This window comes from Berghia stephanieae, chromosome 7 (genome assembly GCF_034508935.2).
Source record: "Berghia stephanieae isolate SIO BIC M18660-M18661 chromosome 7, UCSD_Bste_1.3, whole genome shotgun sequence".
NCBI lineage: Eukaryota > Metazoa > Mollusca > Gastropoda > Nudibranchia > Aeolidiidae > Berghia > Berghia stephanieae.
In genome coordinates this window covers 13,686,060-13,752,301 of record NC_088366.1, presented here as the reverse complement: position 1 = coordinate 13,752,301, position 66,242 = coordinate 13,686,060, and the positions used below count along the sequence as shown (strand labels likewise).

At 35.1% G+C, this 66,242-nt stretch overlaps 2 protein-coding genes across 4 annotated transcripts; both read right to left on the bottom strand.

Annotated features, from left to right (window-relative positions):
• Positions 1-2,404: 2,404 nt before the first annotated feature.
• LOC144976733 (triple QxxK/R motif-containing protein-like) lies at positions 2,405-11,162 on the bottom strand. Of its 2 annotated transcripts, none has more exons than XM_078921105.1 (4): positions 11,021-11,162; positions 8,518-8,721; positions 6,345-6,427; positions 2,405-5,979 (listed from the first exon to the last, which is right to left on the bottom strand). In XM_078921105.1, the coding sequence occupies exons 2-4, from the start codon at positions 8,576-8,578 to the stop codon at positions 5,860-5,862; spliced, it is 264 nt and encodes an 87-aa protein (XP_078777231.1). In that variant the 5' UTR covers positions 8,579-8,721; positions 11,021-11,162; the 3' UTR covers positions 2,405-5,859. The 2 variants fall into 2 exon arrangements, with proteins under 2 accessions (XP_078777231.1, XP_078777230.1); XM_078921104.1 differs by lacking the exon at positions 11,021-11,162 and adding an exon at positions 10,261-10,361.
• A 10,382-nt stretch (positions 11,163-21,544) lies between these two features.
• LOC144976732 (cytoplasmic dynein 1 light intermediate chain 2-like) lies at positions 21,545-49,255 on the bottom strand. Of its 2 annotated transcripts, XR_013646161.1 has the most exons (13): positions 49,157-49,245; positions 39,756-39,829; positions 36,413-36,529; positions 34,852-35,082; positions 33,994-34,181; positions 33,473-33,566; positions 32,075-32,210; positions 30,719-30,830; positions 28,915-29,019; positions 27,211-27,306; positions 26,499-26,574; positions 22,328-25,895; positions 21,545-22,280 (listed from the first exon to the last, which is right to left on the bottom strand). XR_013646161.1 is itself a non-coding variant. In XM_078921103.1 (12 exons), the coding sequence occupies exons 1-12, from the start codon at positions 49,231-49,233 to the stop codon at positions 25,780-25,782; spliced, it is 1,422 nt and encodes a 473-aa protein (XP_078777229.1). In that variant the 5' UTR covers positions 49,234-49,255; the 3' UTR covers positions 21,545-25,779. The 2 variants fall into 2 exon arrangements, 1 of the variants encoding a protein (XP_078777229.1); XM_078921103.1 differs by having other exon boundaries at positions 21,545-25,895; positions 49,157-49,255.
• Between the last annotated feature and the right edge of the window lie 16,987 nt (positions 49,256-66,242).

The window sequence follows — 66,242 nt, the reverse complement described above, 5'->3', positions numbered from 1 at the left end:
TATTAGATTTTTTTTTTCGTTATCCCATCTCCTTCCCTTGTATTGGCGTTGAAATGGCCTAAATGACATGTGTCGCAAGTGCCGTGATACGCCTATAAAAAAACAAACACAAACAACAATCTATACATCACAATTAATAAAGAAAAGATCTGTCATAATTTTAAAATAAATGAAATTTATTTTCCTATTAGAATAAAATAATATAGTATGTAAGTATAATTAGGGCAATCATCATGAAATAAAAATAAAGTAAATTTGATAAACATTTGTTTAAATAAATTGCAAAAGGCAGTTAATGATGTATGCGTTAGTTAAGTACCATTTTAAATTCAGTATGGAATAAATCTCTTTGGATTCATCCATTTTAGTGGTAAAACAATAATTATCAACAAAACTCTGACTGGAGTACTGAAATGACAGTTATCTCTTCACATTCGTTAATATTCACTTTTTATGTAAAATATCAGAGTTCTTAAGTTATGAATAAAATAATATAAGCGTTGAACAGGTGGATTAAAAAACAAACAAAAGATGTTCATTAAATAAATACTAATTGCACTGTTTAGGGAAAAAAATAATTAAAAAGAACTGTTTTACTCTACCCCTCCACCTCGTATAATAACGGGTAATGATATCAAGTTTACAATAATAATTTGTGACGTTAGGTAATCAATATTAATTTTCACTAAAATAAGATTTTAAAAAAAGAAGTATCATTTAAGTATTTTCGTAAAATAAATTTCTTTTATTTAGAGATAATGAAATCAAAATTGGGTCGAATTTTTTTTTTTTACACTCATGCGTTTTGGAATTAAAAACGTTGTTATTCCTAACACGCATTTGCACACTCGTGCAGCAGATGGGAACACGTCCTGGTTTCCAAAAAGAAGCAAGAGTGTAAGAATCATAAATTATAACTTCAAAATTGAATGAAGATGGAAAATACAATTGTTGTTCCATTTATTTGAATTGAATTTGAATTGACCACCCTGTCTATTTAGTAAAATAAACATTATGCAAAAATTGATGCTTGACGCTTGAAGAAATAATAAATAATAACAATAATAAAATGTAATGGAAGCTCCAATTTAATTTAGGAAGACGGAATCATGTGGATGTTTCTAATTTTTCCCCCATGTCAACAAAGCACCGTAAATGAAACGCTAAAGACAAATGATAGGTGAGAGAATAGCAGGTGAATCAGAAACCATCTGCACTTACCTCTCACCTCTCATTCATCTTTAGTATTTCATTCATCGTGTTTTGTTGATAAAAGGGGAAGCCTGAAACGCCCACATCATCTCTCTTCGTAAAGCAAATCGAAGCTTCCATTACCTTTCATCATTGCAATTTAAAATTGATAAACATAGTAGGCATTTAATCATTGGCTCACACATCAAGGTGGACGACAAAGACAAACATGCAATCAATGGACATCAGACCATAGCTCTCTCCTTACCGATCATTTTCAGGATTTTCCCTGGAATGTCACACCCAACAAAAACATCGATTTCTTTACACCCAAACGTACACTATATACTATACATAATTTGTTCAGCACAACAAGCTCTGCTTAGTTGCTGAGTCAAGTAGCCTTGGTTAAATATACTTTGCGATAGACTAGAGTCTTACCCAAAGGGTAGTTAGCAATTGCTGTCCATTTCTAGCTCAAGAAATTGGAAAAAAAGTCCGGATCCATAGGCTTTATGGCTCTGAAGAGCTACTGAAAAAAAATATTGCAGACCTGACTGTTTTCATCTGAATATCTCAAGCCGCAAAGCTCTTATTGACCTATAGGTGAAAAACAGCAAACCAAGGAGGGGGTGATAAAATTGTTTGGAATTTAGACCTTGAAATTGAAAGCAAAATACTGAACTAATTTTTAACACGGATTTTATTGCCAGAGACAGAGAAGCAGCATTTGCAGACAAAAGGGGCTGAGCTACATAAATGAGTAAAAGCTATATAAAATGGATGACATGTGCTGTGATTGAAGACCTAAGTCGATGTGATATCTATTTGATTATATATTATTGATCTTACTTGAAAGACACTTCATTTAGATACACCGTTTCATTCACGCCCTTTAACATGTCAATGACAAGTATTTTAATACAATCTTTAATTCCAATTAGACATAGTAAACATTACAGACAATTTATCAATTTATGTTCTATCCTCTCCTTTTATCAGTAGCTGAAGATTAAACCAAAACTTGTCAAAAAAAAAAAAGACTTATAAAGTAGTGTCAAGTTTAAGATTTTTTGATGAGTAAGGGGCCATCTCAATCTATCCACACACACACACACACACACACATATATATATATATATATATATATATATATATATATATATATATATATATATATATATATATATATATATATATATTTAGAGAGGGTTATTCACAAGCAATAAACAATATATAAATTGGCATCTTATTGGTTTGTTCGTTTGGTTTGGGGTTTTTTTTTTTGTTTGTTGAAAATTTTTTCTTGTTTTTGTGTCCTTTTATTTTCATCTATAACAAAGATTGGTCTCTCTATTAGTATTAGTTGAATGGGTATCAAGATGAGAAGTTTAAATTACCAATAACATTAATTATACCAGACAATTAAGAACATACTTGGATATTCAATCAAAAAGACACTGTATTATAAATATATGACAATGTTGATCAGACTCATATCAGGATCCTTCAATCATGGAAAATATAGAAAAGAGAATATACACTCCTGCATGGTGTTCGAGAAAACTTTGCTGGAGTGTAGCACAAATTTTCAGATATGCATAATTATCTACCCTGTTTACTTAAGCTTGAAGAAATTTCGATGAAATTCCAATTTTAAAAATTGGATAAGACTCAATAATTCTCAATTATAATAGATTATTCAACATGGATGTCCTGCTTTGACACACAACAAATCTGAAGTCATCTAATATTGGTGTTAATGTCATTAAAATTATAGTAATATAAATACAATTATGATCATTGAGTAAAACAAATTGAAATTTCTCATACAAACGTTTGATCACAAAACAAACCAAAAAAAAAAAAAATCCAAAAAAAATAATAATAATAATTATATATCACAGATATAAATACTAAAAAAAAAACAACAGGTAGCAGTAAAAAAGATATAAATTTCTTATTTAAAAATCAATTAATTAAAAATGAATGACATGACTCGTCGTCTAAAACTGGTATCATGTTCGGTTGAACCAGATGCTGGAAAGGCTATTTTAAGATAAAATTACCAAATAAGTGAAATTATACATTTTTTTGTTGTTGCATTAATTGTTTAAAGTTGTTGATACCTATCAGTTTATGCTGTGACATATAACATGACCCGTTGTCTGAACACAGCGTTTTGTTTGGTGGCTTAGCTCAAAAGTACTGGATTCACATTCAATTACTCGGTTCAAATCCACATTTTTAAATAATTATTTTTTAACCTCTCTGCCCACCCACCAGTGACTGGGTAGCTGGTCTATTATTATAAGTAACTCATTGCCACAGTCTGGTATTTTGGTGCGGCAAAGACAAAATCTAAAATTAAATGATCAGAACCATTGCAAAATTCAGTAAACCTAAAAATGTTTGACTGAAATTCCTTAATTTAAACTTCATGTTGAAATATCCAACCAGACTGAGGCTGTGGCTCACAAATGTTGACAACATGGGAAAAGCATACACATTATAGTTCATATCTAATATTATTTTAAAAGATTTTATACCATTTACACAAATCCCTCTACATGTGATTCTACTCAAACTTTACACAAAACCCTCCCATTTTCATCAAGACTGCAATCACATTTTACCATTTTCACACCAAGTGTGCAAACATTTTTTACCATTTTTAACAAGAGTGCAGTAACACCTGACCAATTTACCATGATTGCACTAACAATTCACCTTTTTTTTACCAAAAGATCAGTTTTCACCAAGAATGCAGTCACTCTAATCAGAAGTACAACAACCAAGAGTGTAATAACATCCTACAATTTTTCACCAAAATGCAGAATGCTAGTCGCATCACTGATACAGGACTATACATGAAAACAATGAGACATCTTGTCAAGATAAGATAAATATCAAACCTCATTTGTGAAGAGTGAAACAACCATTCAACTGTCATCTGCATTTTTTGCGGCCGCAAATGGCAATTTGCGGCCGCAAATATCAGGGCGATCCGCAAATTTTGGCAAATTTCCCAAAATTGGCAAATCGTGGCAAAATTTGGGGAAATTGGCAAATCGCGTGGCAAATTTTGAGAAAAAAAAGAAGCAAAAACAAAATAACGAGAAAAAAAAGTGCGAAACTTGAGAAATGTTGCAGCTTTGCCTGGGCCCATAGAACTCTGTGCCTGGGCCCAAACCAAAGGAAGCTACTCTCTACGGATAATGATCCTTTAAAATCTTTGTAACAACGCTATTCATAATGTAGCCTCCTTAAATGTAATAAATTGACTTTTATATTTTTTTCCTTCTGTATCGCGTGTTAATTTTTACTGAAATGCTTAGTTCTCCTCGGCAAATTTTTTGGCAAATTTTGGGCTTTTTGGCAAATTTCTTGGCAAATTTTGGGGGTTTTTTGGGCAAATTTTGGCAAATTTTAGGTCCCAATTTGGCAAAAAATGCAGATGACAGATTCAACAAAATCAAATTACAAACCCAGACAGCTATGACCTTACAGTCTTAGTTCAGCTGACACAAAGACTTTTCTACACATTATCTCTTTTGTCTGCGGCCATGAATATAAATAAAACATTTTAATGATTTAAAATCGCTGGTATCTACCTACGTGTACATATATATCAGCCATATAACCAAATGCAAAATAAATTCTTGGCTAATTCATAATTTATACAGTAGAACATGAAAGTAACGTACTCGGAAATAGCGAGAACTCGGATATAGCGAGTAAAATCTAAATCCCCGTTTTTTTCCCTTATTTGAGTCAATAAAATTAGCATGAAAGTAGCGAGTATGAAAAAGAGGTCAACTCGGAAATAACGAGCATTTCCTGCCCCAGCCTAGGACTGCGAACGAAGTAAAGCAAAACAAGAGACAATGGCAATTTAAATATTTTTAGCCTAGCCTCTTTTCTTTTCTTATTTTTCGTTACGAGTAATATTACATAGTAGTAGCCTAGTCTGTAGTAGTACATAATAGGCGAAACAAATTTGGGTGGGGGTTGGGTTTGTGTGCGTGTGTGTGTATTAGGGGTGGGGGTCAATTATTCACCTAATGTGGTGCCATGCGACGCGCGAGGTAAGCACATGTCAACATGCCTCACTTCGCAGCATCGGTCAGCGAGTAGCATCGTTAACGAACGACACGATCAGCGAGAGAGGGGAGTGTGGAACCATTATTTCAATGGGTCAGTGATTGAGTGATGCGCTTGCTTACCTCATCAAACATGCCGAGTGCATACAAACACTCGCGCGCACACGCACACACACACACACTTCTATGTTCTTGTTTTTTTTTCTAGTCATGATTTTACTTGAAAATAAAAACAAAAAACAACAAAAAAAAAACAAGCATTCTGCCACTTCTGTGAAGAAATTGAAATAGGGGCGACGGCTTTTACTCGAATTACACACTGAGGGGAATAACCAGCAATATTATAACCTTTCCTGGCAACTCGGGAATAGCGAGAACTCGGAAATAGCGAGTAATCAGGAGTGGACCCGTCGAACTCGCTATTTCCGCGTTCTACTGTATAAATATAGTCTTTGTATTTTGCATTAAAATGGTCTAAGGTACAGGTCACCAGTCATACAGTGGATGAGCAAAGCTTACATGATGTGAAATAACAATGATTCATAACTAATTAATATCTTGTAGATCAAACAGGAACGTTGTTACGACTGATGTCTTCAACGGCTGCCAGTCCCAAATACCAGAAGAGGAACATGTACAGGGTTGTCACCACTGCTATACCGAGACCTAAATATAACACAATTTGCTGGGAGAGGAGAGAAGGAAGAGGGAGACATTGAAATAAACGGGAGTCATAAAATAATGTATACGATGCAGTCCACTAAATGTCAACACCTACAGAACGTTAGAGTTTGTTGACTTTATAGGTTGATATTACCTGAAAACAAATGACACAATATGTGGGGTATCAAAATAGATCATGTCTCTTAATGCTAGTTAAACTTTTTATGGTTGCCTTGACTGTTTTGTGAGTTGTAATTGTTATATTTAATTGTAATACTTTGTTATCTATTTTTAATAAAACATTATGCAAGAATGTAACAATGACAAAAATTTTGCATTAACCCAAATAATATCATTTGTATATCGCTTCTTTTCTAAAATTGTTACCTGTGTGGACAAAGGTGCATTCTGGTCTGCTCGCGATTTCATGTGTTTAATTTCCTTCTTTGATTTCTTCCAGTCATGTTTGCCTGACGATAAATAATAACAATATAATAATAATAAATAATAAAGTATTCATCTGTAGCGCTTAATGTCGAGACCTCAAAGCACTTTACAATATCTCTTGACAAACTGCAAACACACTTATACCATGCCAAAAGACCCATACAACAGTCGCACACACTAACTTTACAAGTTTTACAAAGTGATATTCGACAAATGAGAACTAAAAATAAAACAAATCATAAACTCATCAATCAGAAAACATCTATGATAAACATTTCTGGAAAAGATAAGTTTTCAACTTTTTCTTAAAATCCTCATGCTGCTCCCCAGCCTCACTGACAAAGGAACAGTTTCCAAATGGAAGGATTTGCTTTATACAAAGATCTATTGCTGAAATAAGTCAGCCGTGTTTTTGGCACTTTTTCACTTATATTAGCAAGATCTCCGATGATCTAAGCTGACAAAGTGGGGAGTAGGGGACAACAAGTTCTTGAGTGTAGCTTGAAGATTGGGTATTAAGTGCATTGAAACAAAAAAAGGACAATTTTGTATTCGATTCTGGCTCGAATGGGCAACCACGAAGGGTTCTGAGTATAGTTTCCACTTTTGTTTTCTCGTGATGACCAATGCCCAGAACCATTCTAACAGCCATGTTCTTTTGCAGTCTATCAACATTCTTGTCAGTAAGGCCCACAAACAGCTATTTGCAATAGTAGAGGGGTGAGAGAATGAGTGCACAGACAACTGCTTTAAGCTGGTTGGCTGGAAGGAACCGTTTCATTCTTTGTAATATATTCAATTCATATTTTATGGTCCTCATCATCTGGTCAATCTAGTGTTCCAGACCTAAAGCGTCGTCCCGCACAAAACCAAGATTTTTTGCTCTACCTGTCAGGGAGACGTGGCTGTTTAAAAAGGAATTGCTATGTAAACCAGTCTTCCAGACTTAGAAGGTGTACCACATAATAAAATTTCTGTTCATTCTTAAATACGTTTTAGTCTAATGCTCTGCATCTGTTTTAAAATCAGAAAAAAGAAGGCCTTTACATAATATTATTTTTTTCGTCATGAGTCAAGCTTGCATTTAATCTTTTAAATGATATAATAATAATAATAATAATAATAATGATAATAATAATAATAATAATAATAATAATAATAATAATAATAATAATAATAATAATAATAATAATAATAATAATAATAATAAAATAAGAAGAAGAAGAAGAAGAAGAAGAAGAAGAAGAAGAAGAAGAAGAAGAAGAAGAAGAAGAAGAAGAAGAAGAAGAAGAAGAAGGAGAAGAAGAAGAAGAAGAAGAAGAATGGTAAACATGAATCTGAGATCTACAATGGCAAAAACAAAGAAAAAATTATAAACAGTTTAGATACAATTATAGTCCAAGTTCAAATGATAGATATATTCAGACGTGGGCTTGCATGGGCATAATGCTTTAAAATAGTTAGACCTTCAAATTTTGAGAAAAAAAACATAAACATAACAAATAAAAAAATAAAATAAATAAACAATTTAAAATTCTAACACGGGAACAGCGCTGAAGCAATAGCAGACTAATTTCTAGACTTAAATACATCAGACCTACCAACTTTTCAAAATGCCAAATTGAGAATTTTAGATTTGTCAAACTTGAGTCTGCCACATTGACAACGAATAACAAATTCAACGGGCAAATATAAGTAAATAACAATTTACAGTTACAGGACTATTCTGTTGCGTATGTTTTGTTTTTATTATTGTTGCTGTTGTATTGTTTTTAGTTGTTTAAAAAAAATTATTTTTGCACTGCAATGTGCTATTCTTATAAGGTGATGATGTCATCCTATTGCTATTACCAGATCCAAGTCAAATGATAACGTGAAAATGAGGCACCATATACTAGATTGCAATATCAAATCATATAACCATATTTATCATGTTTATTGACATTCCCTTAAAAATAATGTGAAGCTCTAAATGAGGAAAATCTATCTGTAATCTGTTAGAGAACCAGTTCAACCAGATCAGGAATTTCCCAATGAAATCGGGAAGGTTGGCAGATCTGTACATGCTGATGCTGCTTCTGCTTCTGATAAGAATACTACCATCATTACCAACCTATTTGTTTCCGGTGTTGATCCACTGGAGTGAAACAATGTTGCGCATCTTTTCTGCCCATCTCTGGCTTATCACAAAAGTAGAACTGCAGTAATCCTTTTATTCCCTCAGTCAATACTCATTCTACTCTGTGACACACCTTGCCTGTAAAACGTCACTGACATGAATGATACAGTTTTGGAGACTATCCAGTGAACCTATGACCTATGGAGCATAAAAACAAACTTGGATATGGTCCATAACTAGATAATTCTGATATATGCTAGTTAGAGATGAAGAGGAACTGAGAAGATGGCACAGAGCCGGTTAACATGGAGATTTGCTGATGGCTTATGCTCCAATTAATGCGTGTGAAAGGCCAAAGTGACAAAATCAACATCATCATCATCATCATCATTATTTTCATCATGATCACCATCATCTCATCGTTTTAAACTGCATCTACCCTGTATGACAACAGCTGTAGATATACATAATGATAGTGATACAAAAGACACAAACATAAAAATAAGAAGAATAAAACAATACTTCAAAACACACCAGAAAATGAAAGCAACTTTAAAATACGAAACACACGTTTGTTTTGTTTTTGATTTTTAAAATGTTTGTTTTATTGTTTTTTTTTACTGCCTCAAAAGAATGGCAGTTTAAAAATGATATTAACTTTATTTAGTATTTAATTTACTCGATGCAATTTAAATAAGGAAAATATCCCTATAGAGTCAATGCATATATCTTAAATTTACATAAAATAGTTCAAAATGAAATAGCGGTTAGAATAAATCTACATGGCCACGGCCACCTCCCCACAGTGGCTAAAACGTTTAACTCTCAAACCAATCGCGAGAAAGCCACTATTTCACAGAATATCCCCTATTGTTTCATTCTCTGGATCTTGTTCTTTTCTTGTCACCCTCAAAGTAACAATATTCAGTGTGAAAATTGGCGGCATTACACATAATCATAACAATAACAATCTACTTTTGTGTGTACATTTTCTTGAGTTTTCACATACGGATGTTTGACATAGTCATATATTGTTGATATAAGCGAGACTCTATTTGCAGTTAGTACTGCAATCTTAACTGTCAAAAATATTGCACATTGAATAGTGGAGTACATACACGACTCCTGACTATTTCAATTTTGAATCTATTGACTATTGAATACATATGTATATGTTTATAATATATCTAGACGTCTATGTATATTTGAATTATAATGCACATCTATGTATTAAAGGTAAAGTTTTTCTAAGCCTATGACACTTGATGTATCATCGTGGGTCTTCCCTGAGTGGCGCCTGTATATATGGAAGTTCTTCCCGGATCTACAATGTAAACAAAGTGATAAAACACAACAACAATAACAACAACAAAACAAAAACCAACAACAACAAAAAGACCTAAGGGAGGAGGGAGAGTTAGGGGTGGTTATGGCGTTAAATTATACTTGTTGGTGTTGTGCTATATTAAAATTTTTGACTGCAAACTAAACAGTTGCATTCATTACAGTTTACATTACACTTTCAGTACTTATATTTATATTAGGTATATCATTAGATATTAACAACAATTCTTCATAATTGTCTTTCTTTGACTTTGACAAAAATATAATAAATGAATGTAATGGATATGCTTTTAAGAATGTATTAAACGAAGCTTGGGCAGTACAGTGTCTTGTTTCAAATCCAACATTGGACAAATTACTAGTAACAAAACATCAAACAAATTTAATAGCTACCTCTGCCCTTTTATTTCCCTCCGTTCATGCTGGGGTCTCGTATTGCAAGTTGCAAATGTACCAAGCTCGGTGCTGTGTTGTCAACAAAAAGGTGAAAGGTCAACAGTCAAGAACGAATCATTTTGACAAAAGAGCTCCTATGACATTTCGGCTTTTTCCGTCCACCAGTGGAATGAATACACAGATGTTTTCCGTCCACCAGTGGATTTAACGGATGCAATTAATGCAATTGGGGGGGGGGGGGGGGGGGGGGGGTCCCAATAGCTCTGTTGTTGGAGCACTCGCTTCACGCGCACGTGCAGTCGAGATTTTTTCTGACGCCCCTGTCCACCCAGCAGTGGGTAGCTCATTTGGTGGAAAGTACTTTGTGATAGACTAGCGTCCTATCCAAAGGATAGCAAGAAATTGCTCTTGTCCGTTTCATGCTATAGAAACCGGGATAAACTCCGGGTCCAATGGCTCTGAAATTCAATGAATGAAACTTTATTTGTATTATTATTAATTAATGCAATTATGTAGTTACGAACGAAGGTTGTGCAAACAATCATTGTCACTTGTCACCCGTGCATATTGCATCGTCTAGACTAACACGCGATCGATCACACATACACGACGAGAGAGAGAGAGAGAGAGAGAGAGAGAGAGAGAGAGAGAGAGAGAGAGAGAGAGAGAGAGGGGGGGGGGTATGGTGAATGCGAACGTCGGTGGGAGAAAGGAGGGGAGAAGCAGTTATATTTCGGTAGGCTTAGAAAAACTTTACCTTCTAATATTAGATTGTTATTCCTTTAATAGCCTTCTCTTTGAATTCATTTCAAATTCGTGAATACTTTTCGTTCTACCTTCCGTCACGTAGCACGGTATTACGGAGTTATAGTTACAAGCCGAAGCAGCCCGAACGATCGACTTACCGATCACGTGTTCAATTTTTTCTCGCGTCCTCTCGTCTAATCTCGTCACTCCGGAATAGAAAGAGGAGGCGGAGCTTATATGATATAATGCAATGAAAGTTCTGTCCGATGACGGGTGGGGGGATATCACCTCTCCAAAACTTACCTTATTATATGAGATCTTGAGATTCTTATCCAATCATCGATTGCTCGTTTGACAGTTCGCTTGTGAACAGTTACGAGATCATCTCTTGATTTATGGGCAGGCGGCTTTGCGTAAAGGCGGTGAGTGTTGTATGCATCAAAGAGTACCGCTGACCGATGGGTAAATAGTCGTTGTGTAACCCAAAAGCCCTGCCGACTCGACTGCAAGGTCTTGTATGTAATAGTTGCGTCACCATCTCAACGCTCAGGAATTAATTAGTGAGGCAGGACTCTCAGTATATATATATATATATATATATATATATATATATTATATATATATATATATATATATATATATATATTATAAAAAACCAACAACGCTTTTGAACCACACGAGATACATCAGTGTGCTCGTCGCATTGAGAATTGAAAAATGAGATATAAATCAAGAAAATCGACCGGAAAATAAATAAACTATCATTAAGTTTTAAAAAAATTGAGCAATATTTTTTTCAAAATCAATCTACTAGAAATTTTTTTAAATTTCTAAACCTATTTTTGTGAAACAAAGATAAATGTTCTCCTTTTTGCAAGCTGATTCAAACAATGTGGTTTTCAAATTTATCGTATACGTAATCATTTGGAAGCTACAGAGAAAGGTGTTTTTGTGTAATCCCTTTCACACACACAGGCGCGCGCGCGCACACACACACACACATATATATATATATATATATATATATATATATATATATATATATATATATATATACAAACATACACATCCCTGGTCATCTATTGCCTATATTATTAATGTTAATGTATACATCCCATGCTGATTGTCACTACCCCCCCCCCCCCCCCCCCCCAACCATTTCCACCATCCAAGTACCAGCGGCCTTTTCTCTTTGATTTCGTATCATGGTCTACCCGAAGCCCAACACCTCGGTCGTTTGTGGGTCAACCCTCCCCCCACCTTCCCCCGTAATCAATTTATAATTTTCTCTCCGCCACATGCACAATTATATATACTATTGAATGACACTGACCTTGCCCCTCCCCTAACACATGGTAGATCCGATGCTGCATACCGCTTGAGAGTCTTCACTATCCAGATCTCGTTCATGGTCACGTGAGAAGGCTATATCCGTTCGGCCCGATTTCGTTAAAAGCCTATTATAATAGCTGGTTGATTTAATCTTCCTCACTCAATTCTCTTGACGGCTCGACCACTCCACTCCTCATATCACTTGTATTTTATGATTGATATCTTATTATCGGGACTTGTTGGAAAACTGCATTATTTGATTCCACTATCAAGACGCCGGAGCTTCATTATTCATCTTTGCCAGTCACTGTCAGGATTGTCGTGTCCGGATGTCGTTGAATATTATGTCCTCTGTCTGGAAGTAGTACTAGTACTTAACAAGTCCATACAACTTTATCCTCAAGATCACAGAAGTTATGTAATATTGTCATGTTATCATTTGTAACTACTGCGATCATTATTTATAAGAACATTCATCTCATTAAATTTCATCCTTCTATATTCTCATCATCTTAAACCAATTCGTCATTTCTTCTTTATTTTAAAAGTAACTCGTAAATTCTGGGGGCCTTATTTGTCACATCTTTATTTTATGAATGTAGTCGAGTTAGCTCTTGAGCACTCATAAAACCATGACAAAGGTGAAGGTCTGAAGTCATTCATTAATTCAATACAACTTCCGTTCGTGCAGTGTACAGAAAAATCATTTTAAAGAAATAAAATTCTCTTTATTCATTCCATAGGGGAAATTTGTCTCTAGGGTCTATTCCAAGGGGAGACTGGAATAACCCAGGCGTTGGTCGCAGTGTACCGCCGCAAATTATTGAACTAGAGCAGAGCAGATTCTAATGGCATCCACCACCCTCACTCTGTTACCCCGGGTTTCCATATTCGCCAAATATTTGGTCGGATCTCCGCCGCCCATAGCCAAACTCCGCTGGGGGAAAAAGCTTCGGCAGCCAGGCTTAGTCTCAAGCGACTATCCCTCAACCGCCGCCTTACAACACCTGGATAGAATACGTGGTCTTCTGCGAACATGGAAGCAGAGCCCGCCTGTCCCTGCATCGGTCCCCAGGCAGGATGCGAGAACTCAACCACCAACCACGTCAGCGACTGGAGCCCTGCTCGTTTACGCGGCGAGGGTCGTCTGCATAGATAACACAGGAGTGTCTGTGGTCGTCTGGGTCCAATTGCTCCTACCTGCCAGGAGTTTCCTCCTACCTACCAGGAGGTTTGGTTCCCACTCCGGCTACATCGTTGGTCCGAGTCGCGGGCACCCCCCACACTCATAGGAGGTGCCAAGTTCTCACGTCTGGGCTTCGTACATCTCCTACCTGCTAGGTTTTGCCAAGTACCCACGATTGAGCCCTGTACGCCTCCCTACGACAAGGAGGTGACGTGCGAAATCGTCCCTTCAGGTCATTGATTTCCCAATCATGACCCTTTCAGTACAGCCATTTGGAAAACGTACTCTCTGCCCCCACAGGAGTCGTATCTCCAGTGTAGCCGCCGTCCTCGCCTTGCGGCTGGGCATGCGTGCCATTGGTCCGCTTTACCGCTTTAGGTTTGGGCCGCAAGGGGCTGGGATAACAGAATGGAGAGGGTGTCCGGCTAGCGGTGCCTAGACAGCCTTGGGTGTCCGATGGGTGACGCCATGAAAACGGTCCATCGAACGTGTCCGGTAGGTGACGCCATGAAAACGGCCTACCGAACGAATGCCCGGGATAGGGGTATTCCTATTCGGGCGCCAGATTGAATCACATCCAGTTCGCGCTTCCCACGTCAGGCCGGTTTAGGCGCCCGAAATTTGCTGGTTTCTCCGGGATGGTCTAGTGACGGTGCACCGGTCCACCTCTTGCTCTAGGTCAGCAATTAAGCGCCCCTGCCGGTGTATGGTACATACGTCGAGGCAGTGATTCATTAGGAGCGACGTGACTTGCTCAAGGCCACACAGCGAAGCGGCGGGTGATCGAACTTGGTACCATTCGGGTACGAAGCAAAGACCATACCGCTTAGCCACACTGCCTCCTAAATCAGTAGGTGAAGGTGAGTAATTAATTTTTCGATAAATGACAGTTGTTAAGGGTTTTACGGCGCTTGCAACACATTAAGGTCATATCAGCGCCAGTAAAAAGGAAGAAAATGGGAAAGTAAAAAGTTCTAGAATTACAATTAAAGCACCCAAGAAAAGGTAAGACAAAGGGGAATTGGTTCAAATAGGAAACAGATGTAGATTCCAAGAGCAAACTATCAAAGTACTTCGTTTGAGATCACCTAAAAGTCTCATCCAGACACAAGCACAGGCCCCCACTAAGAGGAACACACTCAAATGTTTACAAATTATATATAACACGTAAACAAACATAATACAGTTCATATCAGAGAGATGATTTACAAGGAAAAAAAATATCATCTCCCAAACTAACTCTACATTTGACTGTTTCCCTCTCAGTCAGAACACCCAACCAGGGCCAGGAAAAAACCAAGCAATCTCATACCAAGACAAAGACAGAAAGCATGTTGGAAAACAGCCTAAAGGGGATAGAAGACACAGTATGTACCTCCCTGCCCACTATGGGAGGTCAGGATCCCCACCCAGGATAAATGACAGCTTACCCGGACCTTCGATTTAAGTTGTTTAAGCCAATATCACGATTACGTCACAAGCGGTCATTAACTCACTAAATCAATCCTAGAGATTTTTGCTACTTTTCAAAACTGGAAAAAATGTATTCAAAATAAGCATGTGCATAGATAGTTTTATTCAACTACCATTAACATGCAAAAATTAAAAACATTAGCTTTGATACCACGCATTTGACTCATAAAAATGAAATAAATAGGCATGGGTTAAAGTAACACGGGTTAACTACGGATATAGTCGGTGTTAGGGTTGAGTGAGTTAATGCATTTTTAGCTTGATCCGGTTAATCCTATTAGAGACTAAATAGGGGCTGTTATAATATGTTTAAATTACTGAAATAGGAGCAACATTTCGCAATTCTACGAATTTGTCCTAATGGTAGGCAGGTCTGGACGAGAACAATATATATAATATTATATGAAAGGATAGAAGAGACAAGGACTATCATTCTGATGCCTGCCGCTCCCTCCCCCTTTCCTCTCTTTTTTTTTTTCATCTGCTCTAGGACAATCATCACCCAAAACTTAAATATGATGAAAGTAAAAAAAAAAAAAAAAAAATAATCCAAGCACAACAATCTTGATGATCAATCCAAATTTTATTGCACAGAGTACAGGGCCCTGCACACACCAACATGACAATGGCCTTAGCAATAGCATGTAGTATTTTGTAGTATAAGTGGCATTGTGGTATTTAATGTTATTATATCTATTTTGCAGCACATGGACACAATACATCTTTTTCTCCTTCTTTATTAAAAAAAAAAAAGAAACGTTTTGTTCCAAATATCGATTGATTAATATGACCTACAACTTGTCAGAAAGTATCAAATAATAGTAATAATAATAACAAAAATAATAATAATAATGCATAAAAGAGAGATGATTACAAGGAAGAAAAATATCCTCTCACAAAACAAACACTATATATTTGACTGTTTCCCTCTCAACCAAGGACTCCGGTAAGGGCCAGAACAAAAGTAAGCAATCCCATTCCATAACAAAGACAACAGATATAGGGGAGATAAAAGACACAGCAAGTGACCTCCTGCCCACCATGAGAGGTCAAAAGACCCCACCCAGTACTCCCAGAGCTAAGACTAAGACATTTGGCAGTCTACGAAACTGAAGGTCATCTTGATCCGCCGATATTTGGTTAGAATGAACAAAAGTGTTTTGCCTTTATGCGTCAATATGAAGGTGATGCATCAATCCTCTGTGTACATCCTACCTACTGAACGTACGTGTCTGTGTGGGTGAGCGTGGTAGTGTGAGTGAGTGATTTGAATTTGAAGGCAACATCAACACAGTATCGTATCACACAGCTAATGCTGACATTATTACCAGCCTGTGGTCATTCAATATACCTACTTGAGTGGCCAAGTTATACGTCACAGCAAGCCTTATATGTATCAGACATGTCTCCTGTTAAGGTTACGTTAAGTTCTAACCTTTAAGTAAGGTTTATGTCGAAAGTATCTGGGTTTACCCTCATTCATCGAAATCTAACCCTACTTCTATGCATATATCTAATGGCTCCGTCAAGAAGAGGCTTTACTGGGAAAACTTCCAACATACACAGTGTATAAATTTTGTTTTAAACTTGGATCATTTTTTATAAAGAAAAAAATATCATTGATCTATATTACCTTTTCATGTGCTTGAGTCATTGGTCACATTGCAAAATGTGCTCAAAGTAACCTACATAGCGAAAAGTATTCACAGTTTTCGAAATATATCTAACATCACAATTGGTCATTTTGTTCAGCTTGACTCATGGGTATGTTTAACACTTTCAAAAACAAAGCAGCATGTGTACATTTCAAAAGAAATATCCAATTGGTCATTTTGTTCAGCTTGACTCATGGGTATGTTTACCACTTTCAGAAACAAAGCAGCATGTGTACATTTCAAAAGAAATATCCAATAGTTGGCAACACCAAATCATGTGACTCAGTTGGACAAAAACTTGAATATAGATCACTCCAATTACGATGGAAAAAAATTCAGATTCTTGAATATTGCTTTGAGGAATTAATTTGAATTTTTTGACGTCCTAGTCCTAGGTCATCTCATAACGAGTGAAGAATTTTATCTCTCAAACCCCGACACTATTAACAAGCATGCAAGAAACGAATACAGCACTTCTTCAATCAGAGAAGAGAAAAAGATCTGAGAGCAATCTGTCTGTGTATCTAGTCTGAGACAACAACTACTACTGAGGAAATTCGACAACGATCCACTATGATTTACAAGCAAGGTTTTATGAGTGGCGTCATGCATTCTAGTGTTCTTCGAATCACAGATTTCCATAAACATTTTTTGAAGTCATCGAAAATTTGACAAATGCCTATTACTATTATTATTAGACTATACAACGCTGACAATGTTAACAATTGGCATTTCTGTTTAGCTGGCCAACACGTCAGGAAAAAACCCCCAAAAGTTGACAATTGACAAAATTTGACCCATTTCTCTGTACAGAATTCTATTCGAAAAGACCAAGCATAGAAATAATCTTGGGTGAAATGTACATTTTGAAACATCGACCTTGGTATGACTGTATCCGTCACAGACTAAATAGTTTAAGATCAGATCAGCATCAAACACAGACTTGACCTAACTTGTAAGTTGTTGTTGTTGTTGTTGTTGTTCCTGTTGGTTTATAATAGTTCTACACCTTGGCCACAAGTACAAAGTAATTTGAAAAAAAAAATATATATATAATAATAATAATAAATATAATACATCTAATACCACTAGTTATTATTATAATGACAATGAAGGATTTACATCGGGTACCAATATCATCTGAAAACAAAGGGAAGGAATTTGTCAATGTGATCCTAGACAATTAAAAAATACAAAGTCTCCATCACAACGGAAACCAAACTGGCACAAGCCTAATCAACGACATTCTAAAATATGTGACCCATATATCTAAAATGGTAATTTAAGTCACCAGTTTTTATGGTATCATTATTACTTTTTAAAAAATGTCCACGACACTTGCCATTTGTTCAGGGTCATCCCAGCACCAGGAAAATGAACGATGAGGACAACGCCCTTTAAGACATCATTCATTGCCCTCTGGTAATGAGTAAAACTGACACATTACCCTTTAACTTTAAAGCTACAAGTGATAAAGTGTGTATCCTATTCAAGATGATTATTCAGCCCAAGATCAGAGGACTGAAATTGAACAGCAATGGCAATTTCTATAATATACCAATTTGGGAAGATGGGTAACGAATCAATCATTAAAATGATATTTAAAAATAGACTGAAAATAAATTCAGACTCACAGAAGTTTTTAAACAAAGAGGAAGAAGAAAAAAGTTTCATATAGTAAAAAAAACGTTTTTTTTTTGTTAATTTTTTTTTTCTTTTCCTTTTTCATTTACTTCTTTTTTCTTTTTTTTTCTTGAATTATCTTCAATTACTACAATTCTCATAATCGTCTTGGGTCATGAATGAAAACCATTTGGTGGATGGTCAGAAATCAAAATCAAAGATGAACCAATGTTTATCACTGATTTAATTTGCGTCAACTTATTTTAAACCTCGTTTGAAATGGTTTAAATTAAAATGTACGAAACCATAAATCGTGAAGATATTCAATCATTTGTTCACAATTCATTTTCTTTTTCAATTACAAAAAAATTAAAAGAAAAAAAAAAAGAAAAAAATTGAAATTAATGGAGATAATTATGAGGTGTTTAAAAATGGGGAGGTTTATATTAGGTTTTCAGTAATAAAAAAAGACTGAATTTGTTAGACAATTTATTGTACCATATCATTATAATTAATATTTTTGTAACAATGATAGATGATAAAAATAAGCAAATATGATAACATTGACAATCATGATTAAATATGACCAATGAAGACAATCACCACCACAATCACGTTACGCTGAAGGCATTCACAAATGACATCACTTTGGTAATGAAGCAATCATAAAAATGTTATGGGATGATGATGATGATGATGATGTTGATGAAGATGATAATAATATTAATAATGATTCTATTAACAACTGACAGGGTATAATCCGAATACAAGTGTAACACCTCTTACCCCGCACTCCATGTTGAAGATTTTCATGGAAAAATAGGGGAACAGTCTATATTGTTCTCATCAGAAACCTCTCCATTATCACTCTTTCATTAATATTTTCATTGAAAAATATTAATTTTCCCCCATCTCATGTAACTCACTGGGGATTATCTCCTTTACCTATAATTTCAATTCAAGACATCAAGAGGCAAGACCGAAATCTTTTCAAATTATAATTTATCTTGTTATAACTAAAGATCCAATCATAAGCACTTAAAGAGCAGTTCAGGACAAAGCCTGTGGCTACTGCTTTCTTCACAGAGTCGAATTGAAAAGTAAAATCTAACAGTAGCCTACTTCAAAAAGAAAACAAAAGTAAATATTTTTTTTCTGGATCCCATTTTAGTCATATATCTGTGAATGAAATAAGACGAGTATGGAGTGCGTGATAAGCGGTGGCACCAACTGGATACATTGATTGTAATAAATCATGGATGATGACAGAGATTATTTCCAACAAAAAGGCAAGTTAGCAGGAAGTCAATGCGTGATGATGGATAAGCAGGGAGGGGAAGGGAGGGTGGATGTGTTATTGGTAGGTGGGTGAGTGGTCAATTCAGGTTAGTATAATTTCATGCCCAGACAATAACAGCTGAATCAAAAAATGACTATGAAAGTAAAAAAAAAAAAAGAGGGAGCACGCAGAAAAAGTTTCCTCAACTTTTTAATTTTTTTTTTCACAGTTTTACAGCACTTGCTAATTAGTTATCTACATTAGTAATCAAAGATGATAGACGAATCATAAGGTTAGAGATTAATGGAGGATCTGAGTTGACAGTGGCGAAGAAAAAAAAAAAAAATAGAGGCAAAAGGAACTACTTTAAGAAGGACCTGAACAGTCTTAAGATCTACAATTTGACACAATTCAAATGTGCCACCCAGACTTCATATCCCTTCTTCAAGTTACATGACACATGAAACCGATATCAAAGATATAAATAGAATATGTCTACTTCAAAAAGGTCTGAGTGATTATTACACTTGAGTATACATTTAATGGCCTAAATTGTCTAAATCCCTAACGTCTATCTTCCTGTATGAAATTTTCTTGTTAGTTTTGACACCAAACATTTGACAATGATCCAAATGAACTCGATAACTATCTCAATCTTGTGAAATCAAGTTTCTATACTTATTTTCCATGAGGTAAAAATCACTATTTATGAAAAAAAGTTAAACATGGCTGGTTTAAAACTGCATCATCATCTCATCATTTCAGGACGGTTATAGAAAATTTAAGAACTGAGAAAAAAACAAACAAAACAAACAAAAAATTAAAAAAACAACAGGAAAATGAAACACGAGTAATATTGCATCTATGTTGGCAACAAATAATGTAAAACAAACACATTCAAGTCAACAAAACCAATGAATTAGTAGTATACTAGTATTTTTTTTTTTAAAAGGCAAGCAAAATAAGTTATCCAAAAACAAATCAATTCAACTGAAATCTCATGCATAACAACGGTGTATTCATTTTACTACTGAGAATTATGATTACATTTGGATTCAAAATGCCACGGTTTGTGGTAAATGTAATAAAACATAATGACAAAAATAATGAATGGCTTCATCATATATTAAACTCATTTTACTCATCATCGCCAGCTTGCATTCTTAATCTTCACCAAATTCAAATCACATCAACAACTGCAAACAATTCTTTCAATCAGCTGAGCTCGAGACATTCAATCACCAGAATCAAATTAAAATCGCTCATTCTTTCAAATAGCCTATGGCTGACTCCCTTTTAATTTTCTATCTCAAAATGTTGGATAAGCCTGCAATCAATTGAATGATTCTACAGAAATTATCTTAAGAGATTAGATGCTGCTTTGGTGTAATGGTCTGCTTTTTTTTTTTTTTTTGTTTGTTGCTTTAGGTCTCTTCCAACACAATTGAGGTTATATGAGAGACCGCTGAAACAAAAAAACAAGCAATCTAACAAAAATAGTACAAATGTAAATCAAAATCATAACCTAAAGATATCATAAGCTAAATTATAAATAACCAAGAACAAACAGGCAGAAGATTTACAGAAAAAAAAATATCCCCTGTCAAAAATACAATCACAAACCAAAGAAGCAGGATAGGCTAGTAAAGAGAAGAAGAAACGACATCACTATCGGATCGTACACCCATACGAACATCATAGGTATATGATTCAAGGGTGATGCTCCCATCCAACCACCCGCTAATGGTCTGCAACACTCACTCCGAGAGCAGCCAAGACTGTGATTAAGTTACCATTCAATATGGCTACTTTTGGAGAGAACCTTTTATTATTCTATATCTGTAGACTGTAGTTCATCTCCCATCACCTTTAAATGCCAATAATACATTGTGGTATTTGACAATTACACAGAACATCATAGTCTCATTGAAAAAAAACCCAACAAACTTAATACGTTACCATGATCAGGTCGAAATTGACAGAACATTTTATTTTATTTTTTTTACAAAACAAATTATTGAAATTATTATTTTCCAAAAATCAGCTTCATTTCCAATCATTAAATAAAATAACTGTGCTTATGTACACAATTTTCTTGTGTAATATTGTGAAACGATAAATGCTGTCTTGGAGATTCAAGAGAGAGAACCAAAGACGTGACTGATAAACTTTTTAATTGGGACAAGGCAGAGATCACTTAGATCCAATTATTGGTTTAATACCTTTCCCATTCATTTAAAAATAATACAAAAAGAGATTGCACAAGGTACTATAACAGATATTTATATTTCGGCTATTTAAATAAATCCCCATTTCCTTTACATCACACAGTCACAGACACACACACACACATATCCATGAGGTCATTTTTTACTAAAATATAATATACAAACAAAATTATAGAAATCATAATGTGTCATGTAACATGTTAATAATCTCTCACTACAAAATACACAAGAATACAAAAAACAAAACAAAAACAAAACAAACAAAAAAAACAAAAAAAAAAAACGAAAACAAACAACAACAAAAAAATAGAAGAACTGATTTCTCAACCAGCTTTGTAAGTATATCACACTTCATTCGTTTTTCAATAAGGTATTTATATAAGGGGATAATGGAGAAAATAGGAAATGTTTTAACATGTAATGTCATCCGAGCTCCTTGCCACTCCAACTGTCATGCAAATGTCCAAACATTCAGGTCAATCTAACCACTCCAACTGTCATGCAAATGTCCAAACATTCAGGTCAATCTAACCACTCCAACTGTCATTCAAACATCCAAACATTCACGTCAATCTATCACAACATAAAGTCCACATCACTGATTAGCCAGGCTTCTCTTTTATTAATGAAAAACAAACCCCCCCCCCAAAAAAAACTAGACTGAAAACAACAGATGAAATAAACAAACAAAATTAATTTATTAAAATATGAAACGTAACATAAGACTGATATGACCAGTCATTCAAGCCTTTCGAAAAAAAAAAAAAAAAAAAAGAAGAATCGACTGAAAATAATGGCCGATATTTTAAGACAAAAACTAATTAATAGTGAAATATTGAGTCAATAAAATAGATGTCAAATGATAAGAATGATGACATTTAGAGTTAACACATTGAATCGAAGTTTCAATAAAATAAAGTATATATTATCCTATCTAGAGTGATTTGAATATGAAACGATTTTATCTCTGTATGACACGAGAAATAAAAATTAATAAATCATCATTAGTGAGTAGAAATCAGAAGCGAGCAGCTCGTAACAATAAAAAGAAAATTACTTTATACTTTATTCCTAAGGTAAATCTAATTACCTAGAAATCAAAACACAAATGTGTACAAAAAAAAAGTGACCAGATTCAAGACAGAGAATTAAATTTAATTGGCGATGCTTGAGTGGTTTTAAAATAAATATATTAATAAATTCAAAAAGGAAAAAAAAATATAAAGAAAAAATCAATTAACAAATAAATAAGATCAAATATAAAAAAGTGAATGAGTGGAAGAATGAATTTATGAAGATGTTATTGAAATGTATGAAGTTTTTTTTTCAAAATGAAATAATTAGAAAATGAAATCTTGAAATGAAAACTGGCCTTAGCACCATTGTCTGACAAACTGCCACAATTGGAGATGTCCAAGACCAAAGTAGTGGGTCAAGGGGGTATTCCTGTGGAAAAATGTCACAGATATTTTCCTATCTAATGTTTTGCCCCATTATCCCATTGGTAATAATCATTTTGATCTTAAGGATAAATTCCTGACATTATGATGATACTGGTTTCCATTCTTGAAAATACAACCAAAAACATCTTCCAAAAAACTCTTCATTCAAGTCAATCTGCGATTACAATTTATCCCTTAAAAATTGCTACTTGTTCAATCTCGAAGGAGGGAAATATTAGAAGAAATGACTACTTCAACTTAAAGTTCGAAAATCAGGATTTGAAAAAAATACAGGCTTATGTTGAAAATAATAATGAAGAAAAAAAACTTTTTGAGAATAAAGCCTGTGGCAGAAGGTAATATGGAGGGGAAATCATTACCGCCCAAACATTTTATTGACAGGAATGAGTATGGAAATGATCCAATATAGAAGAAAGGGACCAAAAAATGTGTTTGATAGAGATAACTGATAACTCCACAATTATTGATTATATTGTAGACAACTTGATAATGGAGGGGAAAAAATAATTCCCTGGATTCAGGCAACCCATTTTTACTCAGTGAATATTTATCTAAAATCTTATTGAGTCCATTAAAAAAAATAAAAAAATTTCTCTCTTCCAATCACACAAACAAAACAACAGTTGTTGCCAAATGCTTCAGAGATAATCAACATCATGCATTAAAAGTTATCTATTCCTTTTAACGACAAAGGAAATGAAATTGTCAAAATAGCAAACAGCCAAAACAAAACCCAAAGCCTAAAATGGAGAGTTGCAAAATGACATTAAGTACTGTGTAGTCTCGGAAAAGTCAAAACTGAAATCCTTGCAATGTCAATGTGATTGATGATGACAAGGACAAATAGAGAAGTTTTGACCAGGCATTGGAAACATAATATTGACAAGATAAATATATGGAATCACCTCATTAATCGTACTTTGTGACTTATAAAACTCCTTAAATGCAAATCAATACTCATAGACCGTCAACATACAAAATAATAGATTAAATATATCTACCCTTCTTGTTAAAAGAGTTCAAGAGTTTGCTACAACGAATATTTCAACTGTCTAATTATTTTATCACACAATCCGTTAACATTTATTAATGTTGTTTTGAAGATTCATGGCTATTCTCAAGTATCATAGTTTTGATTTAAAAAAAAATAATTCCCCAACCCCCACCCAAAAAAAAATAAAAAAAATAAACAACCTCAATATGATTATGCCATTTAGAATCAAATGGTGCATATAGCACTTTCCAAATAATAAGTAATTAGATAAAAATTCTATTTAAGACAGTATTTGAACAACTCAGGTATTCCACTTTAGAAATTTGCCATGTAATAATTTTCACACAACAATGTTTTTCAATGATCTATTTCAACAGCATTAATAGAAAACATAATAATGACAGCCAATATGAAAAACAAACAATGTGACAAAATAACACAGAGTAACGTCGACCAGCTCTCTCCAACAGAATAAATACCCCAATACAAGCAAATTGCAAAAAAATTACAAGTAAAAGGCAACATAACATCATAGCATATAAAGTATTTAAAAAAAAATTAAAAAATATACATGTTCACAAAACTTTAACGACTGTACAATGGTTTTTAAGAAAGCATTAATAATAAAAATAATAATATTAATGGAGTATAAATTACTTTTCTAAATGATAAGGGAAAAGAATAAAAATGATATAAAACTAGTAAATCCAACTTGATAATGAAATGCTCTACAGATTAATTGTCATCCAGACATACATGTATCGAATGATCTACTTGGCAGCCCAATTACCAATTGGTTACCCGCCATATTACAGACCTGTTACCGATAACTTACACAAAATCTGTATTCTATCTGGAAATTATACAACTGTCAAAATAAAGGAATTTTAAAAACAATTGCATCATGCAGCAATACTTCACTGTCTTTGGAATATGACTTTAGAATGGACAAGGCTTTGGCACATTTTCATTAATTTCCTTTTTAGTGAAAAAAAAAAAAAAAGGAAAAGGAAAAGCATCCAAAACTACATGATAAAATTAGAATTTTGCGTTTCAGAAAAAATAAGTTAATACAGATTGCATGAGTGACCTAACAGGCTGCGTATGGATATTATCAATGCGACTGAGAGGGGTAAAGGGTTAATGATGAATGAAAAGGGTGAATATTTGTGAGAGAAGGAATGAATACATAAAACTTGATAAAGTCCTAGACTTGCACGACGATAATGATGGCATCCATTGTGGATATCCAACATGAAGATAAAAATCTGAAAAGTTAAGTAGCCTACAGTGCCAAAACTGATCTTTAGAAGAAAAACCCCCAAAAAACTCAAAAAAATAATTCCGAGCATGGAATTCCAGCCAAGAGGATGATTTTAATTTTCTTACATCATATAAATCTTTCTGCTTTTCTGACACTGCATCATACATCCATTTTTCAGATTATTATCTTTCACCAGTACCTGCTCCTCTATTTTTCAAGTTCAACCTGCAGGTATCAGATGTAACAACAGCAGGCTGGAGCTATTTCTCACATCAAGAAGAAGGCCCGGATGAGTCAGCGGGTGGAAAAGCGGCATCAGATGAATTTTTCTTTCCCCTCGTCATGCGTTCTAGTTCTGCGGCGGCATCTCTAGTGACAGCAGCTTTGTCTATGGATAGAAATGATCATGCAAATGAATAGCTGTACTATCCCTGTTTTGTACGGATAACCTTATGGTCTGTCTCCCGACAATTTGACCACAATTGAATGATAAATGGAGTGAGAGACTTGTTTCATTAGACTTAAAATAAAATGACCCATTCCCCCCCCCCCCCCCCCCACAGTAAGATAATTAAACATGAACTCAATTTTAAACAATGACACTTTCAAAACTTAGCCAACAATGGACCAAACACAATGATGAACATGAAATGTAACTAACTGGCTATAACATTAGATGGATGGATAAATGGATGAAATTTAAATGTCAAAAACAGAGGTTTTCATATTGGTTACAGTATGGTGCCATCGTCTGGCCAACGAATTTTCTCAGCTCACTTCTGTGTCATATTATTTTTACTCCAATATTTTGAAAGTGAGAATTAAAAAAAAATAATTTTCTGAAACAAATTCATTCAGAAAAATGAAGAAATTCTTTTTGATTTTTGTAAAATTTAAATTAGGTGCAGGTTAAGTTATCCTATTGTATTCATCACTCTGAAGCTACAAACTATTAGAAAAAGAAAAAAAAAGAACTCAATAAGTCACTCACTTCCCACTGTGGTCCCCGGAGACTTGTTCAATAAACTGTTGAAGAATGTGGCAAGCATACCCTCTGTGGCACCATCCTGAAATTGGACAAAAAACATTTTATTATGATAATAATAATAATAATAATGAATGAATTTATATAGCGCCTAGATCCACAATGTGCTCAGAGGCGCTTTACAATGCAAATAAAACACAACAATAAATCGATAATTTAAGCATAAAATCTATCATATTGGAATAGCATTAATCAATTTGTAATTTAATTACCACGCACTTGCTACGAGATGAAAATTTAGGATATTTATAACATGTAGGCCTAATAGAAATGTTAAATGATTTCCTAAAGAGATGTGTTTTAAGTTTCTTTTTAAAGTTTTCAAATGTCGGACATTTTTTGAGGGATGAAGGCAGTTGGTTCCATAAGATGATCAGGGGTAGTAAGAAATGATAAGACACTGTCCTTTGGTTTGTTTGTTTTTTTTCTATTAAAGTCTATATATTCTGTTTTAAAGCATGGGAAGCAAATATCTGTTCCAGAAAAAGAAAAAGTACATGTTTAATTAAATGAATAAGAAGTCAAGGCTTCGAAAGGGAAATCATTTGGAAGTCTTGTTGCAAAGTAATGTTATAGTTTGAGTATAAAAATTCCATTTCATTTCTATTTTTAGCATGAAAACCCACAATGCCAACAAATCCAAACTATAAAATATTACCTTTCCCCTCATCGGAGCAGCAGTATTAGCAGGCACCTGAGTTCTATCAGGTGTCCTTTGAACTGTTGGTCTTGCTTGACGTGGTGTGCTTTGCTCCTGAAACACCAAATGAAGACGTTTTATTAATGTAAATGATAGTAAGGTTGTTTTTTGTTTTTTTTTCAAAATATACAATGGCATCACCATCAGGCCAACAAATTTTCTCAAAGCATGTTTGTGTCAGATCATTGTTACCATATTTCGAAAGAAGATTATTTTTTTTCCAGAAATCAATTCATTCACAATTGAAAAAAAAGTTTTGTGATAATTGTCTTAATTCTCCCTCTATCTCTTGAGATCATATGAATGGAAAATCGAACACATTTGTTCAATTTTCAATCATGGTGAAATTGAGAGAGTTAAATTAAAATTTTATATGGACCAGACATCAGGATTTAATCAACTCCAGGTGGAAAATGTCTCTTACTAAGAAATTTTAAAGAAGCTCTCGGTTTGTAACCAACTGCTCAAGGGTTAGGGGCATACTGCTCATCAATATATCTGAATAAGATTTCCCAGCTATTAACAGCATAAGAATCAATTTGTTTCGTTTTTAATGTACGAAAAAACCAAAAAACCAAAACCAAATATATTCATCTAAGAACCAGTGAGAGAGGCATACCCCCCCCCCCTACAACAACAAAAAGACTATTAATGTGAGAGCCTACGATTAATGTGAGAGCCTACGATAAAGAACACTGGCATTAAGAAGCTTATTCCTGCCTGAGTTATCATTAATTTAGTTTGTGTAGTACAACTGGTACCACAGTTGCAACAGTTGCTTTGTTGTTTTTGGTGAAATTAGACAGACTAATAGGACATTGGCAGGGTGATTTTTGTAATAAAATTTCTGGTTCACAAGAGTAATGGGAAATTACAGAAATGCTAACATGCAATTATGCCAAACAGGGATTTCAGAGAGCAAAAACAGATGTTTCATCCCAAACAGGGTTAAAATGAAGAAAATATAAAACTGTACTACCAAAAATTAGGAATAAAATGTATCTACAGTATATGATGTGGTTAGGATCAAAACGTACTAAGGCACACAAATCAGATAATGGGAAAAACAAGCAGTTCTCAAAACTTATTTTTGTGGTCATGTGACTTAGTACAAAAATTGTCAAACCCAAAACACCCAATCAGATGAATGGGGCTTGATATATCATTTAATTTGATACCTTACTTGCTCCTCTACGACCAATGGTTCCAGAGTTATTAATATTTTTCTGTTGAAAATTTTAGTCAATTATACAGAGTGAATATGTAATCTCTCTGCTGCTTCCTAACCAGAATCTAGCGGTGATTGGGAAACTTTGGGTTTTGCAGTTAGAAGTGGGCGACTAGTACTAGTGGCTAATTCAGTTAGATCTGGCAGAAAGTACATTGCGATAGACTAGCATCCTTTCTAACGGGCACCAAGCAATTGCCCATTTCAACCTATAGAAAATGTTACTATGACTCCATGGGCCTAATTGCTGTAAAGGGACTATTTTTTTCTTCTATATCATATGATGATTCATTACAGCTAAATACAAAAGTTTTAATTTGGTGTAGTTCAATGTAAGATTTTCACTCTAAATCAAATTTAAAATTGAATATGAGAGGGAAAAAACCCCACAATTAATTTGAGTATTTAAAAAAATAAAATCTGTAGTAACTTACAGCTGGAGAAGCCCCTGGTGCAACTTGTTTGGAAAGCTGAGACTGTAATTTCATTAGGAAGACTTGCTCATCTTCAGCAGATACCTCTGCATCCCTTTGGATAACCTGATATACAGCAAATGTAAAAAGATACTGATAAAATTGTCCAATTTCAAATCATATGATGGTGATAGCAATTGTGACCATCTCCAAACGCCTATAAACATGTTTTAATCATATCTTAATATTTGATAATATACATACGATTCAAACAGAATATTACTCTTTATTTCATTGATTTTTTATTTAATTTATTTTTCCTTTCATTTAATGTCCCCTTTCACATAGTGACTTGTGACCCAACTTCTCAAAATGGTATTGTGTTGGGACGAACCAGATTCTAAAAAGTCAAAATATGAAATTATAGTTTTTAGCAATCTAAATCCTAAAATTCTCTGTTCATTCCTCTCAATAAAACAAACTCAACAAGAGTGTGATATTTTTGGTTACAAATTCAATTTTCAGCATATTAGTCATCCCGACATAATACAGTTTCGAGACGATAGGATACAGTCATTACAGCATATCCCATAATTCACCCATTGAAAACGTTACTAAAAAAAGCAATTTTCAGTCACAGACATGTAAAAATTATTAGTAGTGTTGGTAGTGATGATGACGATAATAATGATGTGGAGCAGTGATTGCAGTAATGATGATGGTAAAATGAAGGTGGTTGTGGCAGTGGTAGTATTGATGATGATGTGGTGGTGGTGGTGGTTGAGAGTGATGGTAATGATGATGAAGTGGTGGCTGTTGCAGTAACAGTGGTGGTTATGGTGGTTGATGTAGTGATGGTAGTGTGGTGATAATGACATGGTGGTTGCTGTAGTAGTGATGGTGGTGATTGTGATGATGCGGTGGTGGTAGTTGTAGTAGCTGTGGTAGTGATGATGATGTGGTGGAGGAGGTTGTAGTGGTTGTAGGAGTGGTGGTAGTGATTGTTTGTTTTGTTTGTTTTTACGGGTTTTACGGCGCTTGCAACACATTAAGGTCATATCAGCGCCAGTAAAAAGGAAGAAAATGGGATAGTAAAAAGTTCTAGAATTACAATTAAAGCACAAAAGAAAAGGTGAGACAAAGGGGAATTGGTTCAATTTTATAGGGAACAGATGTAGATTCCAAGAGCACACCGTCAAAGTACTTAGTTTGAGATCACCTAAAAGTCTCATCCAGACACAAGCACACGCCCGCAACTTAGAGGAATACACTCAAATGTTTACAAATTATATAATATAATATGCAAACTAAACATACTACAATAAATAACAGATTTACAAGGAAAAAAATATCACCTCACAAAACAATAACTATACATTTGACTGTTTCCCTCCCAGCCAGGACTCTGACCAGCACCAGGAAAAAAAACCAAGTAATCTCATTCCAAGACAAAGACAGAAAGCATGTTGGAAAACAGATATATGGGGATAGAAGACACAGTATGTACCTCCCTGCCCGCTGGAGGGAGTGATGTTGATGATGTGGTAATGATGGTTGCAGTAGTGGTGGTAGTGGTGAGAATGATGTAGTCATGGTAAGTGATGATGACAGTGAATAGTGGGAGTAGTGGTAGCCGTGAATATGATGCTGTGGCAGTGGTGATGATACTGAAAGTGGTGGAGGCTTTCCTTGGAACCATCATACATCACCCGGATTTGACAAAAGTTGCTCAAAATTTTTAGCTACAGACAGTATCCCCCCCCCCAGTGAAACCAGAGTTTTGGCATCTCTGTTTATGGCAAACAAAAGAGGTAGATTCACTAACCTTTCTGGAAGATGGTTTGGAGATGACATCTTCCAACGCATCATCTGGCTTCATTGAACTCATATTTTCATACAAAATGCTGATTTTCTTGTCGTTATCCCAGCCCATTGGTCTGATAAATAAAAATATGATAAAATAAGTAAAAATAAGAATAATTCAGGTGTAGTAATAAAACCAGTATCCTGTTTTCATGATTATTCAAGTTTGTTCAGCAGTGCAGTGTCTCGTTTTGTCCCAAATGTCAGTCAATGTTGAGCATGATCAGTGGAAAATTCTGGTCCCCATGATCCATGAGTAAGATACATTCAAATTTCACCAATCAACTCAGGTGTGAAGGGGTACCTGACTGAAGGCAGTGACCGATGCTGTAAGAATGCTAGTACAAAAAAGAATGCTTTACAGGCAACTGGTATTATATGAAATGGAAATATGATTCTATAAGGCTTGCTGGGGGATTAAATGAGACCTTGTGGAGTGCGTTGAGCATGGTAAAGTCATGGATATGAGCTATATAAATGTTCATAATTATCATATATATATTCATTATTTTTTAGAAACCAAAACAAGCCAAACAACTCCCCCTCCAAATACATAAGTAAACTAACTTTTCTACCAAAACCACTTGAGAAAACGGATGAAAATAAAAAAAATTATATCAACTAGCAACATTCCCAAAATCTTTCAATGCCAATTTTATGACCATTGGCCTTTAGTAATACAGATCATGAGATGACATTATGACCCCTATTAGAATTCTACCAATTAAAAAAAATTCATATTCAAACAAGAGAGTTGCCAACGCTCATCTCTCAGTGATAAACTAATATCGGTTTTTTAATCATCCACAGTGCCGTGCAGCAAAGTGAGCTAGGGCATGGGGGAATGTTCAGAGGAATCAATTTGGCTGAGACCAATGAAACCAGTTTGCCTGAAACAGATGCCATTTTAAAACAAGTACCCACCTCCTTACAGTTAAATGACATAACAATTAGAGTCAAAATGTTGATCACAATAATTATAATCACAACACCAGTACAGTCAGCATAAGTCGGTCTAGGTGGGATGACTTCTCAAGTCAACAAAGCGCGAAGGGTAATCCGAATCGTAAAAAGGGAAAAAGCAAAGACCATACTGTTGAGCCATGCTGCCCAAGTTTAAACAAACAAAAGCAAAAGAAAGAATTATCACTTTGAAAATACTCAGTCTCTCCATTAGAGAGACTGATACTTTTTGTGTCAATTGTTGATAAAAAAAAAGTTCTTTTTGGGTAAATGGAAGTAAAATGTTAAAAATATTGTTAAAATCAAAATTTAGAAAATTGCTCTAAAATAGGATTGACCATTCGTTTTTACTCACACGAAAACACAATCTTTGTCCACAACGAGGGCTGGGGAAGTAAATGGAAACCCATAGACTCGGTGAACCAAATATCTGTACAGTAAATCACAGTTTCTTTCATCCTTCACAGATGTGTAGAACATGGCAGCACCATCTTGCAATCAGAATTAAGGAAAATGAATACCAGAATGAAAATAACTGCTCTGTTTATATTTTCTTTACACCACTGATCAACGGGTTATACGGAAAAAGTGCTAAAAACAATTTAGTCTTGTTTTGTAATAGAGAGCTATAACAGGTTATGGACATTTCTTGGATATTGTTAATTCTAATTATCATCATCGGCATCATTTTATCTAATTGTTATTATCATCATAGTCACCAGTCATCATTATAGCTATCCTCATCATCACTTTCAACAGAGCAGTTACAATCATCATCTTAAGTTTTCACAACAACGAGCGGATATTTATGAGAATTTGGTGCTTGCTTAAAATGTGATTGATTTTCGAATGTAGTTTTGTCACTTGAACATGTTAGAACTTTATTTATGTTCTGCATTGACAAATTGTCTGAGATAAATTTTGAATTTGAAATTAAACTTATAATCAACATTTTTGTGTCTCATGACAGCTGCATGATTGACAATCATATATCATATACAAATGTTGACAGCTTGACGATTCAAGCAGAATCATTGCACCACATATATGATCCCAATACAAAACATTTATATTGTGCTCCTAGTTCCTCTTTTTATCATTTTACATTCAATAATAAGAATGTTTTTATATGTAAATCTACACGCCACGAATGCTTCAATAGACCGATCAGAGCAAAAAGAATAAAAAAGAGCTCTTGCTAGCTTCCACCTTAACTCATGATTATTAAATCAGCTTCCTGCGACAAACAGCTTGTCAAATCCAAAATCAATACTAAAACCACAAAGATATGAAAGAACCATGACTTTCATAGAAGTTTTGTTTGTTGTTGCTTTAGGTCTCTTCCAACACAATTGAGGTTATATGAGAGACCGCTGAAACAAAAAAAAACAAGCAATCTAACAAAAATAGTACAAACGTAAATCAAAATCATAACCTAAAGATATCATAATCATAAGCTAAATTATAAATAACCAAGAGCAAACAGGCAGAAGATTTACAGAAAAAAAAATATCCCCTGTCAAAAATACAATCACAAACCAAAGAAGCAGGATAGGCTAGTAAAGAGAAGAAGAAACGACATCACTATCGGATCGTACACCCATGCGAACATCATAGGTATATGATTCAAGGGTGATGCTCCCATCCAACCACCCGCTTTTATGAAAGAGAGAAGCTATTAAAATTAAACTAAAAACATATTTAAAAAAAAAAAAAAAAAAGATTGCATTGTTTTTAACAATCTGAAGGATACACTTTAGACAAAATTTTCGGATATGTTGCTGGATAAAATCTAAATGCTCATCTTTGAAATCTAAATCTTTTTCCAACATGGAGATTGCGTCACTCTGAGGAAAAGAGAGAGGAAAATAATAGTTTGAGTGTTGCACATGTCAAAATTTATACAGCACATTTTAACAGATTCACCATGTCCAATGTACTTAAAAAATGCAACATTTGTTCCTCAACCTACCCACATGGAACCAAATTTCTATTTCAAACAGTACAAGTCCCCTGTCCGGCAAAAATAAAAAAAAAACCAAAAAAAATTATATCCATCAATGCTTATTACCAAGTACTCAATCACACCTATAAGCTATCTGTAGCATGGAATAGGATAATATTGAAAACATTTGTGGCTTATTTTATTTCAAAAAGAAGACGACACTTTTAGATTGGTGAGATAAAATGAATGGTAAGAACATTCTTCTCTTTTTCAATAACTATGTTTAAATTAATGACAAATATTTTAACTTAAACCCAAAAGTAAATTACCTTGGTTACAACTACAACAATGGGTATTCCTAAATTGGTGGACAGGGTTAAATCACCCAAGGGGAGGGAACTTTCATCTTCTGAACCGGAAGCAGGGGGGTGGAGAGGGTTAATGTCCCCCCTTGGGGGTCCTTGTGTGGCCATAGGGCCATCCCCTGGCTCTGTGTATGCTTGAAAGGAGCGCACCACTGGAATGGAAAAAAAAAAAAGAAAAATTTAAAACACATCAAAAAGCACAAATGAATGTATTTGTACAACAACGTCGCCATCAAAATCAAATTTTATTTCATTTATCATCCATCATTCAATGGCCTGTTTCTCCCTGTTACTACCTACATTACATACCATTACTGACTTGGTGTTTTTATTTTAGACAAATTGAAATCAACCCCCCCCCCCCCCACGCCCAATAAAAAAAAAACAACACCCCCCCCCCCCCCCCCACAAAAAAACACACACACAGAAGGATTGTTAAGCAATAAGCAATGGGAAAATATCCAAATGTTTCTCAATAATAAGAGAGAACAGGACTGTCAAATTGGATGGGGTAATATCAAAAGTTTGATAACCTGATTATACCTGGTTTGTGTTCTACTTAATTAACAACCTAAACAATTTACCTTATAGATGATGAAAAGATGGAAAACCTGCTATTTTGACGAGATTTTAAAATAAATTGAAACCATTTTGGAAATTCTGAAAGTAGGAGATCTTTCTTTATATGGGATTTTAGGAGACTCTTGAGTAAAACCTCCATTGAAACACATCAAATACTGAATATTAATAAGATCAAAAATGAAAAATAAAACAAAAAACGGAATAAAGGAACAAGAGAATAAAATCTGTTTCAAAACTTACAACTCTGTTCATACTCTTGCATTTTGTCCCGTGGTATCCTGAGTTTATCAATGTGTTCTGTAAGGACCTGGGCCCACTTGTTGAGGGATTCCATGATAGACCAGGGATGGGACATGGAGACCACCAACATGACTAGAGTCTCACTAAAATTGTCTTCCTTCAATGCAAATTTCAACAGGCCATTGTGGAGGGGGTCTCCATCTAACACCCATACATTCAACCTTGCTTGTTCTGTGGATAAAGTAAAATCATATTTCATTGACTAATCGAAAGACATAGATAGGCCTTGTAGCCATCAAAGTGGTATTTTATCGTTATACTTTCTTTGGTCTTATAAGAACTACAAAGCTACTGAAGTGAAACAGAAAGGGTAAATGGTATTAGGAGAAAATAAAGATAGAGGTAAACTAATGTAGAACCTTCCTACCCAGGAGGTCAAAGTTCAAACACACAAAAGGCAATGAGCATTTTATACCCAAAAAGAAAAGACAAATAATGGCACATTCCAGTCCGGAAGGCATCATAATGGTTTCAATATTGCTTTCAAATCATTAAAAAGCTTACTCCAGATATCAGTAAATAAGGAAGCTGATACACACAAATTTTTTTGCCAAATACGAACAACAAAATATACAACATAATTTCAATGAGACAAAATGCATAATTAAGACCCTTCATACAACATCAATGCGTGCAGATGATTATCATACGCTGCTCAGACATGAACAAGTAATCCTGTCATAATAGACTTAAAAAGCATATACACAGACACATGAAACTGTTACAGTCACCGGTCTGCTCATGTGATGAGGAGGAGGGAGATGCAGAGCATATACTGCAGTGCTGCAGACAATACTCATCTAACAGAGAAGAGATATGGCCCACTGAAACTTCTATAAATACAAAACTTTTTGGCCTGCAAGAAAAACTAAAAAAGACTATATCTTCTAAACAGGACTACAGATATAAAGGTATACGAGAAGAAGATAAAAGCTTGATATCAAGGAATGGTAAAATCCAGAATGGAGAAAAAAAATCTCCTTTATCAAGAACAAGAAAAGAAGGCGATATGGAAGAAACAATGGGTATTTGGGGTTAATGTTAGAGAAAAACACATCTGAGTAGTGCACGCAAAACGCAAAGATGGTAAATAAAGAGAAAGTAAATCAAAACGAGGGACCACGACAACAAAATAATTCCACCATATGCAAAAACCAATCATACCTGAATTTATTCTTTTCTTCTACACTTTGGAACACCCTCCTGGACGACATCGCAGAAATAAGCTACCACAAGACATTCACACGAATGATTCAATTCTATGTCAGGGATAATTAAACTCCCTGTTTCGAAATGTGTCCCACAGGTACAAGTGTGTGTCTACATTACTATTGTGTACAAATGTGTTAAGGAGAGAAAGAATGATGAAATTGTAAACTTAAGATTGATCCTCAAACAACTTGAGCTGCTAATACAGAGTGACGATGATAATGATACTGAAAAGCGGGCATATATTTTCTAAATGCTCACGACAACTATTAACTGTTCCCTTCAAACTCACCATCCCTATATTCATCTTTCACATTGATATAGTAATATTCAAGTCCTGTTCCCTTCTTTGGTTCTTCCACTCCATCAAGCTTTGCAATCAGGGTTGTCTTTCCACATTCATTATCACCTGCAAAAAGACAAATAATTAATGAATGAATTTCTCGCAGTAAACTTAAACAAACAATGTTTGATTATTTTGAATGAATTTCTCAGCCTGGCTGCAGGCAGTTAACTTAAACAAACAATATTTGATTATTATTTTTGTCAATCAATAAAATATTAAAATAAGAGATCAAAATCTATGATGTGGTATCCCAAAATTGGGCAAACCATTTTAAGTTTATTTTAGGGTAGAGCAGGCCTGTAAATGGCTGGAACTTTTCGAGGATGCGAAAATTGACCAACCAAACCAAAAATGTGGATTAACAACACAACCCAGATGACACAAATGCCATTCCCAGTGCCTTAACTTTCCTCACATAAGAGAAGAAATCGCTGTTGGTGTCTTGTTCTTCAAGTCATGACCATTTAAATTTATTTTTAATACCTTTTTCTAAGGTAAGTAAGACGCAACTGTGATCTAAAAATACTTCAGGCATAGTAAATAGGAAGAATAATTGAATTAATGACTGAAAAACTGCGGTCGTGTGAGAATAGAGGAAAAGAGAATCGGTCGTATGCCAAAGGAGCGAAAACTTCTGATATAAGCATTCATTCACCTTTTCATTCGAAGAAAAATATTTATTTCGCATTCATATTTTTCCAGTTCACTTTCAACTGGATAGAGATAATGAACTGAACTGAAAAAAGAAGAACGGAACGACGTGTGTGTGTCGGTAGCAAAATAGAAAGAAACGGCCTGGTCCCTAACATGCTATGTGTGTAAGTTGATTACTGACTACGTTGTGTGTGATCGACGACTCGTGAAGCGACCTACACTAGCGAGCTACATGCGGGCAGACACACAGTCTGTGGGCAGACAGTACAGATTTATAGTTGCTCACCGAACGGACGCCGAACGAACGACTTACCGGTCACGTGATCAGTTTTTTCTCACGTCCTCTCGTCTAATCTCGTCACTCCGGAATAGAAAGAGGAGGCGGAGCTAAAATGATATAACGCAATGAAAGTTCTGTCCGATGAAGGGTGGGGGGATATCACCTCTCCAAAACTTACCTTATTATATGAGATCTTGAGATTCTTATCCAATCATCGATTGCTCGTTTGACAGTTCGCTTGTGAACAGTTAGGAGACCATCTCTTGATTTATGGGCAGGCGGCTTTGCGTAAAGGCGATGAGTGTTGTATACATCAAAGAGTACCGCTGACCGATGGGTAAATAGTGATTGTGTAACCCAAAAGCCCTGCCGACTCGACTGCAAGGTCTTGTATGTAATAGTTGCGTCACCATATCAACGCTCAGGAATTAATTAGTGAGGACTCTCAGTATATATATATATTAAAAAACAAACAACGCTTTTGAATCACACGAGATACATCAGTGTGCTCGTCGCATTGAGAATTGAAAAATGAGATATAAATATAGAAAACCGACCGGAAAATAAAGAAACTATCATTAAATTTAAAAAATTGAGCAATATTTTTTTCAAAATCAATCTACTTGAAAATTTTTTTATTTCTAAACCTATTTTTGTGAAACAAAGATAAATGTTCTCCTTTTTGCAAGCTGATTCAACAATGTCGTTTTCAAATTTATCGTATACGTAATCATTTGGAAGCTCCCGAGAAAGGTATTTTTGCGTAATCTCTGTCACACACACGCGCGCGCACACACACACAAACATATACAAACAATACACATCCCTGGTCATCTATTGCCTATATTATTAATGTTAATATATACATCCCATGCTGATTGTCACTACCCCCCCCCACCCCACCCCAACCATTTCCACCATCCAAGTACCGGCGGCCTTTTCTCTTTGATTTCGTATCATGTTCTACCCGAAGCCCAACACCTCGATCGTTTGTGGGTCAACCCCCCCCCCTCCCCCCCTCCTCCCCCTCCTCCACCTTCGCTCGTAATCAATTTATAATTTTCTCTCTGTATAGAGCGCCACGTGCACAATTATATACTATTGAATGACACTGACCTTGCCCCTCCCCTAACACAAGCCAACAGCAACCCAAGCTATCCTCTATCACGTGACCTTAGATCCGATGCTGCATACCGCTTGAGAGTCTTCACTATCCAGATCTCGTTCATGGTCACGTGAGAAGGCTATATCCGTTCGGGTTCGGGTTCGGCGTCTCGTTCGACCTGATTTCGTTAAAAGCCTAGTAAGGCAGTGAATACGTACACGTCCAGGGAGTGTGGAGGTGGTGATATTTATTGACAAGATGGAATGCTGTCTGGTTTGTTTTGTCTTTGACGAGATAAGTACAGTGTTTTAGTTTTTTTTAAAAATAGACTCTCGTCGAGGCACAAAATAAAACACGTTTATTTTCTTTTTAGTTGGTTCTGTCTTTTGACGTTACGAATATATTTTTGTTTTTTATATAATTTCTTTTTTTTAATGTCAGAATTTATAGAGCAAAATCGTACTGTTTGGATTCTGACAATTGTCGGAAGATTTACAGGCCTGGTAGAGGTAAAGTTTACCGTGGAGCAAAACAAAAGAAATCCTTAAAATATCTGGAATTTTTCTGCAGCACGAAGGTGATTCAAATCTTAAGGGAAGATGCAGACTTTCTTTCATATAATATATCTTTTCCATCATTTATCTGGTCATCGCTGGCAACATATCCTTTTCACCATATGAAAAGTAGCAGAGTTGCCACTTAACCTTCACTGAATTTTTTAAAATGTGTTATGGGAATTCGCTTAGCTCAATGTAATGCACATACACACAAAAATATTTTCTGACATGGATGCTTCATCAAAAAAGAAAAAAAGAAATAAATATGAAAACAAAAATAAAAACGTTACACAGGTCTGCCACAGTCACAACAGTATAAACAGATTGTTTTCGGAACCCAAAATTGGTCAATTTGGATTTTCTCTTACTCCATATTCAGATTCTTTTAAATCAAAATTTTAAACGGAAATTAGTGAAAGTGCTTTTAATTTGTAAGCATTGGATAAGTGACCAAACTGATCTGCATGGCAGCATTTCTAAATCTTTTCAAAGAGATATTTCATGATATAATTAAGGATGGAAATCTTTCATTTTGGATGGGTACAGCTTTTCCTCTTGACAAAAAACCACAGAGATTCTCTTTTGTTGCTTTGAGGCAGGTTTGATGAAATGACATAAAATTATTTGCCAATGAAAGTGAAGATATATTTCTCTTCAGACATTTTTGCCACTCGAACTTTATACAAAGCTTACCTAGTACAAGTACAGTCCTGTTTGTTGGCAACTTGGAACCAGATCCTGTTTGGACCTCACTCAAAATATCAGCCCTGAAAAGTAAAGATTTGTAATTTATTTCCGGATTGTAATTGATAGAAAACTGACTGCAAACAGAAGAATGCTATTTGGGTTTTTATATTATCTTATTGCTTAATTATCCATTGGTTACGATGGTTAAAGCACTCTACAAGTCCCAGCACAAGTGAAGAGAACTAATCAGTGAGAATAAAAATAAAAATGCCATTGTCAAAACTGTCACATCACATTTTTCTGATCATTTGATGGAACTCAATTTTAGCCAATTTGAACGACAGAAAAAAAAATTTGTGGAATTTTTGTCCCATTGGTGGATTCTAATTATTTACATTACATCTCAATATCATACCTGTCTACTTGAACATTTCAAAATCAGTAGCCAACACAAAATTCATCAGTAATAAATGGTACAATTTTAGTAATACTCCACCAATTAACAACAACAAAAATTAAAAAAAATACTGCGTATCTACAATCTTTTATACGTAAAATAAATGTTGTTGACCTCCAACATTACGAGCTGGCAATCGACTAAGCTATCATGGGCGTGAATGAGCAGTAGACTTTATAACTTTAAGGGAACATCTTTTTTTTTTGATAACCGCGGGAACTTAAAAGAAAAATTATTTTTTTTCTCCAACATTACGACCAAATTGCTGTGAAATCAAAATCCGTAATATTTCTTCCATTTCCATATGGCCGATATTGTTACCTAATTTCCATAAGAATTACGGACGATCCGTAAAAGTAGGCAGGTATGCATTATCTTCAGCAGGAATCACACTATTGTTTGGTATTGTTTATATTTTAATCAGTATCCCTTATGAATAAATAGAGTAGGCACTTAAGAGTGATTGCAAATCGAACTTCCTAACTATTACTTTTCCAATAGTATTAGCGCACATATTTTAACATCTTATTTCTTAATGAAATTTAATTCACGTCAATGTTTTATCCCGCACTCCTGAATTCAACCCAGAAAAGTCTTTACCAGCAACCATTTTTAGGCCACTTTTGAGATATGAATGGTGAACACCATTTGAAATGCAGCAGTTTCAGGTCACGAACTCCATTAGTTATAATTATGAAGGCAAAAAGGAGTGTATTTCCTTTAACTTTAAACTTTCTTTGGTTCAACAGATCTTTACAAAATGGTATCAGTATCAGTGTCATATTTCATTAAAATTAAAATCGTGTTGAAAAGCACTTTATCATTTATAATGATGCAGGTTTCAATGATATCAAACAAATTTGAAGTTTTTTTCTAACCACAGCATGTTGGTACCTACACTATGATGATGCACACGTCTCTTTGACTTTTTGTGGTTTTGTTTTAACTTTTGCACCATTCTGTCTGTCTGAATTGAATATGATATGAATGAGAATGATGATACTGATACTGTGTCAGTGACATGTCTGTGACTGTGAATAATCGAGTTTGACTTCTTTAGACTACTTAGTAGACGTCTACAATACCATTTATGATGTAGTGTAGTATGTCCTTTGAATTTGAGCTGCACTGCCAACCAGTGATGTGGTCGAGATAGAAGATAGCTATAATCTAATGATCAACAGTCAATAGGTAGTCGCATCGCCCGTGGCTGAGCCGCTGATCGAGCCCCGATATCGATGTTACGGCTCTGGAGTGAAAATTGTGTTAACCGGTGAACATAGTTTTACTTCCATTGCCGTGGAATCGCTTCCTGTGCACTAATTTCGTCACTTCCGGTCTCATTTTAAAGAGGAGAAGCCAGCGCATCAGGCGGCGTTTTCAGATTTTTAATCCGTTCATTCTTTGTTCAGATGCCAGCTGTTTGAAAATTTGGTAAGTTTTAACTTCATTTTAAATACATTTTTCATTATATTACCTATTTTTAATTAATGTTATATTATTCGCCAACCATTTTTCTCTATTTGTGTGAATTTTGGTGGTGATTGATGCTGGCGAAAGGGTCTTTTAGTGACTTTAAATACGATGCGTGTTCATGAAGTTGGCGACGGCCAACCAGGATTGCCTCTCGATGTATCCCCGAGTCTCCTGTGTACAGTGCAGTCTGTAAACTATCGACTGCTTTTGCTTTTGTGACTTGTATAAATAATTTCAAGCTGAATAATTGCTGTAAAAAGACTGAAAATAGTCCCATCCATAATTTTAGTTTTATTTTATGAATGAATGTTGAAACTGAAATGACTTTTTTAACTGGGATGATACCGGACAACTAAAAATTATGTTCCACTGATATTATTTTTTATCTTTTATTTTTGTTTGTTCTGCAGGTTAAGTGTGTTGGTTTAATTTAATGTGGTTAATTTCAATACAAATAATACAGAATAGCATGATAGAGTCAATTCAAGTGAAAGTATATTTCATTCATTACTTTACTCTTTACCACAACAAAAATTATTATATAACTTTTAATTTTGTTGATTTAATCATAATCGAAGTACTTTTTTTGTTTTCAGAGTCAGACGTTCATTATGACACCACATTTTCATGTTTCATTTCCTGCCTTGTATTTTTAAATATGAAATTGAAATAACAATATGAATTTGATTGTCTGCCACCTCCAACTCCCGTCGTCTGCCGCCTCGAACTCCAGTCGTCTGTCTTGTATTTTTAAATATGAGATTGAAATAACAACATGAATTTGATTGTCTGCCACCTCCAACTCCAGTCGTCTGCCTCCTCCAGCTCCAATAATCTGCCTTGTATCTTTAAATATGAAATTGAAATAACAACATGAATTTGATTGTCTGCCACCTCCAACTCCAGTCGTCTGCCGCCTCTGACTCCAGTCCTCTGTCTTGTATTTTTAAATATGAGATTGAAATAACAACATGAATTTGATTGTCTGCCTCCTCCAGCTCCAATAATCTGCCTTGTATTTTTAAATATGAAATTGAAATAACAACATGAATTTGATTGTCTGCCACCTCCAACTCCAGTCGTCTGCCGCCTCTAACTCCAGTCGTCTGTCTTGTATTTTTAAATATGAGATTGAAATAACAACATGAATTTGATTGTCTGCCACCTCCAACTCCAGTCGTCTGCCGTCTCGAACTCCAGTCGTCTGTCTTGTATTTCTAAATATGAGATTGAAATAACAACATGAATTTGATTGTCTGCCACCTCCAGCTCCTATAATCTGCTTTGTATTTTTGAATATATGAAATTGTAATAACAACATGAATTTGATTGTCTGCCACCTCCAACTCCCGTCGTCTGCCGCCTCCAGCTCCAATAATCTGCCTTGTATTTTTAAATATGAGATTGAAATAACAACATGAATTTGATTGTCTGCCACCTCCAACTCCCGTCATCTGCCTCCTCCAGCTCCAATATTCTGCCTTGTATTTTTAAATATGAAATTGAAATAACAACATGAATTTGATTGTCTGCCACCTCCAACTCCAGTCGTCTGCCACCTCCAACTCCAGTCGTCTGCCGCCTCTAAATCCAGTCGTCTGTCTTGTATTTTTAAATATGAGATTGAAATAACAACATGAATTTGATTGTCTGCCTCCTCCAGCTCCAATATTCTGCCTTGTATTTTTAAATATGAAATTGAAATAACAACATGAATTTGATCATCTGCCGCCTCCAGCTCCAATAATCTATCTTGTATTTTTAAATGTGAAATTGAAGTAACAACATGAATTTGATCATCTGCCGCCTCCAGCTCCAATAATCTATCTTGTATTTTTAAATATGAAATTGAAATAACAACATGAATTTGATTGTCTGCCACCTCCAACTCCAGTCGTCTGCCGCCTCTAACTCCAGTCGTCTGTCTTGTATTTTTAAATATGAGATTGAAATAACAACATGAATTTGATTGTCTGCCACCTCCAACTCCCGTCGTCTGCCTCCTCGAGCTCCAATAATCTGCCTTGTATTTTTAAATATGAAATTGAAATAACAACATGAATTTGATCATCTGCCGCCTCCAGCTCCAATAATCTATCTTGTATTTTTAAATGTGAAATTGAAGCAACAACATGAATTCGATCGTCAGTCTCCCCCAACTACTTCTGTATCATTGCTTGGACTTCGATGTATTTATTCAGTATCATTACCTGGATATTGCCTGTGTCTACATTCCATGCAGCCAACAACCCATAGTGCCTAGATTTTGTTGTCTTCTGTCTTTTGCCACATCTCAGCCATCTTATGGATTTAAGCGAGTCAGTACGTGAGTACCCTTTAATTATCTGTTCTCTTAGTGATGTTGAATGCAAAGCAATTATCAAATTTTCTAAAGTTCATTTCAATTTTAATGTAGTTTAATAGTTAGTCATATGATACATCTCTTCGAGATGTTCAGTTTGATATATGACATGCCTATGTTGCAGAAAGTTTGCAAAGTGTCGGTATTTATCGGCTTATTGTTTGTTATTATGTAATATGTTACGTAATATTCAATTTTGCATTTTCAGGTTAAGTTTTCTCTACCACTCTTATGTAGTTCTTGTTTTTAATTTTGCATTTTTATCACTGACCATGTTTGCATATATAAAGCGGCAAGCTTGTTTCTCCCGAGTACTGTTGGTGCCCAAATGTCTTGTCCAAGGATGCAAAAACATTGGGCAGTACATTTGCAAGTTGCATTTACTGACACTTGTTCAACTTTATTTCTAGCCCTGTTCATTGTTTTTTTGTTTTTTTTCTTCTCTCCGAATACCAGTCATCTTTCGTCTGTTGCTCATTTGCCAATGCCAAATATTAAGTGCCTTCCCCAAGGACACAACTTTAGTGTCTAAATTCATACGTTTACGCTCCTTTCCTCTTGTTTTAACAATTTTTGTGTTCAAAATTAATCATAGCCATAGTATTGTAAGCATGCTCTGGAAGAAGACCACCCTCAAATCTGTTTTTAAAGTTATTATCCGTTCCTCGCGCCTTTTTTTTCATTTTCTAGGGTTATGTAATTGCATGACGTTGCATAATATTGCATAATAATCATTTAATTTTAAAAAAAATTGCTTCGTCTTTCCTTTGCGATCATTTTGATATATGGTTTTATATGTATTCCAACCTAGGCGGGCTGAGACAGGCCAGCCGAAGAGAAAAACCGCAAGGTGTGTTTAGGGCTCAACGTATAGTGTGTTCACACTTGTGGAGTGTGTAACCGAAATTCCAACAAAGTTGCCATATTGGTTTTTATTAGACAAAGCGAATTAAGTTTGGTTACTGATTCTTTGTCAAAATATGTTTCTTGGTTGAAATTCAGTTTAAGAGACACGTCTTTTAATATTTAGTGTCTAAAAATTAAAAGATATTTTAAACAATAATTTATATTCAACAAACCCAGCAAATCACACACAAAGACTTGATTCTTAATTGGCAAATATTTTTTGCTAATAAAACATCTCCTCTCTGACTATATACCGGTTTGGTACCGGCTTTGAATCTGTGATTAGCCCTATTTCACATTTCAGTCAGATTAACTGAAGCTCTAACTTTTAATTCCTTTTCAAATGTTTATACATTTAAACTGTGTTGTTGGAGTTTTAAATTCTTTATCCATATTGTTCCATACAGTAATTGTTTTGTAAAATGGGTAGAAAGTGCTCTGTCTTCAATTGTAGAACTGGCTACAGAGATCAACCTGCTGATCTGAAAATAACTGTGTACAAATTTCCGAAGGAAATTCAGAAACGTAAACAGTGGATTTCATGCTTACCAAATAAGCTTAACTTTGAAGATGTTACGGAACATATGGGAGTTTGTGCTCTACATTGGCCTGATAATCCAAAAATGGTTCGTGTAGGACGATATTTGTTCCAGTTGACCCACCTTCTGTTTTTCATAATGTACCCCAATCATGTGTACCAAGCTCGTCACAAACTCAACATCGGATTACTACAAAAGCCACTGCTGCCTCTCGAGCTGTTGATTTGGATGAGATGTCAGATTTCATGGAGTCTGATTTATTTCAATATGATTCTTTTCATGACAAATTTTGTTGTGAAGTTGGAAATTGTGGTGCCATTTTCACTCTTCCGTCAGGATCACATGATTCATATATTTTATTGAGTAGTGAGAGGAAAGGTCAAATTCACAAGTTTGCAGTATATTTTAAATACAACACTGGAACTAAAAATCCCAGGGTGACGTATGAGATGTATCATTTGGGGAAACGTATTCGTCACCCATTCATCAGTGAGATTAAATGTTGGAGTCAGCTTGAAGAGTTTCTTCGATTTGTCAAAGCAGAAACACCATTTGAAGTTACTGATAAGAAAGTCAACTTTTGTATCAGAAATCTTCAGCTGATGAATTCGTCGAAAAACTCAAGGCTTTACTCTGCAGAGGACCTGTTTTTAGCGTTTTCATGGTATGAAAAATCCCGTGCTTTGTATCTTGAACTTCGTAATCATTTACAATTACCATCTATTTCTACCATGAAAAGAATTACAAGTGTGGCAAATAACACCTCTGATGAAAATCTCTTTACGAATGTTTTTAATCATCTTGAAGAAAGATCCAGAAATTGTATTTTGATTATTGATGAAGTTTATGTCAAGGCATCAGTTTCATACAGAGGAGGAACCATTTATGGATATGCTGTTGATTACCCTGATAAATTGGCTACTACGTTTTTATGTTTTATGGTAAAGTGCTTTTTTGGATCAAGAACATTTCTTGTCAAACTGTTACCCTGTCATGCCTTAACATCTGATTTTCAGTACAGTAACACTATAAATGTCATTTCTACAATTGAAAGATGTGGAGGGAAAGTAATTGCAATAATAAATGATAACAACAGATTGAATCAAGCTTTTTTCAAAAAATTTCCTAAAATAAATGAATCATCTCCTTGGATTACCATGTCCCCAGTTGATCCTACAAGATCCTTATTTTTACTGTATGATACTGTTCACCTGTTGAAAAATATCCGAAACAACTGGATTACTGAGAAAACAAAATGTCTGAATTTCTACCCTTGTCATTCATCTGAACCAGTAACTGCCCAGTGGTCTGATTTGGAAGAACTTCATAATTACGAGACAGGATTTCTTGTAAAACTTTCAACTCTTTCCAAAACAGCATTGAACCCCACAAGTATTGAAAAACAGAAAGTTTCCCTTGTATTGGAAGTATTTTCAGAGAAGACAAGCTCTGCATTGAAATCGTCATCAAAGTCTGTCAGTTCTTGGATCAACACTGCCTTATTTATAGATGAAGTTTTGAAGCTTTGGAAAGTTTTTAACACGAAGTCTCCCTTTCAAAGCACTCGTTTTCGTGACCCAGATCGATTATGTATTGAACTTTCAGAAGCTGGTAGTCATCAATTGAATATCCTGGATCAATGGGCACTGCTTGCTGACCGGATGACAGCATCAAGTCCTGTTCTAAGGGAAAAATCCTTCACAAGAGACACAGCAAATGCTTTAGCTTGGACCTGCAGATGCCTTATTGACTTATCAAAGTACCTATTGACACAAAAAAACTCTGTCCATCATCAATATGTTGCCATTGGTTTCTTCCAACAAGATGTCATAGAGAAGCATTTTGCTCATTTTAGGATGTCAGCTGGTTGCAATTTTTATATAACAGCTCAAGATCTTTTGAACTGTCATCATATAGACAGGGCCAAACTTTTTATTGAATTTGAGAAGGATATTGATTTTAACTCCTCTGGACATTCCTGTGATCTCTGTGGGAAAGAACTGACAGACTCGGAACTTCTCATCATTGACGACCTTCCTCTCACTACTAACACACTATCATCTGATGAGAAAATGATTCTTTATTATATCGGAGGCTATGTGGCCCTAAAGGATGAAAAGTTGCGAGGAGCAGATGGAGACGTGTTCCCTGAAGATGTCAAAGTCTACACTGAGGAAATGGACAGAGGTGGTCTAAATTACCCTTCGACTGCAACTTTTCATCTTATTCTATACTGCTACACTTTTTTTAAATGTCTGGAGAAATGCATTGTCGTTCAAGACTCGTAAGAATTTTTCAAGATTTTCCAGCACTGTTTCATTTGGATGTTGTTCTCAGCAAAATTTCTACACGCAGAATTGTAAATATTTTATTGAAACGTTTCTGCACTCAAGCTGACAGTGACAATAAAATCCAACAACAGAGAAGGAAAATAGCCAAACTGTCATCTTTGTAGTTATAATGAATTATTTATACTCATTTTCCCAGCCTCACAAGTCCTATTTCATGCATTATTATACTGTTGAATCTTTTAATGGGCCATTGGCGGTCCCAAGCCCGCAGCTGAATGCATACCTTTTTATATGCGTTCAGTAACTCAGAGGGAAAGATTCTGTGTTTATTCAAATGGATATATATTAAATTGTGCAATTATCAAGGTAAGGCATGTTTTATATTTTAATACTTATTTTTCTTCTTTCATTCAATTTTTTTCTCTTTTTCTTTTTTTTTTTTTTTTAATTTTTGTGTTTGTTTTACTAATGTGATTTATCAAAAGGGACCTTATCAAAAACAGAGCTTAAACTACAAAAATATATTTGCTATTTGAAAAATGAAAAAAAAAAAACATTTTCTCTTATTATTATATAAAAAATCGGTCTCAAAAATATTGTGAAAAGAAAACAAATTCCGACCAAGATAGCGCGAGTGCACTAACACTAACACAGCGACTCGCTCGTACCTTACGCTGAGCCCTAAACGAAATCGCGACACGGTGTGCTGAGCTGGCCTGGGTCGGGTCGCTTAGATTCCAACCCAAATAACCGTGATTTTCCATTTCCCCCGCTTTTCGGTTGCTCTCTGGTCACAGTTTTTAGTTTCTTTTTTCCTCTTAAATTATATTAAGTATTTTGGTCCACTTTTGCGGACTAATAATCCCGTAACTTTGGTTCTAATTGTCACATTGTCATAATTTTGGTACCATTGAAAAGTGTATTTCTTGCAGAATAGCATGAGACTATTTTGAAAACAATTGCTGCAATCTCAAATTTTCATGCAACTACCTACAGTCAACAACAAAAACGCCTGTTGACACTGTTGAGTTGAGTTGATCATTGAAATCATTGGTAGACAGAGAAGGCCAAGCTCTTACTGATATATTAATATTAGGTGAGAGCACCGCTTTCACTTCACCAATAAAAAATGGTATTGATTGATCAATTCTAAATAATTGGATTACTTTGATAAGAAGTAGAAAGTGTTCTTCCTTCTCCGCCCTGTCTATTGAATTGTGAGTCATGACTTCACTTATTCTTGCAGACGAAATAAACCCTTCGGTCAGCAACAAACCAAATATATAGACAAAGCACTCAAGTGTGCAGCTCTAATTTGATGTCAGTGGTCAGAACCATCGAAAAACAAAACAAAAGCTTTGGAAACTTTACATTACCATAAATTATCACTATCTTCGGCATTATTTTCACCGTTAGCAGTGCCCATCTTCTGTTTTTCTATGATGGGCGCCATATTGGTTTTCTGGCCTGTGAAGGAGTCCTTCCTGCCAACTTTAGATTTGGAAGTAAGGTACATCCTTGACGATATGTAAGAAAAGTTTGGGTCAAATTTTCCAACCGAGAAACAACACACTTTACATAATTATGTTTAATTTAGCCAAGTAGCACCTTGTTTTATGCCCAAAAAATGCCAACATGCCAAACGACATAATATTTTCTTGTAAAAAATAAAATAAAAAATCAAACATCGTTATTTGATAATAATAGTGATATAGCTGATGTGTATTACAAAAGTCTCTATTAAAACGTATTATTTCCTCCAGTTTTCAAAACACCCATAACGCCACTTGATACACATTTGCCATCCGAAAAGATAATAGATTAGATTGCATTTTATATAGTATACATTTTTTTAAAACAACCCAACAACAAAATCAGATTCAATACTTGTGTACTCATTCACACCTCTAGCCTATGTCCAAGGAATAAATATGTTGAGTATTCATCGCCCGATCTTATCAATGACTATAGTTTTTACACATATGTGTAGGGATTACTTAAACGATGCTTGTCACCTATCCAGATTCTGATCGCGTTCAACACCGTTTGACTTTGCTCTGAGATTAGACATCATATAACTATTGAACTTCTGGATGCCACATTATTAATTGACATTTTAAGTGCATCGCATAAATCGAATCATGAAATGATCTCTTTTTAAAAAAAAAAAAAAATTAGATTGTATTTATATCTATCACAAAATTTAATATCCGTTATTCTACATAATTTGTGGCTAAAAATTGCTATATTGGCAAATTACACGGCGATAATCCGAATACGCATGCGCATCATAAGACGATGATTCATGAGAGAAGTGATTATATATACATTTAAAGGCTTCAAAATTTAATGTAATTATTTATCCAGTATTATTGTTGTTGTTGTTACTACTACTACTACTACTACTACTACTACTACTACTACTACTACTACTACTACTACTACTACTACTACTACTACTACTACTACTCACTACTAACTACTACTACTACTACTACTACTACTACTATACTACGACTACTACGACTACATACTACTACTACTACTACTACTACTACTACTACTACTACTACTACGACTACTACTACTACTATACTATATATATTATATTATATTATTATTATTATTTATTATATATTTATTATTATTACTATTATTATTTATTATTATTATTATTATTATTATTATTATATTATTATTATTATTATTATATTATTATTATTATTATTATTATTATTATTATTATTATATATTATTATATATCATTTATTATTATTTATTATTATTATTATTATTATTATTATTATTATATATTATTATTATATATTATTTATTATATTATTATTATTTTATTATTATTATATATTATTATTATTATTATAATTATCAACATCATCATTCTTGTTCTTGTTCTTGTTTTTGTTGTTGTTGTTCTTCTTCTCCTCCTCCTCCATCTTCTTCTTCTTCTTCTTCTTCTTCTTCTTCTTCTTCTTCTTCTTCTTCTTCTTCTTCTTCTTCTTCTTCTTCTTCTTCTTCTTCTTCTTCTTCTTCTTCTTCTTCTTCTTCTTCTTCTTCTTTTTCTCCTGGTCCTCCTCCTCCTTCCTCTTCTTTTTCTTCTTCTTCTTGTTTATTACTCACGTGATTTATTTAGCGATTCTATTGTCAAGACATTATCAACTGCCTTTCACAAGAGTGCGTTTGGTCGTTTATATGAAACTGTGTATGTTGTCGACTAGTTCATCGTCTTAATATTATGGTTGGCGTAACGGTTAGCAAAACTTTCAAACTCCTGTAAAGATATCGAATATCACACAATCCATTGAACATAGAATCGTACAATATATCTATTCAATAATAAACGTTTCGACACCATTCGGGGAAGACCATTTACACGGGTTTTAACAGAAAAATACTCTCCGATTACTATTAGTGACTTTATTAATCGAGGTGCTCGATGTGATATTGTTCGTGTTTAACATAAAAACAGTGGGCACTATCCCAGACAAGCTTGTGTACAACTGGGTGCCCAGAGCAGACAACAGAGCACATCCTCAGAGAATGCGAGGGCGGGCCCAGGTGCACTGATCATGATCTATTTGTTTGTTTGTTTTTGTTTTGTTTTGTTTTGATTTTTTAAAAATTAATTGTTTACCATTGACACATCTCAGCGTTCGTGTCGAGTGTAATGCAAGGGGTATAATCAAAATAATCAAATTATCTCCGCTAAAAACTATACGAGTTGTCCTTCTTATAATATTATTATCTTCTAAAGGCTCCATACACGGACGGTTTTGATCGTGGGTCAAACCGGGGTGAAAACGCAACGTGTTTGGCCAAATACCTGGCCGACGACCAGAGGGACGGTCGATCACTCGCAAAGCCCGCCTTGCTTAACATTTTTCAAGGCGATCGGCGATCGGGGGCGTGGCAGGATAAAAAATTGGACAATTTTTTTCGGATTTTCGCTGTTTTGACGTCAGATTCGTGATCAGCGTCACATTTACCATAGGTTTAAAACCAAGAACTATCTTTTTACTCCAAAAATTGATGAAATTAGAAATAAATCTTAAAATTTAATATTGAGGTTATGTGGCCGACAGAACAGTGCCCCTCCCTGTTCTGTGATGTAGGCTAGTGGTATGATTCTCGCTTTCGGATCGGAAGGTCCAGGTTTCGAGACCCGCTCTGAGTGGCGCAGGGTTGAGTCCTTGGAAAAAGGCTCTTTACTCACATTCTCTCACCATACTCAGGTGTAAAATGAGTACATGGCCGATCGTTGTCTTTGTCCGAAAAAATAATTGTAATATCGCCTGACAGGCGTCATGTCTTGTCCTTCATGTTTAGTATTGCTGTTGGCTTGGGACCCCTTGTAAAGTGTCTTGAGCACGTCTAGTGGATATTCCGCCAAATAAATGCTGTATTTTTAAAAAATGATATTTTTATAAATTTTTAGGAAGAGGTAGATGAACAAAAGGTTTCGTTCTTGATCACCGTAAAATTTATAATTCATACAAAATAAAAGTTTTCCGACTTTCAAATTTCCATTGTAATGACATAATATGACAGTTATTATCATTATTAACCTTTTTAATTAATTTTATTTTTGGTTGAACTTTTTTTAAAAAATCTCCTCGTTGACGCGACATCACGGTCGACCTTGACGCAGAATGCGAGTAGTCCCGAGGAGTACCCATTAAACCTGGCACGGGAGCGCTATCGATTTGTTTTAGAAATAATAATAATCATCATCATCATCATGATGTACTTCCATATCTGAAGCAGACGTCGGAGGTCATCTTCCGCCAAGCTGATCTATCTCTTGCCAATTCTATTAAAGCAGCGCCACCTTTCTCAGCTTCATCTGTCCAAGTTTTTATCCCTTTCAAATAAGTTATTCTTTGTCTTCCTCTTATTCTTTTTCCATTCATCTTTCCAGTCAAGGCGAGTACTTCCAAACCAGGGTGGCGGATAATGTGTCCTAAAAATTCCATTTGGCGTTTGATGATTTTTGTTATCAGTGATCTTTTTCTGTTTGCCATTTCTAAAATTTCTTCATTTCTTTTCCTTTCCACCCATGACACCCTCATCATTCTTCTGTAAAACCACATTTCCGCTGCCTCCAGTCTTTTAACCATGTTTATGGTCCAGCTCTCACAACCATATAGCAGCACAGACAGAACATAGCAATCCAGGACTTTGATTTTTGTTTTCATGTTAATATTCCTGTTTTTCATAATTGTATGCAGCTGGTTGAATGCATTCTTCGCCATACCTATTCTTTTCTTTATTTCACAATCATGTTACATTGAAGCCTAAATATTTGAAACATTCAACTTGTTGTATTGTTTGTCCTCTGCTTGTTATTACACAGCTGGTGGGTTATTATTTTTAGATACCGTCATACATTCTGTTTTAGATATATTCAGTTCCAGTCCCATATTTTCACTACTCCTGACTACAACATCCAGTAATTCTTGTAGTTCATGTTCAGATTCTGCCAGTAGAACCGTATCATCTGCATACCTCAGATTTGTTACATTCTTTCCTCCAATACACACCCCCTTCTTATGTTCGATATCTCTTAATATCATTTCACTATAGAGGTTGAATAAATCTGGAGACAAAACACACCCTGCCTAACTCCTCTTCTAATAGGTGTAAAAGTGCTTAGCTCGTTGTCAACACGCATTGCTGCTTCTTGTTCCCAGTACAAATTCCGTAATATTCTTAAATCTTTACCATCAAAGTCCAAGGATGATCGAATTTTGAATAGTTTTTCGTGTTGTACTTTATCAAAGGCTTTTGAATAGTCGATGAAACACATATACAGATCTTTATTTACTTCAATACATCTTTCCATCAGCATTGATAATGTGAATATTCCATTTCTGGTACTCTTGTCCTCAACAAAACCAAATTGCATCTCCCCAATTTCAGGTCGTATCTTATTTCTTATTCTTAGTAAAATTATCTTCAAAAGAATTTTTGTGAGGTGGCTCATTAGGCTAATAGTTCTGTGTTGTTCACAATCAACTGCCCCTGGCTTTTTTAGTAATGCTATAAAAATGGATCGTTTCATATCAGTTGGCATTTTTCCTGTGTCATACACTTGATTTAGAAGGTTTGTGATGAATTCAATCCCCCATTCACCCAGGCCAGTCAAGGCTTCAATTGTTATGGCATCAGGTCCTGCAGCTTTTCCATTTTTCATGCTTTTCATGACGTTCCTAACTTCATCTTTCATTATATAAGGCCCTTCCAGTTCTTACCATCTGTTTAGAATGCAGTCTTTGTCCATGATGGTGTTTCCACGCTTGTCTTTGATGCATCCACTTTTAGCACCTGATTTAGTTTTGTTTGTCACTTCTTTGATTTTCTGATGGAAGAATTTGCTATTTTTCTCTTTGCAGGACATTATATAGTGACATTGTTCATTTATCCAGTCTTCTTTAGCTTCGTTGCATTTTCTTTTTATCTGCCTGTTCAGAGTCTTGTATTTTTCTTCCTGATTTTTGGCCTTTCTTCTCTCATTCATTAGTTCTAATATCTCTGAAGTAATCCATTTCTTCTTCTCAAACTTAAGTGTGGTTGGAACATTTTAATAATAATAATAATAATAATAATAATAATAATAATAATAATAATAATAATAATAATAATAATAATAATAATAATAATAATAATAATAATAATAATAATAATAATAATAATAATAATACTTTATTGCATCCCAAAAAGGAAATTTTTTGTACAGACGTGTTATAATTTACACAATAAGATAAAAATACAATGGAAATAGGATGTATATATATTTTTTTAAAAAGGAGCAGCTCTATAACCAGAGCTGCACTTTATAATATGAATAATTTCAACACTGTATAATAGTTAAAACTGTCACTATAAATTGAAAATTGAAAAGATTGCAAAACAAATAAATTAATAAATTAATATTTATATTTTTTAAAAGTAAAAATGAGAAATTATTATATAAAATGATTATTGCTTGTTGTTATAAAGCCTAATACTGGACGGCAGAAAAGATTTTCGGTGTCTCTCTGTTTTCGTTGAAATAGAGAAAGGGCGACCACTTCTTTCTGACATAATAATTGATGGTCTTAGTGGATGATACTGGTCATTTAATATTTTAGTTATTTTATTTATACAAAATTTCTCGTATAAAAGATGTACATCGTCAACATCATTTATATAGCGTTTAATGGATTTTTTAATATTTGAATTTATTTTGTTCCTTTCCACTGCTAAGCAATTGCCTCCCCAAGCTGTTATACAAAATGACAAAACACTTTCAATTACTGCTCTATAAAATAATGTGCAGAGGGTTTTATCTATTCTAAACTGAGAGAGTTTTGATAAAAAATATGTACGTCTGCACATCTTATGCTTAATTATTTTCAAGTGTTCATCCCACTTGAGCCTGTCATCAATCGTTACACCAAGGTATTTGTAGTGAGGAACTCGCTGGACGAATTGGTCCTTTAATTTTAACGGTTCTATCGGTTCCTTCACTCTCCTAAAGTCAATCACTAGCTCCTTTGTCTTGCTTATGTTAAGCTCTAGGTGGTGGGCATCACACCAAGACACAAATCTATCAATTCCTTGCCTATAAGCCACTTCGTTGCCATTTGTTATGAGGCCTTGAAGAGCGGTGTCATCTGCAAACTTTATTAAAGGTACACTCAGGTTTTGACTTCTACAGTCATTCGTGTATATTGTGAATAATACAGGGGACAATACACAACCTTGAGGAGCACCAGTATTTGTAGTTATACAGGAAGATTTGTTTTGTCCTAATTGAACATATTGTGCTCTCTCCGTAAGAAATTCGAGCACCCAAGCAATTATATACTTGTTTAAACTCAGACTAGTCAATTTTTGAACAACCAACTGAGGTTGCATTGTATTGAACGCTGAAGAAAAATCTGCAAAAAGCAATCTGCAATAGCTCCTAGCGTGATCTAGATGCCTGTAGATGTTGTTTGTAAACAGCAAAATGACATCCTCTACGCCACGTCCTGGTTTGTAAGCAAATTGATGACTATCACTCAATGGCATAAACTGATTCCTAATTTTAACAAGAACAAGTTTTTCTAAAGATTTCATGACTATTGATGTCAGTGCAACAGGTCTGAGATCGTTCATAGTTTCAAGTTTTTCTTTTTTTGGAACAGGAATAATTTTGGAAGTTTTCCAAATTTCAGGGATCGAAACGCATTGGAGGGACCAGTTAAAAATATGTGTATAAATGGGGGAAAGCTGATGGGCACATTCTTTTAATAATTTTCCTTTCAATCCATCCGGCCCAGCAGCCTTCCTCTCGTTTAGTTTCGAAAATACGAATCTCGTTTCTTCTTCACTGACCTCAATAGTCATTTCATCTTCCAAAGCCCTGTCTAATTTATGTTTTTCATTTTCAATATCAAATTTGTTTGCTGTGTCGAAACGTGAATAAAATTTATTTAGAGTTTCAATTTCGATGTCTTCTGATATAATCGTGGGCTTTGGATTATAGTTAACAGCAGTTTTAAGCCCCCGCCACGTGTCCCGTATATCCCCAGAAGAAAAGCATTTTTCAATTTTATTTTTGTACTTGTCTCTACAACTAGATATTACTCTCTTTATCTCTTTTTGTTTTGTTTTCAGATCTTTTTTGTTTCCACTAGTAAAGAGAGTTTTCTTTTGGTTCAATAAAAGTTTTAGATCTTTTGTTATCCAAGGCTTGTTGTTAGGATAATATTTTATTTCTTTTTTACAAGACACTAGCTGTTCACAGAATTTTAAATACTCACTCACACAGTCATTCAGCTCATCCACACTATCACATGATTCGATAAAAACATTCCAGTCAGTGCATTCAAAACAACCACGCAAATCTTCACACACACTTCCGTTCCAGATCTGTACACTTTTCTTTACTGGTTTTACACGTTTAAAAACAGGGCGGTAGGTGGGGAGTAGCAAGAGCATGCAGTGGTCAGATAAACCTAATGGGGCACGGGGTAAACATTTATAACTATTTTTAATATTACACAGGAATAAATCTAATGTTTTTTTGTCCCTTGTCTCGCAGTCCACGTATTGATGAAGTCCCGGGAGAGTAAAATCGTTACATTGGTTAAAATCGCCAGTGACCATCAATACGGCATCGGGTGACTTAATTTGAATATCCTGTATTTCTTTCCTCAAAATATTTTTCGCTGTGGTGTTGTCTGATGATGGTGGAATGTAGACGTTGATGATGATGACATGAGTGTATTCCCGGGGTAGATAATATGGTCGTGACGAAACAGTAATAAATTCAATATAATCGTCACAATACATTTTCTTTATCTTCTAATGATGCAGCAACACTGTCTTTAAACTGCTCATATTTCTCTTCTATATCTGTTAGTTCTCCAAGCACTTCAAACTTGTTTCTTACTGATAGTTCAAATTTTTCTTGTATCTTCTGTTCTTCCCGGAGAATGTCTAGTTGGTATTTAGGTTTAGCCTTTGCTCTTTTGCAGATTTTCAATTTAACTCGTATGGGGCATAGCACAGGTATATGATCGCTGTTACAGTCAGCCCCCGGCATAGATTTGGCATACAAAACTGAGTTTCGGAAACGTTTGCTGATGAGTATGTAATCTATTTGGTTTCTCACTCCATCTCCAGGACTTTTCCATGTCCACTTCCTTCTATTGTGGTGTGTTGACCAAGTATTTGTGATTGTCAGATCATGTTTACGGCACCATTGAATAAGACGGTCACCTCTGTCATTTTTGTCTCCCAGACCATGTGGGCCCACAATATCTTCTATTCTTTCTCGGCCCACCTTGGCATTAAAATCGCCCATGATGAGTTTTATGTCTGAAGACTTAAACTGATGCATTGCTTTATCTATTTGTTCATAGAAATTTTCCACTTCTTCATCATCGTAACTGGTGGTTGGGGCGTATATTTGTAAAATATCAAAATCAAAAGGTTTTGCTTGTAGTTTGATTGTCATTACTCTGTCTGATATGGGCCAGAATCCTTTGACTGCTCGCGCCGTTTTATTATCAAGTATAATTCCAACTCCCCTTTGGTGTTCTCTTCCTCCTGAGTATATAATTTTACAGTCATCATAATTAAGTTCTCCTGCTCCTTTCTATCTAACTTCTGATAATCCTAAAACATTGATATTCAATCTCTTCATTTCCATAACTACATTTGCTAATTTTCCTTTCTGATACAGACTTCTTACATTCCATGTTGCTGTTCGTAATGTTTGGTGGTGCACAGTAGCTGGATGACGGTCGAGAGTCAGCTGTTCACCTGCATGACTATCTCTACCGGACGAGGCTTTAATCGAGTTGCTCGAAAAACATCCATTGACGTCGTTGACTAGATTCGCTTGGACGGACATCATGACGATCTTGGGATGATACGTCAGTGGTTTCCCGTTGCCTTCTGACGGATTTTTATCTGGTTTACTCCATAGCCTTTTGACCTCCCGGTCATAACCCACAAGGCAGTGGGAGCATTTGGCAGGTTTTAAGGCGCCTCTCATTCGCCTTGATAGTCCCTTCATAGAGTATATGAGGCATTTTGTATGTGTAGCTTGCTGCCAGACTACCCAACCTCACTCTCCACGACTATCGCCAGTTGGTCCGCGGCTTTACAGCTAACCTATAGATCAAGATCTGTAGGCCGTTCCACGATCCGCCACCTGTGGACGCGCTGGGTTGGGGATGGTCGCCCCAGCTGTACCCAGATAATAATAAAATAATAATAAAATAATAATAATAAATAATAATAATTATAAATAATTATATATATATTTTAATAATAATATAATAATAATAATAATAATAATAATTAATATTATTATTATTATTATTATTATTATTATTATTATTATTATTATTATTATTATTATTATTATTATTATTATTATATTATTATTATTATTATTATTATTATTATTATTATTATTATTATTATTATTATTATTATTATTATTATTATTATTATTATTATGACGATATATAACAAATCTTTATTGTCCACAAAACGGAAAAAATTCCGTGGTCTACGTTGTTTTTAAACTTAAATCGGATTGCAAATGTATTGATGTTATGCGTATTTGAAAAATACTCACGACATCTCCATCGGGGTATAGCATATTAACACACAAAACTGCAAACTCGAACGTTGATAGTCTGATTGATATAACTTAGTGATAAGTTAATTATAAAAATGGCTGTCTAAAAGCAATAACAACGGGTTGACTAACGTCAAATTCATTCCTTATATTGATGCTCTGTGTTAAGTTAAAATACTCACAAAGTCCGCTAGCCAGAAATATCACTCAAGCCCAAAAATCTACATGGAACCTTGAACGTTATAGTCTCATATATTTTAATAAGAACTAATCATAAAAATGGGTGTCTAAAAACAATAACAATGAGATGAGTGACGTCAATTTGGTTCCTTCTATAAATATCCAAGAACTTCACTCACTCCATCCGCACTCTCCTCCTTCAATACATATGTATCTATTCTCTCATCACTTTTTTGTGCGGTTATGCATTTGACACTTATGATATGACACTCGCCTTTGGTTCGGACGCATTTACTCGCATTCTCTCACCTTGCTCGCGTTTAAAATGAGTACCTCGCTATTTACAGCGTCATCTCTGTCGGGAAACAATTGTAATATCGCTTAACAGTCATGTCTCGTCTAACATGTTTTTCTGTTGACCAAGGACCCTTATAAAGTGATTTGAGCACCTTTATTGAATATAGTGGTATATATAGCGCAAGCAAATTTCTCTCTCTCTCTCTCTCTCTCTCTTTCTCTCTCTCTCTCTCTCTCTCTCTCTCTCTCTCTCTCTCTCTCTCGACATGTTAGATTAATATAGCTATTGCTACATATGATGCGAATATCTTGGACGGTTATTGATGTTGTGAGTTTAGGCAAAATGCTCACAACATCCGTCAGTCGGAAATAACGTATCGTCACACAAAACTACGAGTAACATTGAACGTAAAAAGTCTGATTGAAATAATTTAGTGAGAACTAATTACCAAAACGGCTGCCTTAATACAATAACAAAGAGCGGAATGGTGTCAATTTTATTCCTTCAACAGTCTAATTGATATAATTTAGTGAGAAGTAATCACTATTGTGCGCATGACGAAAGATAGAATAAGAGATAGTAACTGGGATCGGTTCTGTCGGCCACATAGCCTCACTATTAATTAAAATTTATTTCTAATTTCACCAATTTTTGGAGTAAACGCACAGTTTTTAGTATCAAACCTATTGTAAATTTGACGCTGATCACGAATCCGACGTGAAAACAGCAAAAATCCGAAAAAAATTGTCCACTTTTTTATACTGCCACGCCCCCGATCGCCGATCGCCTAAAAAAATATCTCACCGTGTGTGGGCAAAAATCATCTGCAATAAACGCAGGGATCGGGTCACAGCGACCCAGCAGTGCCTGTCCGACTTAACACCGTTTCGAGGCGGAGGGTCACATATGGTGGCCAATGCCTACTTGGGTGTCCCTTTGGGTTACGTTTGTGCTACTTGAACATCACTATATATCTCAATCACATAATATGGTGGCCAATGCCTACTTATTGAGTGTCACTTTGGGTTACCTTTGTGTTACTTGAACATCACTATATCCTTTCTTAAAAAAATATAGCATTGTGGAGAACATTGTGCTTATTTGAGTCAATTAAAAAATTGATACTGCGCACACCTCTACTGGAAGATTTGAAAAATAGAAATGTATTTTTTACAGATAGATAAACAGATAACTTGATTTCCTTTTATAATTTAAAGTCAGTTTGAAAGTTCGTTAAGTCAAACAGATATCATAAAAAAATTACCAAGACATTAACATCTCATGGCCACACCCTCAACTCTATCTGTCCAGTAGAGTCCTTACTTCCGTTGTGTTGATTTAGCGGTGATCAGTGTTGTTATGTAGTAGTGTGTTCTCATTGCGTGTATGTTTATGTGTGTGCGTGTGTGTGTATGTGTGTGTGTGTGGTGTATACATGTGTGTGTGTGTGTGTGTGTTTTGGAATTTATTGCGTGGAAGAAAAAAAAAGGGGGGGGGGGGGGAGTGTCCATCAAGTAGAGACATTCCTGAGCAAGAAGGGGTGGGGGGGGGGGGGGGGGGTGTTTTGCTACGAACTGTCAGTTTGGCATTTTTCAGCAAATCGTGGCATTCATGGTGATATAATTCACTTGATCACATTACGGTATTCGGATTTACAGAAATTTTAAACAAGTTTCACCGATTAACAACATCAACTAATATTACTGCTGATATTACTGTCGTTTTTTATGCCATCGATGTGATAATTATTGCCCTGGGAAATATTTAGTTAAACGTTTCGGCAAACTGTCAATTGGTTCTGTCTAGCTTCTCGCCCGAACAAACCAAATGTAGACAGATTCGGGGACTTGATATTTTTCGCGTCCGCTTCAGATTTTCATTTGACCTCACATAAGTAAAGGGGGGACATTCCGAATGCTCCTACATCCCCAGTATTAATTTAATTTGTATTTTCACCGTTGATCTTTTGTTAGACGTTTATTTATTCAATTTGTCATCATATAAAAGAGTTTTAAAAACTCTAGAACAAACCTTGATAGATTTGTGAAAGTTTAAAATGTCCTAATTTGACCATTGTTTTGATTCTCGGCCGCCATTTTAATTTGTGAACTATTGCTATTGAAGGTAGTGCAAAGCACTCCCAAGTAAAGCGTGGTAAAGACTTGCGACTTATTGATATTGATATCTACTGACTGATAAACTAAAATCATGCCGAATAAAGCATGGCAGCGACGACAAGCACATCGATTAAAATGTGCATCTAATCGTAATCAAGCTAATCAAGAAAATGATTCTAGCAATATCGAATGAAAATAGTTCTTTGCCCGCGAAATTGCGGGCTTTTTTACTAGTATATATATATATATATATATATATATATATATATATATATATATATATATATATAAAATATATATATATATATATATACTTAAATTCCGGTGAGGTTAAAATGTTCCAAGGATACCCCCTTCCCTCCAGTCACTACTAACACAACCACCACATCATCTTCATTACCACTACTACTACAACCACCACCACATCATCATCATCATCATCACCACTGCTACTACTACAACCACAACCACCATCACCACTGCTACTACTACAACCACAACCACCATCACCACCACATCATCATCACTATTACTACAACCATCACTACCACTACTACTACTACAACCACCACCACCACATCATCATCATCATCACTACAACTACAACCACCACCACCACATCATCATTACCATTACAACAACAATCATCACTACCACTACTTCTACAACCACCACCACCACCACACTACCATCACCACCACTACTACTACTACAACCACCACCACCACCACATCAATTTCATTACCACTACTACTACAACCACCACCATCACCACATCATCATCACTACCTCTCCTACTACAACTACCACCACATCATCATCATCATCATCACTACTAGCAGTACTTCAACTACAACCACCATCACCACCACATCATCATCACTACTACTACAACCATCACTACCACTAATACTAACATCACCATCCCTACCACCACTACTACAATCACCACATCACCATTCCTACCACCACTATTACAAAAACTATCATATCACCACCCATGCCACCACAACTACAACCACCATTACATCATCATTTCAACTACCACCATCACATCACCATCCCTGCAACCACCAGTGTTGCAAGCGACGTAAAAACCCTTGAAACAAATTTAGCTCAAATCTCTCTCTCTCTCTCTCTCTCTCTCTCTCTCTCTCTCTCTCTCTCACTCTCTCTCTTCCTCTTCACACACACACACACACACACACACACACACTGGATTAATTTGCCAATGATAGCTAATCACAAATACTTTAGCCTCGTTAGTTTTTCAAGTTCATGTTGTTCTACTTTTCACTAGATGTACTTTTAACTCTCTCTCTCTCTCTCTCTCTCTCTCTCTCTCTCTCTCTCTCTCTCTCTCTCCCCCTCTCAAACACTCACACACACACACACACAAACACACACACACACACTACAACCACCCCCACCACGTTTTCATCACGACCACTACTACTACAACCACCACCACCACATCATCATCACTACCACTACTACTACAACCACCACCACCACATCATCATTACGACTACATCATCATCACTACTACTTCAACCACAGCCACTACTACAACTACAACCACCACCACCACCACCACCACATAATCATCAATACCACCACCACCACCACTACTACTACTACTACTACTACTACTACTACTACTACTACTACTACTACTACTACTACTACTACTACTACTACTACTACTACTACTACTACTACTACTACTACTACTACTACTACTACTACTGCAACAGCCATTATCACATCGTCATCACTACTACTACTACTACTACTACTACTACTACTACTACTACTACTACTACTACTACTACTACTACTACTACTACTACTACTACAACAGCCATTATCACATCGTCATCAATACTACTACTACTACTACTACTACTACTACCACTACTACTACTACTACTACTACTACTACTACTACTACTACTACTACTACTACTACTACTACTACTACTACTGCTACTACTACTACTACAACCACCAACACAACATCATCCTCAACTACCACCGTTACTACAATCACTACCATTAGGATTTGGAGCTTTACTTCATTTCCAATAAGGAAACTTTGGGGCTGTATTTGGCAATGTGTTTATATATCATAATATAGTTCTAATCAGTTATCTATTTAGATATATATAATATTTAAACACGGTACCAAATATGTATATATGTATCCTGAAGTCAAGATATTTCTCTGACTCCTTCGTCCATCCAGGAGTGATTGGATAGCTGGGTCTGTGAGATCGGGCGAGAAGTACTTTGAGATAGATTAGCGTCCTATCCGAATTGTTGTAAGCAATTGCTTATGTCTGTTTAACGCTATAGAAACTGAGATAAACTCTGATCTGAAGGACTTTTTTTCTCTTTTTTTTTGAGAAGAGTATGATCATTGGGATCTTTAAAAACATCTATAACCTTATGCTTACTTCTCACTTTCTTTTTCTGATCGCCCCCTTCTATTGTGACGCCGTTTTTGGGCATTGTGCGGCTATGCATCTAGTCTAGTGGCCCACTCTGAGCGGCGCATGGTTGAGTCCTTGGATACGGCTCTTTACTCACATTCTCTCACCGTAGTCAGAATGCCGATTTTGAATTGTTAGACCTCTATGGCATTTTGTTTGGTTAGCAACCGTTTGTTTGTTTGTTTTCAAAAGTTTTACGGCGCTTGCAACACATTTAGGTCATATCAGCGCTAGTAAAAAGGAAGAAAATGGGATAGTAATAGTTCTAGAATTACAATTAAAGCACCCAAGGATAAGTAAGACAAAGGGGAATTGGTTCAAATAGGGAACAGATGTCGATACCAAGAGCACTCTATCAAAGTACTTAGTTTGAGATCCCCTTAAAGTCTCATTCAGACACAATCACAGGTCCCCAATGAGAGGAATACACTCAAATGTTTACAAATCACATATAATATGTAAATGAAACATAATACAGTGCATAACAGAGAGATGATTTACAAAACAAAAAAATATCATCTCCCAAAACTAAATATACATTTGACTGTTTCCCTCTCAGCAAGGGTATCCGACAAGGGCCAGGAAAAAACCAAGTAATCCCAATCCAAGGCAAAGACAGAAAGCATATTGGAATAAAAGTGCTCGACTTTTGTATTAAAGGAGCGCTAAAATTTAAGAAAAAAAATATTCTCGTATGATTCTCTACAAAAAATACTCCAATACTAAGTTACTTGGAAAAACTAAGGAAGATTTTCGTTTTCATAAATTTTTCAGGTAACATAATGAAAAATAAACCCAAATGACTGACGACTTAAAATATTATTTCATTTTATTATACACACACACACATACATACATACACACACACACACACACACACACACACACACACACACCAGAAACGTGCTCTAAATGTAAAGGAGAGGACTAATAATACTTGCACTTACTAAATTAAAAATATTATGTATTTATGGTTGAGTAAATATGCGGTAATATAAATAAGTTTATTCTACCCCTCTCCCTAAATAGTAACCCGTAATGATATTATTTTTACAATAATAATTTGTGACGTCAGATTATCACAGGTTGAATTTCACTAGAATTAGATTAAAAAAAAAAAAGTATCATTTTCTCTTTTTAAAAATACCTTTTACTCAGAGATGACGAAATTGGAATCGACTGAGGGGTAGAATAAAAGATCTTTTACACTCTTGCGTTTTGGAATTCGAACTTGGCAGCTCGTGCAGCGGCTGGGAACACTTGCGGAATTCCAAAAAGCAAGCGTGTGTAAGAATCGTATAATGTGTTAAAAGTTTATTATCATCTGATGAAGATTGAAATAGCTTTAACCAGACCATGGTTTGAATGCTAAAAATAGAATTAATTGTATAAATAACCAGTTAACTGCTGTGCTCTGGAAAATAACGTATTAAAAAGTTTGGCCAGAAAACACGTCTCGTTCGACTATCGATCGATTTAATAACCCTCATCTTGGCAAAAACTTTCAAACCTGGGACTTCACGTAGTCTTCTTTAGTCCCAGATTTGAGAGTTTTTGCCAAGATAAGGGTCATTTAAATCGATCGATATTTGAAGGACGAATTTTATGGCCAAATTTTTAAATACATGTTCTTTCAGAGTAAGACAGGACAATGAAGTTGTTCTATCATGTAGTTTTTTAAATTCATCTAAGCATACATCTCCAATACACGATGTAATTTGTTGCTGTATCGTGACAAAATGAGGAACAAATAAAATATAAAACGAAACAAAAATACAACAAAGAAGCAAAGGAAGAGAAGAAAAGCCAAAGAAAGAAAAAAATAATAATAACAGCAACAACAATATTATAAGCAACTAACAAATAGCCCCCCCCCCCCACCCCCACCCCCACCCCCCATAATTAAAATAGATAGCAGCTCCAAAGAAAAATGAGCAGGATACGTAACAAGGAATTAAGAAACGTTTCGGGTTCAAATCCCGTCTTACCAAACAGCAAACGCAACAAGATATACAACGTGTTTTGATTTCGAACTGTCCTTGTCTTAGATTTGGTTCTTTTTCGAGGTTTTGATAATATAATTTATATCTGACCCATAGTCTCAAATAATGTCGGGATGAACGGAACCCCGAAAATGAATTTAGAATTTCATGAACCCTCAGCACTTTGGTTTACTTGACATGAGTACGACCAGTGACGTCACTATTTATTGGAACCGTCTGTGACCGT

Coding starts and splice junctions, on each gene's coding strand:
- LOC144976733 (XM_078921105.1), bottom strand. CDS start 8,578: ATGGGCAGAAAAGATGCGCAACATTGTTTCACTCCAGTGGATCAACAC. Junction 6,428..8,517: donor TCAACACCGGAAACAAATAG/GTTGGTAATGAT, acceptor ATTTATCGTCAG/GCAAACATGACTGGAAGAAA. Junction 5,980..6,344: donor ATGCACCTTTGTCCACACAG/GTAACAATTTTA, acceptor CTCCTCTCCCAG/CAAATTGTGTTATATTTAGG.
- LOC144976732 (XM_078921103.1), bottom strand. CDS start 49,233: ATGGCGCCCATCATAGAAAAACAGAAGATGGGCACTGCTAACGGTGAA. Junction 36,530..39,755: donor CAGGACTGTACTTGTACTAG/GTAAGCTTTGTA, acceptor GTCTTTTTGCAG/GTGATAATGAATGTGGAAAG. Junction 32,211..33,472: donor CCGAAAATTTTGTCTAAAGT/GTATCCTTCAGA, acceptor TCTGATTGCAAG/ATGGTGCTGCCATGTTCTAC.